Below are 72089 nucleotides of genomic sequence, written 5' to 3'. Positions count from 1 at the left end.
AAAGAGTGCACCAGGAAATAAGGACTAGGTAGCACGATCAGTCTTAGAAGGATGATTCAAAAACCAACACACTAAGAATGAAATTATTGTCCTTTAACTACCAAGCAACGAGGTTGCTAGGAGTATTGATTTCACACATCACAATTCATTTGTCGGTATTCCGGTTGCATCAACACGAGAACCAAGGAATGAATATCGATGGCGAGAAATATCACTGTATCAAGAGTTCATCGGATGGTGTGCAATTCCCATGATAACCTTAATATAAAGATGGTGATACTCCAAGGTAGAACAGAACAAAAGCTGGATTAGTATTTGATCTACGGAACACAACTGCTTTGACCCAATCCTGGATATGGATGAGGTACCGGAGTTTGTTTCTCCTAGTCATTCTGAACTAGAACAGCTTGACGGACCACTAGAATAGCGAGCATCGGTGAACACGAATGCACGACATCAACTTGACTATCAACTGATAGACAAGGATAAAAATACAACTACAGAGGGACAACTCAAAAGAACATATGATTTCCTGAGTTGTGGATGCATGGATTAGCATGTCGAACGGGTTCGACATATTTCTTCCGGACAATCCATGCGGAAAGGTAGAACTGGCAGAGTCACGATTTATGAATGGAGAACTCCTCAAGAGTACTCTAATTGTGATCTTTTGATCCAATAAACATCTGCCATAAAGTGGTTCATAGTATTTGGAAGAAGGAAATACCACGAACTTCGAGGACTATCGCAAAGTTACTAATATCCTAAAGGAACTAGCAAACACTATCAACATGAAGTAAGTAGAGTGAATCTCGGTTCGAAAACCCAGGAATAGAATACCTACTACTAACTGGCATCACGGGATGCTTTCGAGAATGATAGCCAGAATCATCACACTGGGAACACAAGGCATGACTAGATTACTAGGTGATACTCTAGACACCTAGGGTCATAATAATAACTCCAACATATATGTCAAGGCAGCAGAGTACCTCAACTCACCGATTAGTGTGGTTAATCTAGCCCAAAGGAACATCGAAACGGGAGGAAGGGATTTGCAAATTGCTTCAGACTATTTAGAAACCTGGGATGACTCGGACAGCATAACGGCTGTAAATGCTCGAAAAGATTTGAGACATGCTACAAAATGGTGGCATAACCACTTGATCATCATAATATCAAGGTTTGGAGATCAACAGTTAACATACAGAAGTAGTAGGAACTGAACTGAGACTTAAATCCAACAATCTTATAAATCTACGGATTGCTAACACGTGATCCTAATGGAAAGAAGAATAAGCCTGGTTCCTTAACCCCGTAGGAAAGATAAGATGACTCAGATCAGAAGGGCATAAGGTATAAGGAGTAAAAAGAGCCTTACGTTCCATCCCACAATCAATTCCCTTATATAACTAAAGCATTTCTAGACTCAACTTCGACCAGTTTGGCTTGGTAATCCTACAGGCAGTCAAGCTTTGATACCAAAGCTGTCAAGACCCCGACTCAATGCCACATCGATCTAGCCTGTAACACCTCATATCACTTTGCGGCCTCATGCACGGTATCCCCACGGGTGTCGCCTTACCTTTGCCCGGGACCGTTTGCGCCTTTTGGCACACGTATATGATAGTGTTGCTAGCATCCATATGATAAGGAGCCCGGGCTGGCATGGCTAGTCGTAAACCCAAAGTGGCACAAACTTACAGGGACAGGCATCCATGACCCAGCATCGAACGTGTCGGTCATCAGCGAGTGAATCTAGGCTGTAGCACTGGGCTAGCAGGACTCCGGTGAATCGGGCTGTAGCGGGCTAACATGAATCCGGTATTCATCACGTGACATTTCCCCGAAGGGACAGACACAGGAACGAAGAAGGACACATGCCGGCCAGCCTAAGAGTTCTGGAGCAGTAGCAAGCTACCATGGCTCAGTGGAAACACTAGGAGACATTTCCCGGTAAGAGAGGCTACTAAAGATAAACAACTAGATAGTCAGATCCCACACATACCAAGCATTTCAATCATACACACAATATGCTCGATATGTGCAAATACAACAAGGCATCACAACATGACTCTACGACACAAGTAAGTATTCATTAGGCTCCGAGGAGCGAGATATTACAAATAGGGGTCTCATGACCCAACATTCAGAGCTTACAAATCAAAGCACAAGCGGAAGCTATCATGTCTGAGTACAGACATCTATAAATGAAAAAGGCTGAGAAGCCTGACTATCTACCAGATCCTGCCGAGGGCACAAGATCGTAGTTGAGGTAACAAGCTAAACGTCGAAGTCCACGTGGAACTACTGAAGTCTCTCTGCAAAAACATAAAATAGGCAAACGTGAGTACAAATGTACCCAGTAAGACTTACATCAGAACTAACTACATATGCATCATTATCAACAAAGGGGGTGGTGGAGTTTAACTGCAGCAAGCCAGCTTTGACTCGGTGGCTATCCTGAACTACGACTGCAATGTAACTCTTTGAGGTGGCGCACACGAGTCCACATATTCACCATATCAATACACCACTATGGATCCGCTCCCATCTCCCTACGAGAACGCCATCCATAGCACTCACGCTTATCTTGCGTATTTTAGAGTATCCACTTTCACTTGTCTACGAACTATGCAAGGGGTCCAAGTTTCCATATCCGAGGAATCTGGCTATTCGAATAGATAATGATAACCCTGCAGGGGTGTACTTCTTCACACACGCTTTCGCCACTTATCGCCCTGTACACGTCATGTACCTTGGCAACCTTCAAGTGGAAGCCGGGCGAGGGAGTCGGCCACGACCTGACTAACCGAACAAGTCTCTAGTCCAGGTTTATCGCCTATTCGGGTTCCATCCGCAAGGAGATCCGGCCGGGGTGTCGCTCACAGCCCCAAACGATGTGAGCAGGGTTCCCAAGCCCACCATCCGGGTGCTACTTGGTACACCGGGCCACTGTGCCTAGTCTGTCCCAAGCCCACCTGTACCGGGTGCCACTTTGTAGACTACTAACACTACCTACAAACACCAGAAACTAGTTGCAACTCCTGGACAGAGATCAAGTTGATTAATAAGTCGAGAGAGCTTGGAGCGCCCGGAGCCCAATGTGTGGTAGTAACTGATCATGGATCACAAACACAGAACTCAGTTCCTGAGGACGGCTGCAATGAGACAACCCACCATGTACTCCTACATGGCCTCTCACCGCTACCTTTACCAAATCGTGTTCACACACTTAGCTCTCAACGGTAGGACATGTTCACACACCTCTGGTTCATCCCCGATGAATCAGACCTGACTCAACTCTAAGCAGTAGTAGGCATGACAAACAAGCATGAATGAGTAGGCACAACAGGGCTCAAACAACTCCTACTCATGCTAGTGGGTTTCATCTATTTACTGTGGCAATGACAGGTCATGCAAAGGATAAAGGGGTTCAGCTACCGCAACAAGTAACAGATGAATCGTTGTTGTCCTAATGCAGTAAAAGAGAGCAGGAGCGAGAGAGTGGGATTTTATCGGAATGAACAAGGGGGTTTGCTTGCCTGGCACTTCTGAAGATGATATAGCTCTTCATCAGTGTCATCGATCTCATCGTCGGAACATCGTCTACTGAGAGGGGACAAATACCGACAAACAAGGAAGAAACACAATCAATGCAATGCACAATATGATGCATGATCATGACATGGCAATATGTTGTTAATTGGGCTAATGCAATTAGCAGCAAGTTAAATGGAGTTGGTTTGAATCCAGGATTCAAATTCAAACTCCACATGTGGTTATTTAAATGCCATTTAATTGAATTGTCCTAAACAGTGGTCATAAGTTGTTCTAACATGCATGAAAATGGTACAGATGGATAGATTGGATTTTTCTGATCATTTTTCATATATAAATTATTTAATTTGGAGTTATGGTTGATTTTATATGATTTTTAGAAGATTGGGGTATTTTCTGAAATTTATAAATCATTTCCTGATTTATTTTAATTCCAGAAATACTTTACTGCGTCAGCATGACGCCTGTGTGACGCCAGCAAGTCAACAGGGTTGACCAGAGTCAAACCTGTGGCGCGGGACCCACGGGTCAGAGTCATTAGACTAACTAATCTTAGTTAGTCCTAATCCTAGGTTTAATTAGCAGGGCGGGCCCACACGTCAGTGACCCAGGGGGGTCAAATCCCTGGTCAACCGGGGCTAATCCACCGGCGTCTAGCCGCCGGCAACAACCAGACGCGGCGGAGGCTTGGGAATCGCCCACAGGGCACGATTCGAGCTGCGGCTAGGCGCGTCAGAGTGCCCTCGCCGGCGCGCGTCGTTAGGTGGTGCTAGCCGGGCCTGTGGTGGCCGGAGGCGACGGCTACGAGTTCGGCAGCGGCGGCCGGAGCTCAGCTAAGTGCGGGCGCGGTGCTGCAGCTCGTAGGTGAGTGAACGGAGGTGCTAGGCAGCACCTAAAGGGCAGCAGGAGCATGTCGGAGCTACTATGCGAGGCAAAGGTGCTCGGGGCACGGAGCTCACCGTCCATGGCGGCGGCCGGAGCTCGGGTTCGGCGGGGCATCTAGCTATGGGACGAGAATGGAGGGGGCGAGCAAAGAGAGGAGATGAGGAGCTCACAGGGAGGCGGCGCAGAAGGTCAGTGGGCTCGGCGGCGTGCCAGACGTCGCGAATCGACCGCGGTGAGCTTCGGTGGCCGGCGATGGGAACGGCGATGGTGGCGGCGTTGCAGCGCGTCCGGGACCTCGTGGCTCGGTGGAGAGGAAGAGGGGGTCGAGGCGGAGCCTCTGGGCGCAACGGCAAGGCGGGGCAGTGGCTGTGGCCATGGCAGCAGCGAGCGACGGCGGTGAGCACGCTCGGGCGCGAGAGAGGGAGAGAGCAGAGAAGGGGGAAGGGGTCGGGAGAGAGTGAGAGAGAGCCAGGGGCTGCGTGGTGCTCCGTGGCGTCGTCTAGGAGGGGTCGGGGAAGCAGGAGGTGGCCGGCGAAGCAGGAGGTGGCCGGAGAAGCAGGAGGTGGCCGGACGCGTGCCGGCGGGCGTCGGCCACGCGCGCTCCAGTCCTTCTGGCGTGAGCTGGAAGGAGACAAGGGGGGGAAAGATGGGCTGGGCCAACAGAAGCTGGGCTGGCTCTGCTGCAGGTGAGCGCCAGGTAAGTGGCTGGGCTTCTCTCTTTTATTTTTCTGTTCTGTTTTATTTTTTAAATTTTGTTTTGCCACTATTTTGAATTTAAAATAATTCAAACAATGCCAAAAACTCCTCTGAATATTTTTGTTTTGCTAGATGGACTTTTCCAAAAGCTCATAAAATATTTCAGGGGTATTTGAAATTATATTCTAATTATATGAATATAATTCAAATTCAAATAACTAATGATTTAAATTCAAAGTCCCAAAAATAAATCCTTTTAAAATGTTCATTATTTTTGGTTTGGATCAAAACCCTTGCCAAAAATATTAAACATCTAAGAAGAGCATTTTGGAACAATGAATGAGACTTTAGGGTTTTTGCCCTTCTTTTATTTAAGTTTTTGAGGCTTCCAAATTTCCTCAGTTCAAGTTTCAAAAATTTAAACATGATGCAAACACTAGGCAGCACCAGAAGCTAGGGATGTGACAATATTATCTACTGTTTTAGACATTATTGGGCTTTATTTTCCACTTTTATATTATTTTTGGGACTAACCTATTAACCGGAGGCCCAACCCAGAATTGATGTTTTTTGCCTGTTTTAGGGTTTCCAAGAAAAGGAATATCAAACGGAGTCCAAACGGAATGAAACCTTCGGAAACGTGATTTTCCCATCAGATAATATCCAGGAGACTTGGACCCTCCGTCAAGAAAGCCACGAGGTGGTCACGACGGTGGAGGGCGCCCCCCCTAGGGCGCGCCTCCCTGCCTCGTGGGCCCCTCGAAGCTCCACCGACGTACTTCTTCCTCCTATATATATATATCCACGTACCCCCAAACGATTGGGGATGGAGCCAAAAACCTAATTCCACCGCCACAACTTTCTGTATCCACGAGATCCCATCTTGGGGCCTGTTTCGGAGCTCCACCGGAGGGGGCATCGATCACGGAGGGCTTCTACATCATCATCCAAGCCCCTCTGATGAAGTGTGAGTAGTTTACTTCAGACATACAGGTCCATAGCTAGTAGCTAGATGGCTTCTTCTCCCTTTTTGGATCTCAATACAATGTTCTCCCCCTCTCTCGTAGAGATCTATTCGATGTAATCTTCTTTTTGTGTTGTGTTTGTTGAGCCCGATGAATTGTGGGTTTATGATCAAGTCTATCTATGAATAATATTTGAATCTTCTTTGAATTCTTTTATGTATGATTGGTTATCTTTGCAAGTCTCTTTGAATTATCAGTTTGGTTTGGCCTACTAGATTGGTTGTTATTGCCATGGGAGAAGTGCTTAGATTTGGGTTCGATCTTGCGGTGTTCTTTCCTAGTGACAGAAGGGGCAGCAAGGCACGTATTGTATCGCTGCCATCGAGGATAACCAGATGGGTTTTTTATCATATTGCATGAAACTATCGCTCTACATCATGTGATCTTGCTTAAGGCGTTACCCTATTTTTAACTTAATACTCTAGATGCATGCTGGATAGCGGTCGATGAGCGGAGCAATAGTAGTAGATGCAGAATCGTTTCGGTCTACTTGTCTCGGACGTGATGCCTATATACATGATCATACCTAGATATTCTCATAACTATGCTCAATTCTGTCAATTGCTCAACAGTAATTTGTTCACCCATCGTAGAATACTTATGCTCTTGAGAGAAGCCACTAGTGAAACCTATGGCCCCTGAGTCTCTTTCTCATCGTATCAATCTCTGTCACTTTATTATTGCTTTGCTTTTACATTGCTTTTATTTTATTTACTTTGCATCTCTATACCAAAAATACCAAAAATATTATTTATCATCTCTATCAGATCTCACTTTCGTATGTGATCGTGGTGGGATTGACAACCCCTAAGCGCGTTGGTTGCGTTGAGATATTGTTTTTGTGTAGGTACGAGGGACTCGAGCGTAGCCTCCTACTGGATTGATACCTTGGTTCTCAAAAACTGAGGGAAATACTTACGCTACTTTGCTGCATCATCCCTTCCTCTTCGGGGAAATCCCATGCAGTGCTCAAGAGGTAGCAAGAAGAATTTCTGGTGCCGTTGCTGGGGAGTCTGCGCAAAAGTCAACATACCAAGTACCATCACAATCCCTATCTCCCGCATTACATTATTTTCCATTTGCCTCTCATTTTCTTCTCCCCCACTTCACCCTTGCCGTTTTATTCGCCCTATCTCTCTCTATCCTTCCTCCCTCTATATTTGCCTCTTTTGCCTGTTTGCTTTTTGTTTGCTTGTGTGTTAGTTTGCTTGTTTGTCATGATGGCTCAAGATAATACTAAATTGTGTGACTTCACCGATACCAATAATAATGATTTCCTTAGCACTCCGATTGCTCCTCTTACCGATGCTGAATCTTGTGAAATTAATACTGCTTTACTAAATCTTGTCATGAAAGATCCGTTCTCCGGCCTTCCTAGTGAAGATGCCGCTACCCATCTTAAGAGCTTCGTTGATTTGTGTGACATGCAAAAGAAGAAAGATGTCGATAAGGATATTGTTAAATTGAAGCTATTTCCTTTTTCGCTTAGAGATCGTGCTAAAGTTTGGTTTTCGTCTGTGCCTAAAAATAGTATTGATTCATGGAACAAGTGCAAAGATGCTTTTATCTCTAAGTATTTTCCTCCCGCTAAGATCATCTCTCTTAGAAACAATATTATGAATTTTAAACAACTTGATCATGAACATGTTGCACCAGCTTGGGAGAGAATGAAATTAATGATATGTAATGTCCCTACTCATGGTTTGAATTTGTGGATGATTATACAAAAATTTTATGCCGGATTGAATTTTTCTTCTAGAAATCTTTTAGATTCGTCCGCGGGAGGCACATTTATGGAAATCACTTTAGGAGAAGCTACTAAACTCCTAGATAATATTATGGTTAATTATTCTCAATGGCATACTGAAAGATCTACTAAAAAGGTGCATGCGATAAAAGAAATTATTGTTTTGAGTGAAAGATGGATGAACTTATGAAATTATTTGCTAATAAGAGTGTTTCTTCTGATCCTAATGATGTGCCCTTGTCTACTTTTATTGAGAATAATAATGAATCTATGGATGTGAATTTTATTGGTAGGAACAATTTTGGTAACAACGCTTATACAGGAAATTTCAATCCTAGGCCTTATCCTAGCAATCCCTCTAATAATTATGGTAATTCCTACAACAATTCTTATGTAAATTATAATAAGATGCCCTATGATTTTTAATATAATATTAAAGAACTTATTTCTTCGCAAAAGAATTTTAATGCTATGATTGAAGAAAAATTGCTTAAGATTGATGATTTGGCTAGGAACGTTGACAGAATTGCTCTTGATGTTGATTCTTTGAAACATAAATCTATTCCACCTAAGCATGATATCAATGAGTCTCTCAAAGCCATGAGAATTTCTATTGACGAGTGCAAAGAAAGAACCGCTAGGATGCGTGCTAAGAAAGATGCCTTTATAAAAGCGTGTTCTTCTAGTTCCTATGAAAATAATGATGAAGATCTAAAAGTTATTGATGTGTCCCCTATTAAATCTTTGTTTTGCAATATGAATCTTGATAATGATGGGACTGAATATGATCCACCTTTACCTAGAAGGTGTTCTAAGAATTCGGAATTTGTTGATCTTGATGCTAAATTTGATAAAAGTGGGATTGAAGAAATTAAAACCCTAGATGTTGCTAAACCCACTATTATGGATTTCAAGGAATTTAATAATGAAAATTTCTCTTTGATTGATTGTATTTCCTTGTTGCAATCCGTGCTAAAATCTTCTCACGCTTATAGTCAAAATGAAGCGTTTACTAAACATATCGTTGATGCCTTGATGCAATCTTATGAAGAAAAACTTGAATTGGAATTTTCTATCGCTAGAAAACTTTATGATGAGTGGGAACCAACTATTAAAATTAAAATTAAAAATTGTGAGTTTTATGCTTTGTGTGATTTGGGTGCTAGTGTCTCTACTATTCCCAAAACTTTGTGTGATTTACTAGATTTCCGTGATTTTGATGATTGCTCTCTAAACTTGCATCTTGCGGATTCCACTATTAAAAAACCTATGGGAAGAATTAATGATGTTCTTATTGCTGCAAATAGGAATTATGTGCCTGTAGATTTTATCGTTCTTGATATAGATTGCAATCCTTCTTGCCCTATTATTCTTGGTAGACCTTTCCTTAGAACGATTGGTGCAATTATTGATATGAAGGAAGGGAATATTAGATTCTAATTTCCATTAAAAAGGGGCATCGAACAATTCCCTAGAAATAAAATAAAATTACCATATGAATCCATCATGAGAGACACTTATGGATTGCCTACCAAAGATGGCAATACCTAGATCTATTCTTGCTTGTTATGCCTAGCTAGGGGCGTTAAACGATAGCGCTTGTTGGGAGGCAACCCGATTTTATTTTTATTCCTTGATTTTTTCTCCTGTTTAGTAATAAATAAATTATCTAGCCTCTGTTTTGGTTGTGTTTTTTGTGTTTAATAAGTGTTTGTGCCAAGTAGAACCGTTGGGAAGATATGGGGAAAGTCTTGTTGAACTTGCTGTAAAAAACAGAAACTTTAGCTCTCACGAGAACTGCTGTAATTTTATTTGGAAAGTGTTATTTAGTTAATTCTTTTTGAAGATGATTAATAGATAAATTACTAACGTCCATATATTTATTTTAGAATTTTTGGGGTTCCAGATCTTGCGCTAGCTACAGATTACTACAGACTGTTCTGCTTTTGACAGATTCTGTTTTTCGTGTGTTGTTTGCTTATTTTGATGAATCTATGGCTAGTAAAATAGTTTATAATCCATATAGAAGTTGGCATAAAGTAGGTATAACACCAATATAAATAAAGAATGAGTTCATTACAGTATCTTGAAGTGGTCTTTTGTTTTCTTTCGCTAACGGAGCTCACGAGTTTTCTACTTTAAGTTTTGTGTTGTGAAGTTTTCAAGTTTTGGGTAAAGATTTGATGGATTATGGAACAAGGAGTGGAAAGAGCCTAAGATTGGGGATTCCCATGGCACCCCCAAGATAATCTAAGGACACCTAAAAGCCAATGCTTGGGGATGCCTCAGAAGGCATCCACTCTTTCGTCTACTTCTATCAGTAACTTTACTTGGAGCTATATTTTTATTCACCACATGATATGTGTTTTGCTTGGAGTGTCTTTTATGATTTGAGTCTTTGCTTTTTAGTCTACCACAATCATCCTTGCTGTACACACCTTTTGAGAGAGCCATACATGATTTGGAATTTGATAGAATACTCTATGTGCTTCACTTATATCTTTTGAGCTTTATAGTTTTGCTCTAGTGCTTCACTTATATCTTTTAGAGCGTGGTGGTGGATTTGTTTTATAGAAACTATTGATCTCTCATGCTTCACTTAGATTATTTTGAGAGTCTTAATAGCATGGTAATTTTCTTAAAATCCTAATATGCTTGGTATGCAAGATTGATAATAGAACTTTCATATGAGTGTGTTGAATACTAAGAAAAGTTTGATGCTTGATGATTGTTTTGAGATATGGAGGTAATAATATCAAAGTCATGCTCATTGAGTAGTTTTGAAATTGAGAAATACTTGTGTTGAAGTTTGCATGTCCCGTAGCATGCACGTATGGTAAATGTTATGCAACCAATTTGAAACATGAGGTGTTATTTGATTGTCTTCCTTATGAGTGGCGGTCGGGGACGAGCGATGGTGTTTTCCTACCAATCTATCCCCCTAGGAGCATGCGCATAGTGCCGAGGTTTTTGATGACTTGTAGATTCTTGAAATAAGTATGTGAGTTCTTTATGACTAATGTTGAGTCCATGGATTATACGCACTCTCACCCTTCCATCCTTGCTAGCCTCTTCGGTACCGTGCATTGCCCTTTCTCACATTGAGAGTTGGAGCAAACTTTGCCGGTGCATCCAAACCCCGTGATATGATGAGCTCTTTCACACATAAACCTCCTTATATCTTCCTCAAAACAGCCACCATACCTACCTATTATGGCATTTCCATAGCCATTCCGAGATATATTGCCATGCAACTTTCCATCATTCCGTTCATCATGACACACTCATCATTGTCATATTGCTTAGCATGATCATGTAGTTGACATAGTATTTGTGGCAAAGCCACCATTCATAAATCTTTCATACATGTCACTCTTGGTTCATTGCATATCCCGGTACACCGCCGGAGGCATTCATATAGAGTCATCTTTGTTCTAGTATTGAGTTGTAATCATTGAGTTGTAAATAAATAGAAGTGTGATGATCATCATTATTAGAGCATTGTCCCAAGTGAGGAATAAATAAATAAAAAGGCCAAAAGAAGAGAAGGCCCAAAAATAGAGAAAGGCCATAAATAAAGAGAAGGCCCAAAAAAAGAGAGAAAAAGAGAGAAGGGACAATGTTACTATCCTTTTACCACACTTGTGCTTCAAAGTAGCACCATGATCTTCATAGTAGAGAGTCTCTCATGTTATCACTTTCATATACTAGTGGGAATTTTTTGTTATAGAACTTGGCTTGTATATTCTAACAATGGGCCTCCTCAAGTGCCATGGGTCTTCGTGAGCAAGCAAGTTGGATGCACACCCACTAGTTTCTTTTGTTGAGCTTTCATACATTTATAGATCTAGTGCATCCGTTGCATGGCAATCCCTACTCCTTACATTAACATCAATCGGAGGGCATCTCCATAGCCCATTAATTAGCCTTGTTGCTATGAGACTTTCTCCTTTTTTGTCTTCTCCACATAACACCCCTCCATTATATTCTATTCCACCCATAGTGCTATGTCCATGGCTCGCGCTCATATATTGCGTGAAAGTTTATAGGTTTGAGATTACTAAAGTATGAAACAATTGCTTGGCTTCTCATTGGGGTTGTGAATGACGATAGCATTCTTGTGTGGCGAAAGTGAAACATGACTAAACTATATGATTTTGTAGGGATGAACTTTCTTTGGCCATGTTATTTTGAGAAGACATAATTGCTTAGTTAGTACGCTTGAAGTATTATCATTTTTATGTCAATATGAACTTTTGTCTTGAATCTTTCGGATCTGAATATTCATACCACAATTAAGAAGAATTACATTAAAATTATGCCAAGTAGCACTCCGCATCAAAAATTCTGTTTTTATCATTTACCTACTCAAGGACGAGCAGGAATTAAGCTTGGGGATGCTTGATACGCCTCCAACGTATCTATAATTTTTGATTGCTTCATGCTATATTATCTACTATTTTAGACATTATTGGGCTTTATTTTCCACTTTTATATTATTTTTGGGACTAACCTATTAACCGGAGGGCCAGCCTAGAATTGCTATTTTTTGCCGGTTTTAGGGTTTCGAAGAAAAGGAATATCAAACGGAGTACAAACGGAATGAAACCTTCGGAAACGTGATTTTCTCATCAGATAAGATCCAGGAGACTTGGACCCTCCGTCAAGAAAGCCACGAGGCGGTCACGAGGGTGGAGGGCGCCCCCCTAGGGCGCGCCCCCTGCATCGTGGGCCCCTCGAAGCTCCACTGACGTACTTCTTCCTCCTATATATATCCACGTACCCCCAAACGATCGGGGACGAAGCCAAAAACCTAATTCTACCGCCGCAACTTTCTGTATCCATGAGATCCCATCTTGGGGCCTATTCCGGAGCTCCGCCGGAGGGGGCATCGATCATGGAGGGCTTCTACATCATCATCCAAGCCCCTCCGATGAAGTGTGAGTAGTTTACTTCAGACCTACGGGTCCATAGCTAGTATCTAGATGGCTTCTTATGTCTTTTTGGATCTCAATACAATGTTCTCCAACTCTCTCGTGGAGATCTATTCGATGTAATCTTCTTTTTGCGGTGTGTTTGTTGAGACCGATGAATTGTGGTTTATGATCAAGTCTATCTATGAATAATATTTGAATCTTCTTTGAATTATTTTATGTATGATTGGTTATCTTTGCAAGTCTCTTCGAATTATCAGTTTGGTTTGGCCTAATAGATTGGTTGTTCTTGCCATGGGAGAAGTTCTTAGCTTTGGGTGCGATCTTGCGGTGTCCTTTCCCAGTGACAGAAGGGGCAGCAAGGCACGTATTGTATCGTTGCCATCGAAGATAACAAGATGGGGTTTTTATCATATTGCATGAAACTATCGCTCTACATCATGTCATCTTGCTTAAGGCGTTACTCTGTTTTTAACTTAATACTCTAGATGCATGCTGGATAGCGGTCGATGAGTGGATAATAGTTGTAGATGCAGATTCGTTTCGGTCTACTTGTCTCGGATGTGATGCCTATATACATGATCATACCTAGATATTCTCATAACTATGCTCAATTCTGTCAATTGCTCAACAGTAATTTGTTCACCCACCATAGAATACTTATGCTCTTAAGAGAAGCCACTAGTGAAACCTATGGCCCCCAGGTCTCTTTCTCAACATATCAATCTCCGTCACTTTATTATTGCTTTGCTTTTACTTTGCTTTTACTTTGCTTTTACTTTATTTACTTTGCATCTCTATACCAAAAATTCCAAAAATATTATTTATCATCTCTATCAGATTTCACTTTCGTAAGTGACCGTGAAGGGATTAACAACCCCTAAGTGTGTTGGTTGCGTTGAGCTATTGTTTTTGTGTAGGTACGAGGGACTCGAGCGTAGCCTCCTACTGGATTGATACCTTGGTTCTCAAAAACTGAGGGAAATACTTATGCTACTTTGCTGCATCATCCCTTCCTCTTCGGGGAAATCCAACGCAGTGCTCAAGAGGTAGCAAGGAGGCGGCAAGGAGGCTGACGCGGTCCGACACTCCTCAGGCGGCAGCCCCCGAGGCTCGGGCGAGCCGTCACGACGCAGAGGCTGAAAGTTTGATGCGGCCCAATACTCCCGAGGTCGCCCCCCTCAGGGGCCACACCAGCCTCCTCTGGCACTGGTGATCGCACCCAAGGCTTCGGCCAGCTTCACCTGAACTTAGGAGCGCTCCGCAAGAGGTAGGGGTCTCCAAGCTGCAGTGGTGACACCGACCGACCATTGAAGCATAGGAAGTACATTGCCATAGACAAGTGAGTACCTTATCTTCATAATTTCCAGAGTGTTGTATCTCCTCCTGACCGGAACTCTTTAGCGTCCCTTTAGCTGGGGCGGTGAAATCTCTTGAGAAGCGACCTCCACCCACTCTGAGCTCTCTGCTGGCCCTGAGTACTCCCTGTCAGACTGCCGCACGCGGTACGAGGCCTGCCGAGGAGGTGGACATGCTGACCAGGTGTATTGACCCTGCGTTCTTGTCATCCCTCCTTCATGGTCCTACATGGGTTGCTGAAGGCGTGCCGAGGGCCACTCCACTGGTCATTGCCCGCAGCTGGACGGCCTCGGCCTTGGCCTCATCCTTGAGTACCGGTGCGGAGGGTGGACCCGGCCGCGTGTTTGAACTTGCGTGTGGGCACTGCACTGTCCGCCACGAGCTCTTCCGCGAGGCGGCGGGTGCATTGAGCCAGCTCGGGGAGGAGCTTGTCGATGTTGATGCCCGCCTTGAGATGGAGGGCCTCTGGCTGGTGGACGAGTGGCCATCAACCTTGGGCATCTTCAGCGCGAGCTCGCTAGTGCAAAGGCCGAGACGTCCCTTGCGGCCTCACGTGAGGCCAGCGCCCGGGCCTTGGAGGAGGTCAGGGAGGCTGATCGCCACCGTTAGGTTGCGGAGGAGCGCGAACAGGAGCTCAAGGCTTTGAACGCTACCTTGGAGATGCATGTCGCATCACGCAGGGCCGGTTTGGCATCGATGAGGGGGCGCCTTCCGAAGAGAAAAAGATCCTAAAGCATGAGGAGGCGCTGCTGCTGGAGGTGTCGGAGCGCAGCCTCGTGCTTGAACGGTTGGAGACAACGGAGAGCAAGGTGGCCCTGGCTGAAGACACCATTGACGCGCGCGAAGCCGAGATCCGGGAGGAGGTCGCCCGTAGGGTGGTGAAGGTTCATGTGGATCTTGCCAACGGGTATGACCTAAAGTTGAAGCTCCTAGAGGCCGAAGCTGAGGGCGGGACCACCGTCCTCAAGTCAAGGTTGGACGAGGCGGAGCAGAACGAGAGCACTACCGCAGCGGCCTTGACCTCTGATCAGGCCGACCTGGCCTCCGCCCGTGCTAATCTGCTCTCGCTTCAGCAGCAGGTTGATGCCACCACGCTTCTCGCTCGGCAGAACAGGGAGGAGGCGTGTCGTCAGCAAACGTTGTAGCATGATCACCCCCCATGCTCCAGGTCCTCAGGGTGAGGGCCAACCGGGCATTGGGCGCCATCTATGATGAGTGCGCCCTCATCCCCACGCGGAAGATTATGCTAGCCATCTCCGCTTTTTTACCGAAGTCGTGACGCGCCTGGAGGACCGGGTCACAAGGGCTCGCGAGCTTGTTGAGGAAAGGAGCCGGGGCCTCCTCGGGCGTGCGTTCTCCCGCGTTGTCAGTCATCTCTGGAATATTGACCCCCACTTTGACTTTGACAGTGCTATCACCCCAGTGCCCGGGGCCATCCTGGACAACCAGGCGCGCTGGGTGGACGATAATGTGGATGCTCTAGTCAGGGCGTTCACCTCCGAGGACGACGTAGTGGTGGTCGTGGTGGATGAAGATGGTGCTTTTAATGACGGTGAAGACGACACCAACGACAGTGCCAGCAGCGCATATGAGAGCGACCAGGACAAGCTGCGAGCGGCATGTCCAATTGAGCCCGCGTTCCTTCGCTTAAACATGAACGCAAGGACTTGGACATGGCCCCGCAAGGTGTAATAGCATTTTGGAGGGGGGTCCCCTTGTGTAAGCAAATTAATGTTCTATTTTTAGGCCAGACTTGAAACGTGTTTCCGTAAGCTCACGAGCCCCTCGGCAGGCTTGCTGCTGTAACTTACCTCGATCCAAGCGGGCCTTTGGCTAGTTTTGTGGTTGCGGGTGTGCTTTTCTCCTGAGGGGAGCCCCCCAAGGGCTCACAAGGTTTCAGATTTCCCGAAGAGCCTGCTGGTCCACCCAAGAGGGCATCGCGAGGAGCGAATGCCAGACTATGGCAGGGTGTGCGCGCGGTGGCCCTGTGGCAATTGCACTCTTGGTCCTGGGGGGTTTGCCGTCGTCCAGGCTTGCCTGGACGCGTTCGACACACGCATACCACGCCCAACCCCCAACTCGCGAGGTGCTCACAGGGGGTGGGGTAGCAGGTGCGGGCCTCGAAATAAAGCATGGAGCCAAAACGCAAGAAATCCATTTGAACAAAGAAGACTCGTCGCATACTTGACAACGAAAATAGGACTCCAAGTTCAGCTCAAAAAGGAAGCACATCAAGCTACAGAAAAAAGATGAAAGCAAATGACCACATTCGGCACCTAGCTAGACTTCTTTTCTTCCCACCAGCGTGGAGCTAAGTGCTTTCACTGGTTGTGAGCATAGTCATTGGGGGACAGTGTCGACAGCTAGCGCGGAGCATGGTGCTTCCACTAGGACATGGGCGGGAGCCCCCGAGGCCCGAGGGCGGCACTCCGGAGACTCCGGGGCATGTACAACACCACTCATTATTATGTGAGAGTGTCACGAGTGGAGACCTTCACAGGCGCGTGCCATACTTCAAATCGCCAGACGAGGGCCCCGCCCTGCGCCACCCCAACCTTTGTTGGGGCGTATGGAAACCAGGATGAGGCTAAGGGGCAAGGAGTACGCTAGCGGCGCCATCGGCGACCTCGGGCCCTCTGCCGGGGGGGAAAGGCTCGCCGGTGCTTCCCCTGGCAAAGGTCCTACCTCCGTGCAGCGCCTTGTTGCGCTCGGCGCGGGGGAGGGCCTGGCTCTGGGCCTCTCTCGCGCAACCCCTAGAGCACCACTCCCGCTAGAGACGGAGCCATCGCCCTGGGGTCTCCAACTGCTACTGTAGCCTGGTTCTCCTGCAGCTCACGGTTAGCGTAAATTTTCTCCTGAGATATTGGCGGCACCTCGCTCTCGTCGTCGCTGAAGGGGTCGGCGAAGCCTTCAGGCGGCTCATGGAAGGCCCGCGCCCCAGGTGTTCCATCCACTCATCCTGGCGTGGGGAACGGGTTGGGGCCTTCTCCCAGTAGGTACTCCAGGTTCACCATGCGGGGCACGTAGGCATCCGCGGTCGCCCCTCTGGGACCATCACCCAGGTGCCCCGCGCCTTGAGCCGCCAACCGTAGAATGTGGCTCAAGTGGCCACTAGGAAGGATCCCAGCGCGTCCTCATGGTGGACCGCCAGCGCTTGTCGCTCCTGATGGTGGCGCTGTGAAGGAAGGACGGCCTGTGCCAGGATCTGCGTTGGTGTTGTTGGATCCCTCGACACCCCATGGAGCGCGCGAGCCCGCCGAGGTCTCGCGCGTGCTTCCACCACAACCTGAGGCATGGTCAAGGAGCAGAATTGTGGCGTACCTCTACAGGCAGCGTCCAGCAGTTTGGCGACGTGCGCCACCTGCGCATCGCAGCCGCTCTCTGCTAACCTGCACCGCAGCAGCTCCCATTCAAGAAGAGCGCATCTCACATGTTCGTCTGCTCCTGTCAGCTGTGTGGTGGTGCGTGTGCGCTGTGGCGCGAGGGTGCTGGTCCGCACTGCCCGTGTCCGGGGGTGTTGGGCTGTGCGCGGCCACCTAGAGTGCAGAGTTGAGATCTTCTTGAGGGGACGGTGGCACCCGGGCGGTCCAGGCAACCCAGTGGTCGACATGAGTCCTCGGATCATCAGACATCGGAACCACTGGGTGATGGCGGGTCGATCGATGGAGGAGAAGGCTTCGACGCACCCCTACCTGGCGCACCAAATGTCGGATTACAGGTTCCGGCAAACCCTTGGTAGGTTTGAACTCTGGGGTGCGCATGAAGTAATCTCTCCTCCTAGCTCACTTGCTCAATGATTCCACATCCTAGCTCGACGAACCCAAAGAAAACGAGACACAGAGGATTATACTGGTTCGGGCCATCGTGTGGTGTAATACCCTACTTCAGTGTGGTGGTGGATTACCTCAAGGGCTAAGGATGAACTGGTACAGTGGATGAACAGTCAGGAGGAGATGTGTTCTTGATCTTGGTGAGCTGGTAGATGTGAGGATGGAAATGGATCCAATCCCCGATCAGTCTCCCTCTTTTCCCCTCCCCTTCTATGGTGGTGGCTAGCTCCTTTTTATAGAGGCCTTGGTCCTCTTCCCAAATGTTAGGTGGGAAGCAATCCCACAACGGCCATGTTTGAAGGGAGACAACTAGTACAAGCTATCATGACAAAAGGTGGTCTTCGCCTGCCAAAGGCTCTGGTGGTGATGCTGTTGTGGGCTCCGCGGTGACCTCCGTCCTGCCGTCCTGGGGGTCTTGCTCTTGTTGCACTAATATGGAAACCTTTGCCTCATTCCTCGGGACCCCGCGCATGCGCTTGCCACCTTAGCACCAAAGAGGAAACTGGTACACTGCGCCCGCTGGCGCCCGCCTGGCCTTGGTCGTCATGGCTCACCTCACGTGAACCTCGTGAGGTGTCCCTTTCATAGATATCTCTACTCCTCAGGAGCCAGCCTAGAGAGGCAGCCCCTAGAGAAGTCTTGTTGTTGTCCGCCTTGCGAGGCTTGGCCCCTCGTGAGGGTATTAAGTTGTTGCTACTGAAGATGGGCAGTATAAGGCCATTGGTGGATCCACGCTCTGGGCCACAGGCAGGCAAGTCTGGGCACCCCCGGTCCCAGAACGCCGACAGTAGCGATAATTCACCGACGGTGACGGCAACCTCTGTCTCCATCTCCACGCCGTGCTTCGGTGCTTTAGCAGCCCTGGCGTCGCCACTCCCTCCAATGGGGCGCTTCGGTGGCATCCTCATACATTGTCGGCTTTGAGGAGTGAGAGCGGCATCGAGGATGCAAGCAGAGAGAGAGGATTGTGAGTGTGGCGAGGATGGGGGGTGCGGCCACTCGGGCATACCATTAATATGGAGTAGTGGGAGTTGTGGGAGAGAGGCGGGTGGCGGTCAAACCGATGGCTCGCCTCCGTGGTGAGCCTGCACACCGGACTACTCGCATGCCTACCAAATTTCACACACCTACTCGCACGCCTCCTAATGACACTACGCAGCGAGGACGCCTCCGTCAATTCACAAACCTGCAAGCACGCCTCCGCGTCTGCCTGCGCGGCGTATTGCTCGCATGCGTCCCGTCAACTCACGCCCGCTCGCACGGCACACGGGTCGAGCGGCGGCACGTATATTGTTTTTCTATTTGGATGATTAATGTTGCCGCTTTATTGCTTAACCGAAGCATGGCATATATCTATTGTTGGTCTAACGCTCATGGTTCTAATAAATAATCCGTTTGGATATTGGTTCCCAATTATTAATAATCTCCCATTGTAATTAGATAAATATTACATCAAAACTGGTCTCAAATTTGACAAAAAAAGTACAATGCCACTTTGTATTGGTGTCCATATGACAACACGATAAGTTTCATGAAGTTCAAATTAGTTTTGGATCTACTAGAATTTAAAATAAAGATTCTCAATGTTTGAAATTTGTTGCACGGGGAGTAAACATGCACCAAGTGAGACACATGTGTTTTTCCAATCCATTTAGGTGCACTCTCACGTGTGCATGTAGCTCAATTTTGATTTTTGCACATTATATCCATTGAAAATCAATCAATTAATGTACTAAAAAGTCTTAATGATCTCTGTGATTTTTTCGAAATTAAAACGTCCCCCCTTTGGTAACATATGTTCACCGCGGCATAATTAATTTAACATGCATCGTAGTTGTGGTGGATTTGCGGTGTGTGTGTGGGTGTGTGCGTCTGGGGGTGGCCGGTGGCTTGCAGTACACTACGAGTTGTGAGCCACCATGTGGGTTGGCCATTTTGTTAGGGCAGGTCGGTGCCACATCAAAGCCGTGAAATCGTTATTTAAAACATTACACAAACCTTTCATACATACATGTTTTGGCCAAATGCAGTCGATGGTTGTCCTACACGACACTCGATACTCGCGTGTGACGCTTTCTGTGGGCCCGCGAGGTCGTCATCCATCACTTTGATGAATAGCCGGCAATGAGGTTAATTTGACCAGCATGGTAGAATCTTTTTTGTTTGTGTTATGGTGGTATATAGTACGCGTCCAAGAGGTGGAGGGGACTATCATATATACTATATGTACGCGTCCGTGAACAAGTACACCTCACTCAGTGTCGAGACTTTTTGGTTTCTGAGGCACGTGCCACATCAAAATTGTGAAATTGGCTATTCAAACATCACACAACACCTCTTTGGGCCATATGCATGCACGTGGTGGTTATCCTAGCTAGGACACTCACGTGTGACGCTTCCATCTGTGGGCCCACGAGGCCATTGTCGATGCATGCATGCATCACTTTGACCTACATCGGGACAGGTTAATTAATTTCACCATCCATGATGATTCTTTTGGGTTGTACATATTACGGCAGGAGCATATAGTATGAGGTGAAGAGGGGTTAGGGGACCATCATATGTAGTATGCTTCATTAACCTTGCTTTGTGTGGGTGCATGGTTTATGGTTTTTGAGGCATGTGGCACAACAAAGTTGTGTATTTTGGGTATTCAACATATATATGTTTGGCCCACATGCAAGCAGTTGTGGTTGTCCTCTCGCACCCACTTAAGCGGTTATCAGCAACATCGATCATTTCCATCTGTGGGCCCACTTGGTCCATAACTACCTCTTGCCTGACAACAAGAGAGGTTAATTTGACTTAGGAGGGGATTATTATTTTTGCTTGTAATATGGTATATAATATATAGGTCATGCTCTGGGATGACATGCATGATACAGTTTGATCACACACACCTGCATGTGTACGCATGAATTCCTCCCATCGAGTCGAAGTGGCTAGTACAACGACATGTCATGAACTGATCTTGCTCTGTGTGGGGAGCTAGTGTACGATTTTTGACACGCGCGCCACATCAATGTTGTGAAATGGTATTCAAACATGCATGCACGCATCACCTCCATACATATGCATGTAGTAGTTGCCTTCGAACGGTACACTCCCTCGCGTGGTTATGGGACACAAGCCTATATATTCGTGGGCATGCGTGGACATACTTGATCACATTGACCAACAACAAGACAGGTTACCATGGTGGATTCTTCATTCGGTTCATGTTATCGTAGTATAGGTCATGGTGAGATTCTGACATTAAGTTTGAGTGCATATACTACGCACGCATGCATGCATGAATCCCCATCGTTAGCTTGAAGTGTGGTGTAGCATACATATGCATCGTCAACCTAACCGTCACTCAGTGTGGGGATTTCTAGTTTGAAATCACGGTGCCACATCAAAGTTGTTCCATTGTTACTCAAAAACACACCTCTCCATACATATGTTTGGCCGCACTCATGAAGTGGTTGTCTTCGGGGACTAGCTACTTGCATGATTATTAGCGAGCTAGCCCATCTCTGGGGTCGCATGGACGGCCATAACTTTGACCAACAACAAGAGAGTGGTTGTACGACCAAGGTGGATTATTCTTGGTCCGCTTTATGATCCATCTTTGTGAGATATGCCTCTTTGGCCCACCGACTGAAATTGTGGGGGGGGGGGGTTTCTACTTCGCACTTTGCTAGGTGAACCTCGCTTGGGGGGCATGCATTCATAGCTTAGGATTCCCTTCGTGGCAACACGGGGGGGGGGGCTGCTAGGTACTTCACACTTTGCTAGGTGAACCTCGGTTGGGGGGCATGCATTCATAGCTTAGGATTCCCTTCGTGCCGACATGAGGGAGGGGGGGCTGCTTGCTACTTCGCACTTTGCTAGGTGAACCTCGGTTGGGGGGGCACGCTTTCATAGCTTAGCATTCCTTTCGTGCCGACACGAGGGAGGGGGCTGCTAGCTACTTCACACTTTGCTATGGTGAACCTCGGTTGGGTGGGCATGCATTCATAGCTTAGGATTCCCTTCGTGCCGACGTGAGGGAGGGGGGTGCTAGCTACTTCGCAATTTGCTAGGTGAACCTCAGTTGGGGAGGCATCCATTCATAGCTTAGGATTCCCTTCGTGCCGACATGAGGGAGGGGGGCTGCTAGCTACTTTGCACTTTGCTAGGCGAACCTCGGTTGGGGGGGCATGCATTCATAACTTAGGATTCCCTTCGAGCCGACACGAGGGAGGAGGGGGCTGCTAGCTACTTTGCAATTTGCTAGGTGAACCTCAGTTGGGGGGGAGGGGCATGCATTCATAGCTTAGGAATCCCTTCGTGCCAACACGAGGGGGAGGGCGAGCAATACCATGCGCTTTGCGAGATAGGTGCCACATCGAAGTTGCATTTGGTATTTGAAAATAAAACCACCTTTTCATACACAAATTTGGTCCACATGCAAGTGTGTTCGTGTTCTGACCATCTCCCACGCCATTTTTCACCAAATTTATGAACATTAGACAAGTCGGATGACGCAACAGACACGGTTCACTCAAACTAATCGTGTGCCATGACAGTGCCCCTGTCACGCACACATATGCACAGTACATTGGGATCCACGAGGCTCCCCCTCTCAAAAATATCTGCCCGCCTCGTGGGTTTTTCTGTTTCATAACACATGGTTGTTATCTATGGACCGTGTGCGATGTTTCTTGTTCCTAATCCCACATGCATCCCTAGAAAATATCTGCCCGCCTCAAGGGTTTTTCTATTTCATAACATGCAGTTGTTATCTTCGGACCGTGTGCGATGCACTATCATCAAAATTTTCAATAGCCCCGGCACTTCACTCCCGCGTAGTAAAATTTTCAGTACCAACGCCATTTCCTCGAACACCCCCCATCCACACACACACACAAAAACCTCCTCGGGCATGCGCACGCCCACACACACCCTTCCTTTCTCGAAACCCTAGCAAGGTCCCAGCCGCCGCAAGGCCTCCATTGTCAACATCTGCCGGTTTTCCCGTGCAGCTTACCAACCGATCTCCATACCCAGGCCGCCCTGAGTTTCTTAGATGACACCTGCCAAACACCCCCTTTCCCACAGATCCCCATCCCCCACTCCAAAGCGTCGCAACCTAAGCCCGGCTACACTTCCTGTGGAGCTCCAGGAGCGACTGGCCCAAAAGAGGTGTATCACGGTCTCTTCGCCCAACATCGCCGAGGAAGCTGACGAGCATTACTGACGGCAGGCACTCAAGCAGTGGGCTAGAGTATGCGGGCAATTCTTGGCCGCCAGCTATGACATCGAGGTCATCAACAACGACGGCCTGAGGCGGGCTATGTCATAGGTTAAGTGACCCAACCCCAACCCCTCGGGTTCAACCACCGTCGATCGCATCCAGGGCCCCGCTGATGATCTTCTCTGGCTCGCTGTCAACAATTTGCCATCCTACATCACCATCGAGCCCCTTTTGTCATTTCTGAAGGACAGGTTCTGCGACGCTGGCTTGGGATCCACAACTTAGAAGTCAGACCTCATCGAGAGAGACCACCAGGAGGGCACCCCCTCTGGCTATTACAAGGGGAAAGAGCCTATCTGCTCTTCCAAGGGGAAAGCGCCCGTCTGCATCATCAGGGAGGGCACCCTATAGCCATGCTCTTCCAAGGGTAAGGAGCCCATCTGCGACAACATGGAGTGCATCTAGGGTCCGTGCTCTTCCCACGGTAATGAGCACATACATGACAAGTGAGGAAACCCATGATTTGTTTTGTTGTGCCTCTTCACATGGAGAAACCCATGATTTGTTTTGTCAAGTCCCTTTTGTAGTGTAGTGAGAATATGTCCAGTTTTAATTGCTATATCTAGTTGTTTGCAGTATGCCTTGTTTATTTCAGTTGTTCACAATGTGATGCTCTATATGTGCCATTATTTACTATGCAGTACATTTCATCAATCCAGTTTTAAACATACCGATAGGAATGCATATATATATATATATATATATATATATATATATATATATATATATATATATATATGCTTGATGTTAAGCTTGTATAGCTAGCATATACCTCTTTTAAAGTTTTTTGATTGTTCGTTTGTTTGTAGTTAGCATATGTCCAGTTTCAAATGCTATCTTTGGTTCATAGTATGCCTTGTTTGTTCCAATTATTCACAATGTGATGTTCTATATGTGCAAGTTTGAACTGTGCAGTTCAATTTCACCAGTACCAGTTTCAACAATACCACAATGAATGACTACATTTGGTTGCTGCATCTTGTAGTTAACACGCCTTTCCATTTTTATTTAATAATAACCAGTGTACTTAGACTGGCATAATACCAGTTTGAATGAATATGTTTTCTTGTTGTTAAATGATAGGCCTGTTGTAGTTAACACACCTTTCCACTTGTTTTGCTTTACTAGCATGCTAAAACCTGCACACTAAAGCTATCTTTTGGAGATTATTTTGTCCGCATGGATAATTTTGGTTGATGGTTAGCCTGTTGTGCTTAACATGCTTCTCGATGTACCTACATAGGACAATTTTCAGAATGACTACTGTTTTCCATCAAGGTTAGTTTCAAACCATGGCTTATATCTGCTCACTATTCAGGATATCGGTAGCTGGTACCATATAGGCCAGGGGCTGATAAGGGACTAATCAGTGAATCAGACTTTTAACTGAATATATCTACAACCCATTTATTGTTAGGTTAACTAGGGCCATATGTAATATATCTGAGGCTACATAGCAACATGCATTGTACTTAATGTCTAAATATGCAATCCTAGGCTACATAGCAACAAGGAAGAGTGTTACATTAATGTTCTAATGATGTCTATATATACGTAGAAGAGTAGCAGCAGCAACAACAACAACAACAATAACAACAACAACAAAAACAACAACAACAACAACAACACAACCCTGTTTGGATACTCACCTTAGCTAGAGGTTAGAGTTAGTTTCTAGCTGATGACTAACCCTGAACTAACTCCATCCAAAGAGTTGTTTGGATGGCAGGGTTAGATTGACAATAAATGCACTAGGAGAACTAGCTCCAGTTAGCACCTCTTGGGTTGGATAGTTTTTTTGGGTGGGTTATAGATGCAACTAGCTCAAACTAGCCTTCATGTTTATATATACTTTAGGGCTATTTGAGCCTGAACTAGCTCAAACTAACTGTAACCCATGGATACAATAGTAGTTAATCAGCTGATAATTTGTAAGAATGCACTAAACTCCTTCCGGCCCGTAATATAAGATATTAATTCATCTAATATGTGAGTATATTGGATGTTATAAGATACTCCCTCCGTTCCTAAATATTTGTCTTTTAGAGATTTCAAATGGACTACCACATATGGATGTATATAGACATATTTTGGAGTGTAGATTCACTCATTTTGCTCCATATGTAGTCACTTGTTGAAATCGCTAGAAAGACAAATATTTAGGAATGGAGGGAGTATTATAAAAGAGTGTTGTACTACATCATTGTGCAATTGTTGTTTAGCTTCTAATATTAACTTGGTTCTTTTAGGTACATATGTCATTGGTAAAGATCCGCGCTTCGACCCTTCCTACGTATGGAGCAATGAGATATCGACGAACCAGCATCAAGTGAGTAAGCTGATAAAGATTGTTAGTAAAATGGGTCCAAAGATGGCAATTAAACTATTTCTCTACACATTACCTAAGACAATAGTGAACTGCAGGATGGTAAGTAAGAACTCTACAGCCTTCTTTTTACTGCCGATAATGACTTCTGTTAGATGACAATGTCTGGATCTTCTTCCTTTGAAGTGGTTGCCAAAGCAGTTTACTCAAGATTACCTCTCAAACTACATGATTGGTGGCATGCAAAGGTTAAAGTATTTCTACCAGAACATGATGATTAGCTAGATGTTTTCATGAAGACCGTGAAAGATGAGCGGTTGGCCATCACAAGGGGTTGGACTAGAGTCGTGCGTGCCTTCTGCATGGAGGAGGGCACAATATGGGCATTCTGCTTCACCTTGTTTAGCAACCAAAATGTATTTCGTCTCTTTCTTTACCGTCTTTAATAGTACAAGTATACAACTATGGTTCATCATTCTTTATTTGGTTCTTATGTAATTCTTGAACATATGTACCTATGAATCGAATAACACATTGGTTGTTTGAACCTAATGGATATGAATAAAGATGTAGCATACATTCAAATTCAAATTCAAATCCGATACAATTTGAAATAGCAACAATTAAATTACGACGAAATTACACCCTCCAGGTCGTTACAGCACACACGGTTGGTAAAACACAAACGTTTGCGATATACACCATAATCAGAGATGGTTCACAGAGAGGAAACGTGTGCAAGCATGCACATAGTTGTTGTTTACAAAGCGTGTGCGATGTTAGACAATATCACAAACGGTGCGGCCAAACTATACGTTTGTGTTAGTTGCCTTATCGTACACAATTCGCAACCATGAACTGTTTCTGATGAAGTATGCATCGTACACGTTGCACCACATAATAGCGTGTGTGATAGTTGTCGTGTACGATGATGTTACGACAGTTCGACGTTTTGTAATCATGTCCGACACTCGTATGACGATTAGCTAATCTTATTAATAGTGAACCATTTGTGATGGGCCGCGCATCATACACGTTCTATAATAGTGAACCGTTTGTGATGGGCCGGCATCATACACGTTCTATAATAGTGAACCATTTGTGATGGGCCACGCATCGTAAACATAGCACCACAGAATACCGACTGTGATGGCAATGTGAGAAGAAATGAGTAGGAGTACTGTAGGGACCCTATCCCTGACGGTTTCTGGGTCGTGTGGGAAGGACCCCCTATCGCCGTCACTCACTAGGCGACGGTTCCAAATGCCGTTATGGAAAGGGGTTAAAAACCATTTGTATAGCACTGACGTGTACTAGTGGATTATACCTACTTCCAGAAGTTCTAATATTTCCACTCTTACCACTTCTTTCATCTTCAGATTTAACCGATGTTGGTGATCAACAATGGGTTTAGCATCAGGTTCCATATTAATTTTGTGCTGACATAGAGTGGGACTAATGCCCTTTAAATCATCAAGATTATATCCAATAGCAGCTCGGTGCTTCCTTAGAACTTTCAATAATCTTTCTTCTTCATGTTTTGAAAGTTTAGCACTAATAATAACAGGATATATCTTCTTTTCATCAAGATAAGCATATTTCAAAGTGTCTGGGAATTGTTTTAATTCAAACATAGGATCACCTTTAGGTGGAGGTGGACCTCCTAGACTTTCAATAGGCAAGTTGTGTTTAAGTAGAGGACGTTGTTCAAAGAAAATTTTATCTATTTCATTTCCTTCATGCATATGTAAATCATTTTCATGACCTAGAAAATATTGTTCTAGAGGATCTGTAGGTGGTACAACAATAGAAGCAAGACCAATTAATTCATCCTTACTAGGCAATTCTTTTTCATGAAGATTTCTACTAAACTTGGAAAAAATTAAACTCATGGGACTCATAACCAAAACTAACACTGATAGTTTGTTTCATGCAATTTATTTTAGCATTAATGGTGTTCAAGAAAGGTCAACCAAAGATAATGGGACAAAATTCATCTTGTGGGGAACCAAGAACAAGAAAATCAGTAGGTTATTTTATTTTCCCTCACAAGACTTCAACATCTCTAACAGTCCCAATTGGTGATATAGTGCCTCTATTAGCATGTTTAATAGTAACATCTATTTCTTCTATCTCTACGGGTGCTATGTCCTTCCTAATTTCTTGATATAAGGTATAAGGAATAGCACTCACACTAGCACCTATGTCACATAAACCATGATAACAATGATCTCCTATTTTAACTGTGATGATGGGCATGCCAACAACAGGTCTATGTTTATCTTTTTTATCAGGTTTCACAATTCTAGCAGCTTCTTCATAGAAGTAAATAACATGCCCATCCATATCTTCTTCTAAGAGATCTTTTACCCTAGCAATACTAGGTTCTACTTTAATTTGTTCATCAGGTTTAGGTGTTCTAGTATAGCTTTTGTTAACCACGGTTGAAACTTTAGCATGTTCCTTTATCCTAACAGGGAAAGCTGGTTTCTCAATATAAGAAGAAGGAACAAATGGATCAACATTATAAAGTATAGTTTCTTCTTTAATTGGTACAAGTTCTTTAATTTCTTATTTAATAGGTGGGTGATATTTAAGCCACTTATCTTTAGGGAGATCAACATGAGTAGCAAATGATTCACAAAAGGAGGCTACTATCTCAGAGTCAAGTCCATATTTAGTGCTAAACTTTTGAAAAGCATCGGTGTCCATAAAAGATTTAACACAATCATACTTAAGTTTAATACCGGACTCTTTAACTTTGTTGAGTTCCCAATCTTTAGAGCTGCGTTTAATTCTTTCCGAAATATCCCACCGGAATTCAATAGTCTTCTTCATAAAAGAACCAGCACAAGAAGTATCAAGCATGGTTTGATCTTTACGAGAAAGTCGAGCATAAAAGTTCTGGATAATAATTTCTCTTGAGAGCTCATGATTGGGGCATGAATCTAACATTGACTTAAGCCTCCCCCAAGCTAGAGTGATACTTTCTCCTTCACGAGGCCAAAAATTATATATATAATTCCGATCACGATGAACTAGACGCATAGGATAAAAATTCTGGTGGAACTCCAATTTCAAACGATTCCAATTTCAGGATCCAATATCATCACATAGCCTATACCATGCCAATGATTTCCCTTTAAAGATAAAGGGAAAACCTTCTTCATAACTTCATCCCAGGGAAGACATGCAAGCTTAAACAATCCACAAATTTGTTCTACATATATCAAGTGCATATCAGGATGTTCGGTTCCATCTCCTACATAAGGATTATCTAGCAGTTGTTGTGTCATACCCGAAGGAATTTCATATTCAATTTTTTCAGTAGGTGCAGTAGGTTGAGGGGTAATTAATTGTGGTTCCTGATGAGGTGAAGATATCCGAACAAACCCCTCAAAGGATTGTTTTCCATAGTAACAAGTGACAATAAATTTCAACACACTATATAAATGTTTCCTTACCAAATTTGTAACTTCCCAATTTTTAATTTGGATGTTATACATAGGTCATCATATGCATATCATATTTTATTAGCATTTTGCTTGTGATCCTAGAAATCTTAAGCAACTCAATGACCCAAGGAGAGAGTTGGGGATTTCACAAACTTTCATATTTGAATTTTTCTCAAATTTGAAAAGAGGATCAATTTGATTTTAATATTTTTCTCTCCAATTATTTCCAATAATAAAATAAAAGAGAGAAGATAAAATGACCTCTTCAATAAGAGAGGAATATTGGAGAAGAAATTTTAAAGTCAAATTACTATTTTATTTGTATTTTGTTTGAATTAGAAAAAAAATTGCATTTTTTTAAATTGCATTTCTAGACCAGAAAAATGTTACCTTGTCCTAAATATTAGGTTTGGACTATGAAAATTATTTCTGGTATTTTAGGGGATCTATTTTATATTTTACTAGGATTTTTCTTTCGGGCAAAATTTATTTAAAAAAATCTTCGCCCGACTGGGCCGAACGCCCAGCCGAGCCGGCCCGCTACCGCCGCCGCCTTCCCATGCCGGGACGGACTCCCGCTCCCGCATGCCTCGCCGGAGTCCGTACCGGACTCCGAGTCCACCGCCGCCTCGTGCCCCTTCTCCAAGCCGGGCCGACCCCCCCTCTTTATAAGCCACAGCCGCCAGCCCTCCTCCGAATCGCCCTGCCGCGCCGCACCCTGCCCGGTGCCGCGCCGCCGCCTCGCGCCACTCCCCGCCTCCCTTCGCCTCCTCCCGACGCACCCCGCCGCCCGCTGCCCTGCATCGCGCCGCCTCACCGGACCCGCCGAAGCCACCGGAGCCACGCCGGATCTCGCCGCCGTTTTTTTTAAATGGTAAAAACCGCAAAAACCCGCTTGGTTTTTTTTATTTTTCTGTTTAGGTTAGATCTTTTATTATTTTAGTTCATTAATTAACGAACGTTCATCGGTTAGTTTTTGTTAACGAACGAATTCATTCGTTTAGTTCTGTTAGCGAACGTTCGTTCGTTAAGTGTTTCTTTTTATTTTAATTTTTCGGCCAGGGACCTATCCGCGAATAATTTTTTCACAGATTAGTCCCTGATTTTCAAACCATCGCTACATTTCTCTCGTTTGTCCAAATCCAGTGAAACCAACGCAAAAATCTTCATCTTGTTCCCCTCTTTCCAGATAATCAACTTGAACACGATTTTGACAAAATTAAAATTTGGTTTCAAGCAGATTTGAATTCGAACTTCTTTTGATCATAGTTTGAGTTTCGTAGGTCCGATTCGATTGTTTCTTTTTGCAAATTGAAGCTCTTCAGTTGAAATTTCAGTTTAGATATTTTCTCTTGAGTTTTACCCTTTCACCTTATGCTTGAGTGTTTATGTGTGCTATTGTTTGTTCATGATAGAGTTTCCCCTCAGACCTAATAATTTTGGAGTCACAAGGATTGGATGTAATACTAGGCATGTATTGGCTATCGAAGTATGGAGGAAACATCGACTATGCTAGAAAGTAGATATTACTCGCCACCCCTGAGGGAAAGAGGATCAAGTATGTATCTAGGCATGTGCCAAGGAGGACCCAAGTGAATTCCCTCTCGGGAGTTGTTCAGGAAGAAGTGTCTATTGTGAGGGATTACCCGGATGTATTTCCACAGGAATTACCAGGCATGCCGCCAGATCAAGACATAGAGTTTTTAATAGAGTTGTTGCCAGGCGCCAGACCTATATCAAAGAGACCATATCGGATGCCCGCAAATGATCTGGAGGAAATCAAGAAGCAGATTAAGGAGTTACTAGAGAAAGGTTATATCCGACCAAGTTCATCACCGTGGGGAGCCCTAGTGCTCTTAGTTGAGAATAAGGATGGATCTTTGAGAATGCTTGTTGATTATCAGGCATTGAATGAAGTGAAAATCAAGAACAAGTACCCACTACCGATGATCAAAGATTTGTTTGACCAGCTGCAGGGAGCTAAAGTATTCTCCAAGATCGATCTTTGATCAGGATATCACCAGTTGAAGATCTGAGAATAGGATATACCTAAGACAGCTTTAACCACAAGGTACGGGCTATATGAGTACACGGTCATGTCTTTTGGATTAACTAACGCAACTGCCTATTTTATGAGTTTGATGAACAAGGTGTTCATGGAATTTTTGGATAAGTTTATTGTGGTGTTCATTGATGATATATTGGTGTACTGGAAGAATGAAAAGGAGCCCAAGGAGCATTTGTTCTTAGTTCTCAAGAAGCTCAGGGACCATCAGCTATACGCCAAGTTCAGCTAATGTGAGTTTTGGTTGAAGGAAGTTGGATTTCTTGGACATGTTATATCAGGAGAAGGTATAGCAGTAGACCCTACCAAGGTTCAATCTGTCACTCAGTGGTTGGCACCCACCTCAGTAGGAGAGATCCGCAGTTTTCTGGGACTCACAGGATATTATAGGAGGTTCATTGAGAATTTTTCCAAAATTGCGAAACCCGTGACGGAGTTATTGAAGAAGGACACCAAATTCAAATGGACCGGGGAATGTGAGGCCAGTTCTCGGGAGTTGAAGAAACGTTTGGGTACAGCCCCAGTGCTGATTCTTCTGGATATACGCAAGGATTTCCAATTTTATTGCGACGCTTCTCGCCTAGGACTTGGAGGTGTACTTATGCAGGACGGAAGAGTTGTTTCATATGCCTCACATCAGCTTCGACCTCACGAGTTGAATTATGCCACGCATGATTTGGAATTAGCAGCCGTAGTGCATGCGCTCAAGACTTGGAGACATTTTCTTATTGGAAACCGTTGTGATGTGTACATGGATCACAAGAGTTTGAAGTACATTTCCACACAGAAGGAGTTGAATCTCAGGCCGAGGAGATGGTTGGAGATAATAAAGGATTATGATATGAAGCTACATTATCATCCAGGAAAGGCCAATGTCGTACCAGATGCTTTGAGTCGCAAGAGCTATGTCAATACCCTCGTAAGTGGAGGTTTATCGCAGGAGTTAGTCGACGATCTCCAGGAACTTCATTTGGAAATAGTTCCAAGAGGTTTTGTTGCAGTAATGGAGGTTCAGTCCAGATTATTGGGAAAGAATCGAGAAGCTCAGATGGATGATAAAGAAATTGTCGACATAAAGGAGAAGATGAGCAAAGGAAAAGCCAAGGGTTTTCATGAGGATGAGCACGAAACTTTATGGTTTCAAGACCGTATATATGTGCCCAATAATGCGGAGATCAGGAACTTAATTCTTCAGGAAGCCCATGACTCGCCATACTCGATTCACCCTGAAAACACCAAGATGTATTTTGATTTGAAGGAACATTTCTGGTGGACAGGTATGAAGAGGGATATTGCCCAGTATGTAGCAGTATGTGATGTATGTCAGGGAGTGAAGGCAGAACATCAGAAGCCAGTAGGGTTACTACAGCCTATGCCGATACCCGAATGGAAGTGGGATAAAATTGGCATGGATTTCATCACCGGATTACCCAGGACCCGAACAGGATATGACTCCATCTACGTAGTAGTAGATCGCTTGACCAAAGTGGCTGACTTTATCCCCGTGAAAACCACTTATATGAGTGCGAGGTTGGCCAAGATATACATGACCAAGATCGTATGTCTGCATGGAGTTCCGAGGACCATCGTATCAGATAGAGGAACATAGTTTACTTCGAAGTTTTGGAATCAGTTACACTAGACTATGGGTACCAAGCTAGAGTTCAGTACAGCCTTTCATCCGCAGATAGATTGACAGACCGAAAGAGTTAATCGGATACTGGAGGACATGTTGAGAGCTTGTGCATTATATTATGGATCTAGTTGGGATGATAATTTACCCTACGCAGAGTTCTCATACAACAACCGCTACCAGGCTAGTTTGAAGATGGCCCCTTTCGAAGCTTTGTATGGAAGGAGGTGCAGGACACCGTTAATGTGGGATGAAGTTGGAGACCGTCAGTTGTTTGGACCAGATTTAATTAAGGAGTCTAAAGAGAAGGTTAAGTTGATTCATGATAGACTTAAAGTAGCTCAGTCCAGGAAAAAGAGTTATGCCAATACTAAATGCAAGGAGGTAGTCCACGAAGTCGGAGACAGAGCATATCTTCGTGTGTCACCGCTTCAAGGAGTTTAACGATTTAGAGTTAAGGGAAAATTAGCCCCGAGATTTATAGGACCATACCAAGTTTTGGAATGTATGGGAGAAGTGGCCTACAAGCTGGAGTTACCAGAAGGATTGTCAGGAGTTCATGATGTGTTTCACGTTTCCCAATTGAAGAAGTGCCATGCTGAAATGGCCGATATTCCTCTAAGAGATATAGTGCCCCTGGAAGTAATTCAATTGGAAAGTGACCTAACCTACAAGGAGAAACCCGTCAAGATTCTCGAGTTTGCCAGCCGAGTTACACGCAGCAAGGTTATCAAGTTTTGCAAAGTTCAGTGAGGCACCATACCGTGGAAGAAGCCACCTGGGAGCGAGAAGAAGACCTACGGAAAGACCACCCGCACATATTTTCTAGCCAACCTGAATCTTTAAGACGAGATTCATCTTAAGGGGGGTAGGTTTGTAACATCCCAATTTTCAATTTGGATGTTATACATAGGTCATCATATGCATATCATATTTTATTTGAATTTTGGTTGTGATCCTACAAATCTTAATCAACTCAAGCACCCAAGGAGAGAGTTTGGGATTTTACAAACTTCCATATTTGAACTTTTCTCAAATTTGAAAAAAGGATCAATTTGATTATAATATTTTTCTCTCCAATTATTTCCAATAATAAAAATAAAAGAGAGAAGATAAAATGACATCTTCAATAAGAGAGGAATATTGGAGAAGAAATTTTAAAATCAAATTGCTATTTTATTTGAATTATAAAAAAATATGCATTTTTTGAAAATTGCATTTCTAGACCAGAAAAATGTTCACCTTGTTCTAAATATTAGGTTTGGACGGTGAAAATTGTTTCTGGTATTTTTAGTATTTTTTTTATATTTTATTAGGATTTTCTTTCTGATGAAATTTATTTTAAAAAAACTTCTTCGCCCGACTGGGCCGAAGGCCCAGCCGAGCCGGCCCACTACCGCAGCCGCCTTCCCGCGCCGGGATGGAGTCCCGCTCCCGCACGCCTCGCCAGAGTCTGGACCGGAGTCCGAGTCCGCCGCCACCTTGTGCACCTTCTCCAAGCCGGGCCGACCCCCCCCCCTCTTTATAAGCCGCATCCGCCACCCCTCCTCGTCATCGCCCCACGCGCGCTCCTTGCCTCCCTTCGCCGCCTCCCGTCACACCCTGCCGCCCGCTGCCCTGCCTCGCGCCGCCTCACCAGACCCGCCGAAGCCGCCGGAGCCATGCCGAATCTCGCCGCCAGTTTTTTTCGAAAACCGGTAAAAACAGCAAAAACCCGCCCGGTTTTCTTTCTTTTTTTGTTTAGGTTAGATCTTTTTTATTTTAGTTTGTTAATTAATGAACGTTCATCCGTTAGTTTTTGTTAACGAATGAATTCGTTCGTTTAGTTCTATTAGTGAACATTCGTTCGTTAAGTTTTTCTTTCTATTTTACTTTTTCGGCCAGGGACCTATCTGCAAATACTTTTATCACAAATTAATCCCTAATCCTCAAACCCTCGCTACTTTTTACTCGTTTGTCCAAATCCAGTGAAACTAACGCCAAAATATTCGTCTTGTTCCCCTCTTTCCAGATAATAAACTTGAACATGATTTTGAAAAAAAATTAAAATTTGGTTTCAAGCAGATTTGAATTCGAACTTCTTTTGATCGTAGTTTGAGTTTCGTAGCTCCAATTCGATTGTTTTTTTGCAAATCGAAGCTATTCAGTTGAACTTTTAGTTTAGATCTTTTTTCTTGAGTTTTACACTTGCACCATATGCTTGAGTGCTTATGTGTGCTATTGTTTGTTCATGATAGAGTTTCCGGAGTGCGAACCGTGCTACTACGAATCACTAGGGTTTTCAGATCGTTAGCAAGGCAAGTAACACTTTGATCATATCCCTTTATTACCCTGTTTTTATGCATTAGTTTCAACCCTCAAACATTGCATGAGTAGGTTTGATAACATGTGGGTATTTGGAAGTAGTTGATGAGGTAGCACCTAATGTCTTATATCAAACCATGGATACTGTCTACATTATGCTTATACTGCTATGCTATGCTCGTATAAGTGGATTGGTTTGTGAGATTCACGAAAGATGTGAGAGTTATTTATATCTAAGTGTTAACTTAAGGTGGCTACTTTAATACACATCTGGGTGGATTGGTTTGTGGGCACCTGGGGTATCCAGTGTTGTCCAAAGAGATCCTGGGGAATCCGTGTGATCGTCCTATGGTTTGCTACCTAGGCTCAAAGGGATCATTATGTTATTCATGCTGGAAACTTCCGTGTGCAGCTACAAGCCATTATGGGCTCTGGCATAGTTGAGTATGTTGTGTGACCTCTTATAGTGGTAGACTAGCAGATGTAGGGGATGTAGGTGGTACTGTCTACCCGTCATAACGACCTAATGCTTCTGAAAGACTGTGTCTCGGTCATCCGTTTCTCAAACACCATGTAGAGCGAGAAATTCAACGGAGGAGGTCGAGTGTGGTGGGGAAAAGTGTGCAAATTTCTGCAGAGTGTACAAACTAATCATGATTAGCCGTGTCTTCAGTTATGGACATCTTGAGTATCTAGTGCTTGAATTATTACGTTGATCTCATCACTTCACTTAATTAATATATTGGGTTATTAATTATTAATTTGGGATTGATATGGAGTTACCATTCTCAATGTTTTCAACAAAGTTTGTAGTTAAACAAAGTATATTCCTTTGTTGTAGGGAAAAACTAGCTTTCTGCAAATGATAACCATAGAGCCTCCACCATCCATATCACTACAAAAAAAGACACATCCATGACATTTTGGGCCGAACGAATTTTTTTTGTCATACATATGACACTTCTATGACGATAATTGTGAAAAAACCCAGTATCATCATATATGTGGTGGGATCCTACTTCTATGACAAAAAATCATGACAGAAAATGGGCTTTTCGTCCTGGGCGGGCCGGAGACGCAGCTGCATGACATTCTTTGGGCCGTCCTAGACGGAAAAAACTATGGTAGAAGCGAGGGGGAGGATAATTTCGGGGAGTTCCCGGTTACGGTGGGAGGTCGGGGGCCGAGCGATGTGCGTTTCTCTCATACACGTATGTGCGTGTGTGCGAGGCGGTGGCTCTAACTGAACCCGAGCTATTGCACTGCAGGCTACGTGTTACTAAACCCGAGCGATTGATCGATGGCTGTTAACTGAACCCGATCGAGCGATTCCTTCGCTACTGCTGCTAACTGAAGCAGATCGATGTGATGAACAGTGAGCGTTGCGGGGGGTGGTTTGGATGAACAGTGAGCGGTGGCGTTGCCTCTGGATGAACAGGACCCCGTGGTGTGGTGGAGGGCTGGATGAACAGTAGACGGTGGAGGGGTGCCCGTGGAGGGGTGGATGAACAGGACCCCGTGGTGTGGAGGGTTGGATGAATAGTAGACGGTGGAGGGGTGCTTGAACAGGACCCCGTTGTGTGGAGGGCTGGATGAACAGTAGACGGTGGAGGGGTGCCCGTGGAGGGGTGGTTGAATAGGACCCCGTGGTGTGGAGGGCTAGATGTACAATAGACAGTGGAGGGGTGGTTGAACAGTAGCCGGTGGAGTAGCGCGCGGTGGAGGCTGGATGAACAGGAGACCGTGGAGGCTGGAGGAGGTCGACGGTGGAGATGAACAGTATCCCGTGGAGTCCCGTTTTGCGGTACGCCACACCCCTCCCGATGAACAGGACCTCCATTTCGACCATAGCACTCCAACACAAGTCCGTTTCCTCCGTTTTGCGGTACGCCACACCCCTCCCAATGAGCAGGACCCCCATTTCGACCGTAGGAGGTCCATTTCCTCCGTTTTGCTGTACGCCAGACCCCTCCCGATGAACAAAATCCCGTTTTGAACGTGGCCGGTCGAACACAATGTCGTTTCCTCCGTTCTGTGGTATGCCAGGCCTCGTTTCCATCGCCTGTTCCGTCCAAGCCCTCTCGATGAACACGACGCATTTTGTTGCCTCCCCATGAACACAACGACGACGTTGTTTCTCCGTTCCGACCCAGCCATGTACACGAGCCCTCACCGTACGTATGCGTGAGTAGGCGTTCGAGACCTCGCCCGTATGTACACATACGTGGTCATATTTTCTTTCTTGCACCCTGACCGCTGTACGTACGTGTACATGCTATGTGCGCGCCTCTAGTACGACACGTGCGCGCCTCTACATCGACCAGTATATATGTACGTACACGTTCGTGGCCAGAATGACAATGCTACGTACGCTTTGACCAGGTGGGTCCCAACTGTCAGGCACTTCCTTGCGTGCGAAGATGTAGCTGGTGGGTCCGAGCAGTCAGGGGGGTGAATCATTTTGTTTTTTTTTTGCCCGGACGCACTTCCTTGCGTGCTAAGGTGTAGCTGGTGGGTCCCAGCAGTCAGGGGGAAACTTTTTTTCATGAAATACGATGGCCGTCCGATGGGTCCCCGCTGTCAGGTGGAGGAATAATTGTTTTGCATGTAATAAGGAGGCAGTTCCTTGTTGCGGCTGTGGACCCAGCTGTCAGCCTCTCCATGTACAGTCCACGTCCGATGGAAGTCATTCCTTGACCACGTTGACCACGCCGCGCCGAGAGCACCAGGGCGGTGGACGACGGTGAGGCCTAGGAAGGGGACGACAGGGAGCCGGGGAAGACGCGGCAGTGGAAGCCCGCGCGGAGAGGAGTACGAGGGTTCACTGGTTCGGCTGCGATGTGAGGCTGCCGTCGCCGCAGGGCCGGGCCAGCGGTGAGAATAGTAGGGGGTGGTGAGGCCTCCGCGGCAGCACATCTGTCCACGGGAGGCAGGAGCATGCGGCACGACCGGCGCTGCTTTGGGCGGCTGGAGCAACAAGACTAGAGGTTGAAGAAGCACTACGGCCGTTGGATGGACATCTTACGGTCACTGGAGCTAGAATCGTTCATATTGACTAAAGTTGACAAAGGCCCCCGTCACAGTCAACTTAGTAGGCCCACAAGTCAGCCTCCCACCATGGTGGATCCCAGCTAGCAGGGGGGTATTCATTTTTTTGTGCGTAATAAGGATGCACTTCCGATGGGTCCGAGCTGACAGCGGGGGGGACGTTTTTTCGTGAAATACGCTGGCCCGTCCGGTGGGTCCGAGCAGTCAGGGGGGAACGTTTTTTCGCGAAATAAGGTGGCCCGTCCGGTGGGTCCCTGCTGTAAGGTGGAGGAATAATTATTTTGCGCATAATAAGGAGGCACTTCCTTGCGGCCGCCAGGACCCAGCTGTCAGCCTCTCCACGTATAGTACTCTTCCGATGGAAGTCTGTCATTGACCACGTTGACCACGCCGCGCCGAGAGCACCAGGGCGGTGGTCTTGACGACGGCGAGGCCTAGGAAGGGGACGACGCAGAGCTAGGGAAGACGCAGTAGTGGAAGCCCGCGCGGAGAGGAGTACGAGGGTTCACTGGTTCTGCTGCGGTGTGAGGCTGCCGTCACCGCAGAATAACAGGGGGTTTGGGTGAGTGGAGGGATGGCCTGGCCAGCGGTGGGAGTAGTATGGGGGCGGTGAGGCCTCCGGGGCAGCACAGCCGGGCACGGGAGGCAGGAGCAGGCGGCACGACCGGCGCAGCTTTGGGCGGCTGGACCAAGAAGACCAGAGGTTGAAGAAGCACTACGGCCGTTGGATGGACATCGTACAGTCATTGAAGCTAGAAGGATTTATTATTGACTAAGTTGACAAAGCCCTTGGTACGCTCCAACTTAATAGGCCCACAGGTCAGCCTCCGAAACGGTGCGCCCAGATGTCAGGGGGGGAATCATTTTTTGGGCGGCCGAAGCTAAGAATATCCGAGATTGAAGAAGAAGCACGACATCTGTTGGATAGACACCGAACGGCCATTGCTGCTAGAACCGTGTGTTGACTATAATTAGTGGGCAACGCCTTGTATGCGCGTCAACTTATTTTTTTAGGGGAGGCGTCACTTAGTAGGCCCACAAGTGTGTGGCAGAGAACTTATAGCCCATTTGCGTTTTGTAAGAATGTACAGCCCATTTTGGAATTCTAATGGAATTTACAATAGCCCATTTACAGTTTGTTAAAAGTACAACCCATTTTCTAGCTAGGACAACGATTAATAATTTCATCCAACCGTTGAAGACAGAATTCAATAAAATTTCCCACATTTTGATGGGCTCCGAAATATTTTTATCCCGAAATTTCTAGTCAGATTAAATATAAATTTGTATTACGTAAAAATCCGACGAAACATTGCGCGCGCAACAATGAAAATTTAAGATTTTCAAAATCCATAAATAATATTTTATAAACTAATTTCGTGTTTGGTGCATTTTTTTATAGTTACTGCCCAGTTTTTATAATTACATCCCATTTATTATTTTTAAAGCCCATTTTCCTGTTAAGCCTAATGCATCCCTCCTAGGAAAGATTTGCAGCCCAGCGGGGCGGAGAATAACAAGTTGACCTTGCCTGGGTATTCCTCAAAAAGACGTATAGCTGGGCTAGCCATTTTCATCTTGAAAAAATTAGTATCTGGGCTGGATATCTGGCCTGGGCTAGACGGGCCACAGCCCGCCCAGTTAATACCCTGCTCTCCTCTGAACAACAACGAAATCATCGCCAAGAAAAACTCTGCAGTGCTCACGCCTCAAAAACACAAATACTGCTCGAGCTGCTTGGTCCCAGCTGTCGGCCGCACCTTGTGCAATTCTCTCGTTTATATTGACTACATAGGTTGACAATGGTGTGGGACCGTGATGTCAGGAAACCAGGAGAAAGCAAAAAAATATAGTTGTACATAATAAGGAGGCACTTGCGTACGTACGGCTATGGCCCTAGTGGGTCCCTAGTGTCATCCAGTCAAAATAAAGTCATCTCCTGAATCCTCATGTTCGTTGACGATGTTAACAATGCTCGGCGCCACGGCGAGCGCAACAACTCGAAGGACAACGGAGAGGGCCTCGCGGGCCCTACGGATGGTCTGATACAGCGCCCGCTACTCATTCAGGAAGCCAGGATCATCGGACACCTATGAGCACCTTCGAGAAACTGAGACGGCATGAAACGGTAAGGCCGCGCTTGGGAGCTCTGGTTTATTTCAAACCTGTATTAACATACAAGTGTAATTTACTCGTCATCGAAAACAACGCGTAAAATACAGGCGTAATGAAACCGAGGGCCCGAGGTCTGTAAGTAAAACCGGCGGGTTACGCGTGTAATTTGAGAGACCAGTGTATATTTTACGAGCACTGCTATATGGACGACATTACCAGACGATACATGCACGACGTGCGTATCATGCCATCCATGGGCAAGGCTGAAACAACAGCTAACGGCTGGATTAGCAATCGTCCGAGTGTCGTTCAGCGTTTTTATCGTGTGTCAAGTACTTCCGATATTTTACTAGTCGAAATCGACCAACCAAGCGCCTTCGCCCGAGACCATCTGCTTTAATTTACAAGCGTCAGTTTTACAAGCGGTTTTGGTTGGAAAACGACGATCCAATCACGGCCTAATATCATGAGTTGGTCGGAAGATCATATGGTTTCACGTCTAACCTACCCGACTTGTCGTATAGGCTATGAATGAAACATCAGACGATGAACTTCTTAAGCACGGAAACAACAGAAGAGGATGATCTTCTTAACAAGCAAATCACTGGCATTAGATCGACATGCAAAACAATACGAAGCATTATTCTCAGGAGGCACGGTGAACAGCTCGTGATGCCGCATGCCACAACATTCCAAGCTCAACTTTGCAATCAAACACAAGGCCTGGCATTACATAGACAATATTCAGAACAAACTCTTAACACAGGAATATCTCAGCAGAGTAACTATTTACTTCTAAACTGAACACAGGAATAGGAAAAAACACTCGACGCTGCTCACAGCAAGGGCGTCCCACTCAAAAATATCAAATGCATGTCTTCTGGCTAACATCAATGAGCAAATTTTGACAAGGTTTTCCAATTCCAATATATTAAACTAACGTCTTCTTGCTAACATCAATGATTAAACTTTGACAAGCTTTTCCCATTCAAAATATGTAATGCCTATGATCGTGGAGTCCTGTCGTAGCTTTTGTACTTGTTTGGGCACTTTTTGCCCAGGGCACTCCACGTGTTGTTAAATTGCCAATGGTCTCTGCAGACTAGTCATGTCACCGGTGTCTAATAATACTCTGTAAAGCTTCTCGGTCATTCCTTCTGTAATGTAGCGCAAACAGTGACTGCTTCTTTCTGCAAAGTGGAACGACCAACTAGACCCAGTAATGCAGCAGTTTGCCTTACACATTGGCTCCTTTTGTGCAGTTCAACTAAAATCGAAGTCGGAATAAAACCGAGCTTTAATTTTGATATCCCTGTAAGCAACAATAGGTATAAGGGAAACAATTACTAAGAAATAACGGTTGATGACTTGTACTCCCAGAAGAAAAGCATCTACTGATCTACTTTATCTTAATGGGAAACAAAGCAGGAGAGTAGCAATTCTCCATCAGTGTGATTCATTCATATTGACTGAGACATTATCTTAACAATGCCTTGTTTCAACATGTATAAAGAACGACAAAGCTTATAAAGGGGGTGATGCTGAATTTGTTGTAACAAAGCAACAAGCATCATGTCTGGGTTGGTCCCATTTTTGTTCACTACTTAATGGGAAAAGACAGCAATACAATAGCTTCAATTCATCATTTATTTAAAACAGTACCAATACAAGTAGCACAGCATCTCAAAACACACTGCACGATCATGTGGATGAAGGCAAGTACCAACCTGTCATGACGCACACAAGATCACGTACGAATCTGCCAACACGAATAGGAAATCCAATCTCGTTTTGTGCAGTTGCACTGAAATCAAGCAAAGTGTTTCGCGTAGCGAAGCAAAATGTCACAATAGCAACAAGTTGAATAGATATCCCTGTATAAACAGAGGCAAAAAAGGAATCAATTACTGGCTAATAAAGGAGGATGAAACATGCGGCCACAAAAATGGTAATCCCGCCAATCCCTAACAAGTGTTGCAGTTTTGAAATAAGATTCAGTAGTTAATTCTGAGAGTGGCATCAATTACTGGCTTATAAAGGGGGTGATGCTGAATTTGTTGTAACAAAGCAACAAGCATCATGTCTGGGTTGGTCCCATTTTTGTTCACTACTTAATGGGAAAAGACAGCAATACAATAGCTTCAATTCATCATTTATTTAAAACAGTACCAATACAAGTAGCACAGCATCTCAAAGCACACTGCACAATCATGTGGATGAAGGCCTGTACTGACCTTTCATGAGACGACCAACATAAAATACGAATCTACCAACACGAATAGGAAATCCAATCAAGTTTTGTGCAGTTGCACTGAAATCAAGCAAAGTTGCCGGTGTGACATTTAAGTTTTCTATAGCAACAAGTTGAATAGATATCCCTGTTTTAAGAGGCAAAAAAGAAAACAATTACTGGCCAATAAAGGAGGATGAAACATGCGGCCACAAAAAGAAGCATCTACCTTATCTTGATGGAAAACAAAGTATAGGACAGTAGCATTTCTAAAACGGTTGCATTGATTCATATTAACAGAGAAATTCTTTTAAAACAGATCAGTAGTTAATTCTGAGATTAACAACAGCAAAATAGCTGCATGGGACATGCCAGCACCATGTGCGTCCACACGTATAAATGGGTGATGCAGAGTATGTAGCCAAGCAGCATATATGCGCTGGTCCCATATTTGTTCTCTTTGAACCTTCTTCCTATGTGAGGGCAGCAAATCTAGTCGTGCACAAACTACCCGACCCCCCAGTTTCTTTCCCTTTTCAACAAAGAGATTCGTTCCTTACAGATGTGTGTACTGGCTTACCCCCTTTTTCCCTTTTCGACCTACAAAGCGGCTGGATAGCCAGTCTATACTACTTTCCGCCCCTCCTTTCCTCATTGAACCACGTCCTAGATTCTTGCTCCAGCCCACCGCACCCTTCTTTCCTCTTTGAACCAAGACCTAGATTCGACTACAGATCGAAAAAGATCCACATGCAGCTAGAGCAACGACGGTTTCAAAGAAACTTATACCTTAGGGTCGTCGGGATGTGGCAAGGCGTGCGGCGGGAGGCCGGATCTGCCCACACTAAGTACAAAAGCGAGGAAGAAGGGATCGGTGGCCCTCCCGCACAGGCACTGGGTGAAGGAGAACAGTGCATCCCGCAGTGGATTGCCTCCCTCGCAGAAGGCAATAGAGTGAATGTTGCACCTCCTCCCCTTCCCGGTGCGACGGGATACGAATGCCTCCTTCACTAGCTGTGAAGAGAGGGTGAGAGACTGTGAATATAGCAAACCCTAGCAAATGTATCTAGACTCATTTTAGTGCTAGATACCTCTATATCTAGACAAATCTAAGACAAGTACTAATTCGGAACGGAGGGAGTAACATATATGTAGTGCAGCGAGCGTGTGGAGAGTGCAAACCCTAGTGAACAAGCGCTAAGGCTCCCGCTTATATATATACTACTGTAGTACGGACTGAGCTCCGGTGCCTTCACTGCACCTGCTTTTGGCTATATGACAGGTGAGCCAGCCACATTTTGGGCCCACCTGTCGTAAAACCCTAGCGAAAATTGCACCAACGTGAAAGACGACTGCGTCTCCAAGTAGCCAAGGTGAACTGACGAAGGATATCATCTTTGTGCGTAACAAGAAAAGAGCACTGATGGAAGACAGCTTGTTTTTCATTGAAAATCGATTAGCTTCACCAGCCGACGCAACCATGAGCATCGATAGGTCATCGTGGTGATGCATCATCCATTTGGCATCAAGTTTGGTTGAGGCACCTAAGAAGTTCGACAAATCCTCACTGTGGTCTGTTTCTTCTCAGTAATCAAGCTCGAGGAAGGAAGAACCACGTGGCAGAGGACAGTGAGGCGGAACAACAATGGCCATCCAATTTTGTGCAGTTCCACTAAAATTGAGGAAGACATGCCCGGGTATGGAGACACGCATCGCTGTTTCCAAAAATATAAAAAAGGGTTAGCAACGACATCTCAATTGTCAATAAGAATTAATGAAAAGTACACCAACAAACAGAAGCATCATAATTATCTTGATGGGAACTAAACCAGGATACCCGAGAAAAAAAGCATTTCTTCATTTAACCAGTGATAGTACTACCACCATATGGACAATGACCGCACAACCACCATGTACTTTTTGTCGAAACAACATGTATACCTCCACCGAGGCATAAATCAGGACAACTTTTTGAGTGGCATTTCCTCTATAATAGTACTAGTAGGTGATGTTGGACCAGCCGACGAACCCTAGCTACTATGCATGGGGAGCTGGGGAGTAGTCGCATAGAAGAAAACCCGCACGCAGCGACCTGGGGAGCTGGACCAGTACAAGAAGTTATACCTCAGGTGGGCGAGATGTCGTTTAGGCGGGCGGGCGGGATCTGCCCACACGACGGCAGCGAACAAGGGCGCGGAGGATCTTCGTCCGCGCCAGCGCCGGCTCCGAGAGGACGGTGCGCATCGGCTTCCTCCGTCGCCGACGGCGACAACGTCAACGCTGCACCTCCTCACCTCCCGCAGCGGACGGGATTCGGCCGGATCTGTGACCACCGGTGAGGAGAGAGATAGAGTGGACACTGTCATCTTGTTTTGATATGGAGAGGGTGAGAGAGCGAGACGCGAGAAACTCTATCAAACAAGAGGCTATAATGGAGTAAAAAAATCTCTCCATAGCAGTGGTTTTAAATAGAATACGCGCGTTCCCGGAAAAAAGAAACGAAAACTGGCGGACAATTTTTTAAGGGTCTGTCTAGGACACATCTAGATGTGACATAGTTATGTCACATATAAGTTGATGTCCACTCTGTTTGTGGTCTTTTCCTAGTTTTTTTGTTTCTTGTTGCTACATTATATACTTGTGGGAGCTTAGATGTGATATCCTTAAATAACATCTAGATGTGAATTAGACAAACTGATTTTCTAACGTACCAAGAAAGAAAACTCGATCAAAAACACGCCCCCGCTTCCAGGTCGCGAGAGTCGTCGCGCACACACACATAGACATAGACATGCATATCCGTGTTTACGTAAAATTCCATTTCCATCTCCATCTCCAATCATATTTGTCCAACTGGCACATTATTTACGTTGTTAATTATATACGCAGCAATATTAACGTACAACATCTCTTGTTTGCGCACGTCCGGACCGCTGCCACGGCCGGTCCTGACCAACCCGAACCCTCTTCATCACCCGCGCGTGCTTCCCGCCCGAAACGGTCAGTGCCGCATTCATGCCCGGCCAGAGCGGACGCGACCTCTCACTGGCGCCGGCATTGATTGCGGCGCGCCGGCCGAGAGAGCGTCGCCCGCGCCGCTTCCGGGTGCACGCGGCTGCTCCGCGTTCAAAGGTCGCAATAGCCGGCTACAACATGCGCGATCTCTTCCAGTAGTAAGTTCTTGGGAGTCCGTGCTACAGCTAGCTGTCCTCCCCCAACTCGTCAATCTCTTCCAGTAGTGCTAGTACTCCATGGCGCGATCCATCGACAAGCAGGCGGGAAAGTTATGGTATACTACTCGGTTTGCGGTGAGTGGCATGCCGAGCGACCGTGTGGGGTCGAGCCGTGGAGGAGGGTGAGACACGAACACGACAGACGTGATTTAAACGTTGGTTTTGCTCGATGGCGCGATCCAACGAAACGAAACGTTGGTTTCTCTCCGTTTCCATTTTTTCTCCGGAAAAACGGAAACTTTTCCACTCCATTTTCATTCCTATTCCAAGGTTGCCCCGTTACAACATTCCATCAAATACAAAGGAAAACTAACACGCATGCTGATGCATCTCAATGATTCACAGATCATAGCCAATATTTACTTCACAACTAAAGAAAAAAGTTGTGAGAGCGTGTACGATAGAAAAACTACTGATGGGGTCACTACGACTTAAACCCTAAACCCTAAACATGATTTAATTTCCTGGCCAGGTAGAACCTGTCGAAGGAATGTGCTAGAGGGAGATTCTTTAGTGAGAATGTCAGCAACAATAGAAGCAGCACTCTTTGGTTCTCCACCTTCTGGTACCTCTTGTTCCATAGCACTTTCCATGTCGGGAAGGAAAGACGGCTGGCACCCTCGGATCATACGATGCTTTTGTGCAGTTCCACTAAAATCGACCTGAGCATCCCTGATGGCAAAGATATTGAAGAAGTGTGATTAGAATAATAGTACTGGCACTAGTTCATGAGACATAAACTCATCACAAATAGAAGCCGGTAGAAGTAGAGAAAGATCGACATGGAGATGGAGCTACGGCAGTGGAGCAAGCCGGCTCCAAAAGGAAGATGGACTACCTGGGACGTCGGGCTGTAGCTAGAAGGGCGGTTGGGACGCGGCATCGGCCCATACCGCGGTGACCCCCGATTGGGACGCACCGACTGTGGGTTTTCTCCCTCGCCGATGTCGACCGCGTCTACGCAGAACATTGTTCCCTTCCCCCAGCTGCGGGATCAGGCCCGTCGTTCTATGCTTGTGAAGAGAGCAACCTAAGCAAGCAGGCTTGTAGCTTAGGCTCCTGCTAGTGTATATATAGTGGTTTTCTTTTTCTCTCCATATCAACCATTTTATATTGCGTACGTGTCATTCAAGAGTGAAATGATGGTTGCTTCTTCCGACTAACTTACTGTGTGATTTGACTGCTCCTTAGTGGCCCCTACACGTACTCCCCCTACGTGTATGCAACAGTCACACGTACACATGGACGCAAAAACGCGCGCGACGCCCTAATGCATGCATGTCCGAGCACACGACGGAACACACACGGTCACGCTCAAGTGCTCAACCTACACGTGCATGCACACACATACTCAGTCAGGGTGAGCTAGTGACCGTATGAACACCGGAAAATATATATATTGAGCGCAATGAGCGTATTATGAAGTCCACTGACCGTATTTTTACAAATATACAGTGACAGACAGTGTATTTATCTCGTTTGAAATTAAGCCATATTAACCGGAGAGGAGGCAGCATGGACTAGCATTACTTTGCTGTGTCCCGTCAACTTGCCGAACGAGGAGAAGGTTGCAGGACGGGAGAAGCTTGCGCGCGGTGGCTCGCAGGACAAGGAGAAACTTTTGACTAATGCAAGCTCTCCCTCGCTCAGGCGGTGGACGTGCAACAGTTAATTCGGTGTCAGATTGCCAGAAGCATACACTATACTACTAGTGCTATTATTGTTCGACTTCCCGAACAGCCAAGCGCAAAGTTTACTAGTACTACTACTATAGTCCATAAAGGTACGTACTATACTAGTACTAGGAACCGGATGGAGGAGCGTCTGCACTCTTATTATAATTTTAAAATGTGATAAAGCAATCTTCAACACATTTGGTTCTCTTCGAGGGTTCTCGCATGTGATAATGGAAGTTGATTGCATGGAACACTCGCCACAATTCTCGCTTAATTCTGGCTCATATCCTGTTACAAATAGTAGCGCTCAGTAATATTTCCTCTTTTTTGTTATTCAGCATGTAAACAGGTCAGCAAACCTTGCGGCGCATCTTCGTGCGAACCGTGCTTGCTGCACTTTGAATGTGGCCGAGAGCTGGCTTGATGAAACACCTCGCTTCCTACTTCTTTTTTTGCGGGGTACCTCGCTTCCTAGTGACCAGTGTCTTGGCTGATCGTCCTAAGAATGCTTATATATGAATAAAGCTCTCTCATTTACCCGCAAAAAAGATTAAGCCATATTAACCGGAAAGGAGGGAGTATGGACTAGCACTACTTTTTGGTGTGTCCCGTCAACTCGCAGAACGAGGAGAAGCTTGCAGGACAAGGTGAAGCTCGCTTACGCCTTTTGACTAATGCAACCTACCCTCGGTGGACATGCATCAGTCCATTCGGTGTCAGATTGTCAGAGGCATACACTGTAGTACCCAACATGCGGAGTACCATCATTGTTCGACTTCACGAAGGGGCGAAGAGCCAAGCGCAGTAGTACGCGTACTTGGTTTTGCACCTTCATACTACTCCACCCTCCGTCACAGTTTACAGGGCGCGCTTCATTATGATGCATTTCTCTCAATGCATTTCCACCACCAGAGAGACTTTAGACGCGTTTGGTTTAATGCTCAATTAATTAGGGCGTGGTAACCGCAATCAAGTCCACAATTTTCTCTCCATGTACTGTACTACTACGGAGTGCATGCATGTGTGTACCCGGGGTGGAAGCACTGCATGCATGTGTGTACGCATTATTCCCTCTAGTAATAGACGCCGTGCTATAACTACCAATGCTATTTTTCAGGCCGATCGCTAGTCGCCTTGGTCCCACAGATTTTTTTCTTTTTTCTGAAGCGCGCTGTATAAACAGTGACGGATGGAGTAGTATGAGCGGATTCAAAGAAGAGCGTATTGATGGTTGCTTCTTCAGAGCAACTTACAGTGGGAAAGGTGGGGCTTATGATTTGACTGCTCATTACTCACTATTAATGCGGCGCAACGACCGGGCTGAGTCTCCCATGCGGTTGTGCACTACCCCCTCGGTTCTTAAATATACTCCGGAGTATTTGTCTTTCTAGAGATTTCAACGAGTGACTACTCAAATATTTGTCTTTTTAGAGATTTCAAATGGACTGGCACATACGGATGTATATAGACATATTTTAGAGTGTAGATTCACTCATTTTGCTCCGTATGTAGTCACTTGTTGAAATCTCTGTTAAGACGAATAGAATATTTAGGAACGGAGGGAGTACACATACGAAGCAAAATGAGTGAATCTACACTCTAAAATATGCCCGTTTGAAATTTGTAAAAAGACAAATATTTAGGAACGAAGGAGTATAATTTTGTGCATGGCACATGGACCCGGATGATGAAGAGGCTTCTGGCAATGCTATCAAGCTTCCATCATTTGTTTACATAATTGACGTACTATACAAATAATTTTCCAGCGACATGAAATTGTACAATGGTGTGAGCTTTCAGCTTTTGTTTCGCGTGTCTTGCCATCGATGCTCTTTCGGAAACAATAAAAAACTAACTTCCTTGCTAATGCATGTCAATTATTAGCAGATCAGAGCTAATAATTACATCACAACTGAAGACAAAGTTGTGAGAAGGTGTTAAATTAAAATTGATCCATGCTTTCATTGGCAGCAACGTCCCCCCAGCTCTGTCTAAATCAACAAGGCATGTTGGGAAAAAAGTAGCTGTCTGGAGCATGCAACATTCCGATCATTTTGTGCAGTTCCACTAAAATAGAGCTGAGCGTCCCTGTTCCAAAGATATCAAGTGTGATTACGATAATAGAGGACTGCTGATGAAACAATAAACACACAAATAGAAGCCGGTCACCTTTGCAGTCTCTCTTAAGACTAACTAGTTGGAGAAGATTAGGCTCGGAGTTGGATGAGGAGGATAGAGCAAAACCAATCTCCCTTTGTGCAGTCGCACTGAAATGTAGAGACGTTGCCCGTGTGACATTTTAGTACAACTGCACAAAACACTCTTAAGAAAAAAGTGATTTGTGCAGTTCACCAAAAGGTCGCAATAGCAACGACGTGAAATGGATAGCCCTGTTTGCAAAAAAGAGGTAGAAAGGAAACAATTACTGGCCAATAACAGTTGATGACACATGCGACGACAAAAAAAAGCATATTCCTTGTCCTAAGGGAAGATAACAACACGGTTGTGTTTGTCTAAAACGGTGTGAGGACGAGAATGCAATATGGAAAGTACGCCGGACGAGCTACGTTTTGGGCAAAGAACTATGGAAGATCCACATGCAGCGACGTGGGAAAACGGGCAGTGGAGCAAGGCCGGAGGGGATACCTGGAGGTCGTCGGGATGTAACTAGGTGAGCGGCGGCGGGCGGAATCTGCGAGCAGGTGGCGTAGGCCCTGCCGCGCGGAGCTTGGTCAGAGAGAACGGCGTGTACCGCAGATCGGGACGTGCTGCCTCGGCACCGTCGAACGGAGAAATGATGCACTTCCTCCCTTTCCCCCGGCGGACGGGATGCGGCCGGATCAGTGACCAACGGTGAGAGAGAGAGAGGCCACCGCACTCCCTTTCCCCCGGCGGACGGGATGCGGCCGGATCAGTGACCAACGGTGAGAGAGAGAGAGAGGCCACCGCACTCCCTTTCCCCCGGCGGACGGGATGCGGCCGGATCAGTGACCAACGGTGAGAGAGAGAGAGGCCACCGGAGCCTTGTGTGAGATACTCTGAAGAGCGGACTACCTTTTCCTCCATAAAAATCGTTTTATATTCTGTGTACGTGCCATTGAGCGCTATAACTTTATTTAAAAATAACGCGGCAATGCGTCAAGTCGAACTTTGTTTCGTGCACGCGTGGTACACGACCTCCCTAGGTAAACAACCGCTACAGGCGTTCAAATTAGCACGTGGGCTGCCATTTCATAAAGAAATGAGCTCCACCGTGTACCCGCGCGGGTGTGGCTGGGCACGAAGCGTGAGTACGTGCACGGTGCACCTATTCTCTTCTTGTATACGTACACCACCTGCGTGGGGTTGTGTGAGAGAGATACAAACCTAGAGAGATATAGTGTGTGGGTTCTTGAGAGTTTTTTTTGTGGGGGGGGGTCAATCAAAAAATTTAACATATGCAATGTGTGTGAAATAGAGTCCTGGATATAACATATATATAGAGGGGGCGATCCACGAGAAGAGAGTGGAGGTATCATCGGCTTGAGGTGTCCATAGAATCGAAGAGAGGGATGATGTGTGTGTGTGTGCGCGCGCGATCGATAAAGAGTGCCATCGAATTTGTGTGTGCCCACGTCAAAGATATAGAGTGGTTGGCCTACTGGAACATGAGATGGGACATGTGCAGTTTGTCTCTGTGGCATGGATACCTACCTGCAGCGCTCGACTATCGGTGTGTGGTGGGGGAAGAGGGAGGGCCAATTAACTATAGAGGTACAATGGCTGGTATATGTGTGGAGGAGGAGAGAGGCCTACCTCATGTATTAAGGAGATCGATCTGCCTCATGTATTAAGGGAGATCGATCGGCATCCATGCATATGTGCAGGAGATGAATAAGGTTGGGAGAGAGACAGAGCTAGAGTGTTGGAGGGGGTGGTAGTGGAGTTGCTTCTAACAAATGGTGGGATAGGCTTGCTAGACAAACGGAGGGCACGCCCGCAATATCAATAAGAGAGGAGATGGCTGCTTGTTGTCTGTGCACGTGCGTGTGAGAGACGGGTCAGGAGGCATGCACGAATGATGAGGGGGGACGATGTGGCTGTGGTAAGCAGACGTAACTACATAGGAAGATCAATCGCCCTTTGTAAGAGAAAGGAGAGACATAACTTGTGAGGTACGTCGATCGATGGGGGGTAGTTAAAGTCGATCTAGGTATATGTTGGGAGATCGATCGGTATACATGCATGTGTGTGTTAGAAGCAAATGAGGCACGAGGAGAAGGATAGAGAGAGAGGGATGCATGTAGGAGGTGGTACGAGAGGCATACTATATCGAGGGGGAGGAGTGTGCGAGTACGAGAACGATGAAAAGAGTGGTGGGAGTGAGGCATGGACGGTGACAAGAGAAGAGGGGAAGCTTGTGTTTGTGCTAGGCACACCTGGCTAGAGAGGCATATCGATCGATGTGTGCCATAAAGAAGGAGCTGGGGGGCCTACACACACCGTGGGTGAACGACCTAAAGTGAAAAGACGAATTTGCGCGATGGAGCTAGAGAATGCTGAGGGAGGGTGAGAGGGATGCGGGCGTGTGCATGCACAAGAGAAAGTTAGCGCTAGCTACAAAGATAAGAGGGTTGTGTGGGTGTAAAAGACGAATAGAGATCATATATACTTCATTATAAAAAGAGAATTCGATATTTGAAGAATTTATCATAGTGTTTCAAACCGACGGATGTGTGAATATATATAACGGTGATACACATGGTGTGGTTATGAACATGGTATACTACATTTAATATATTTTATCTCTACTCTTATAAAAAACGGAGTTGTTGATGATGGTGTGCCTGCCATCCTGCATTATAGGCCGTCTGATTTATATCTGGCGGATAGCAAGGAAACTATGATGGTTGAAGTTGGCAACAATCATGATTGTAGATTCTTATTGAAATAGAGAAACGAATTCAAATTTGGTTTGAATTGCAGCGGTACTATAGACATTTGGAATGCACTAAAATGTTGGTATGAGTAGGTTACATGCATTATACAGCAAGCGAAAAAATTTAATCGGACATAACATGGATTCATACTCCCTCCTTCCATCTATATAGGGCGTAATGAGATTTTTAAGACCGCCTTTGACTATTGACAAGATTAATAGTACATGACATGCACAATGTGAAAATTATATCATTGAAAGAACCTTTCACAGACGAATTTAACGGTGTGCTTTGTGTAAGTTGCATGTCATATATCATTGCTCTAATATTTGGTCAAAGTTAGCATAGAAAAACGCATTAGGCCCTATATAAATGGAAGGAGGGAGTAGCTTTGAATAGCATTTGTATAGTAAAACGGGGCAATACTCTCTCTTTGTGTGGTGTGAATAGTTTTATTTTTTTGTTTTCTTTTTGGTTGAGGGAAGTGCGAATTGATTTGGTATGTACAAGTACAATATTACTAAACCTTAGGCTTGTCCCTAAAATTCAACCCGCGTCTTGTTATATCCCGAAAATTCAGATATGCTGCTCCCAAAACTGGCGCCTTCACAACCCGCGCCTTGCTATCCCGAAATTACAACGCGTGCGAAAACTCCCTTTAGCTGCCAAATCCCGACAGGTGTGTTCCCCCTTCTAACCCTGAGCCGAAAGGGCCGCTAGTTCAAATCGGTGGGGGGTACTTTTGTAACACACCCTACATTTCGGACAAGCGTGTTCCTAAGTCATGCTTCACCCCCTCCCATCGCCCCCTTTTCGCCATTCGAAATCCCAGGCCGCCATAACCTCTCCGCTCCAGCCGCGAAACCCCACCCTCCTCCGTCCGCCACATCACCGCTGCCCAGCCGGAGCCTCTTCCCGACGACGTCGTCCACCGCAACAGCTCGACGTCCCTCGTCCACCTCCCGGATGAGGATCCGTCGTCCATCTCGTCGTCCCGCCGGTTCAGCCGCCCCGTCCTCCACCTCCAAGGAGCTGCTCGACGATCGCCTCGTCTATCAGCGCTGCTCCATCCCCACAGCGCCGCCTTAACCTGCTCCACCGGAACCGCAACATCCTCACCGACTCCTCGACGAAGCCGAGGCCTACTCGGCGCCACCAAAGAGGTTGTACACTCATCGCATCGCACTTCTCCTTAACTCGACCTCCCGGCGCCGACGGTGCTCCATCCGCCACCCCATGGAGCGGCTACCTTGAAGCCGGCGCCGCGGGCGACATCTCCATGGCGGCTCTCCCCCAGTGCGAGGCCCCTTCGGCGGGGCGTCCATACCAGCCGGATCTGCTTGCTGCTGCTCCGGCTCTCGCTCGATCGCTCGCTCGCCCAGCTGCTGCTTCTGCTCTCCCCCTCGCTTGTGCTGCTGCTCTACTCCGATTAAGCCACAATTCAGTCGAATGAATCGACTTTTGGGTCAGTCGATTTTCAGGCATTGGGGGGGGGGGGCTCGCCGGAGTTAAGGAAGAACCACCCGCAGCGGGGATGGGGGCTCGCCGGAGAGGTACCCCACTATCTATCTTAGTGTTCAGGGTGGGGGCAGGGGGGCCTAGAGGGCTGGCCGGGGCAGCGGTGGCGAGTTGTTTCGGGGCGGCGAGGCAGCACTGGGGCTGGCGGTTCAGCCGGTGGTAGCTGGCGGCTCAGGGGGGTGCAGGTGCAAGATGAACTGCAGGCCCACCCTAAACTACATGTCAAGTGCCTCTCTACTACCATTGCGTTCAGTTTCGACAGTAGCATTCAGATTCCATAGTAAATTTCAGTTTCGACAGTTAAGTTCAGAGTCAACAGTTTTTACCTGATCTGTTGTAGTCAGGTGGTTTTTGGTGATGTTAATTTTACATCCATTTTACATCATCTATTAGAGATGCTATTAGAATCCCACTTGAGATTGACGATGTCTGTCTTGTGCTGCTTCAGCCTTGACGTCTTACGGCTCACCGGAGCTGCTCCAACGACAGAACGATCCATCACAACAGAGCAGTGCCCTGGACGCCGTCTACAGATTCCTCAGATCTTCCTCCACACCTCCGACAGCCACCTCTGCCTCAACTGCTTCAGCGACCAACCCAATGATGCTGAGGTCGACACGGCTACGGCAAAGAGGTTGTACACTTGTTGCATCACTTATTACTATACATTCACGTCGATCCATTAGGGCTATTTTGGTTCAACGGAAAAACATCGATCCACTGGTTGTTACCATCACTCTAAATTTCTGCATGCTCTCCTTACATAATCTCACCATATTTTTTCGTATGCATGTCAGATATTGTACACAGTCATGATGAACATGTAGAGAAAAAGAGAAGAGTTTTGCGCGGCAATACAATGTCATGCGGACATCGCTGCATGGTGGGTACAATGGCAAACCCTCCCCACCCCTCTCCACATTGTAATCCAGAGGAAGATATCTGTTTTGAGGCGGATTCGGACGCCGCTGACCACTCCTATTTACCCCCCAAGGTGTTTGCTCTACCTTGGCATGATGATGTTAGTCATATCATGCATATGTTGCCTTGCAGTGCCTACTTTTGACGTCATATATGTCATCTGCTTAGTTTAGACATGTTCTGTAGTGCCAACTGTTTAGTTTCTATATCATATATGGGAATTATGCAGTCTCATGTCTTTTAGCCAGCCATAATATATGTGAAATGTGCAATGCCATCCTGTTTAACCAGGCATCATATATTTGAATGATATCTTGCACATCCTTTTCTTCATTACATTTCCATTTATTGACAATGTTTGCACATTAAACTACTCTTCCTCTAAATCAGCCATTTGGGTGGGAGATGGAAAAATCTGGAGTGAAAACAAGGCCTTCAGAGGAGACAGTGCTACCTGTTGAAGTAGATCTCTTGTTGGGTCCCGATAGCTCCTCAGAGATGGATTCAGAGACAGATGACCAGTCCTATTCCCCCACTGAGGTGTATGCTCTAACTTTACATGATTATACTGCTCATATCATGCATACGGTGTCTTGCATTGCATAGTTTAGACATCATATACACAATATTCAACACCATGTTCTTAGTTCAGACATCATATTAAATGCCCTCTATTTAGCATATAAATCACATATGTGAATTAAATGATGCAATCTGATTACTTAGATAACATGTAGGTGAATTATGTCATGCGATCCTGTTTAGTTATTCATCATATCTTTGAATTATGTTATGCTATGCTATCCAGTTTAGAAAGACATCATATATGTGAAATTATGCCATTCTATCCGTTTTAGTTAAACAATATACATGTAAACTATTTCATGCCCTATTTTTTCCACACTATATATTGCATCTGTCTCTCATACAATGTCTGTACATTCAACTATGTTTCCCGTTTATCAGCCATTTGAATTGGAGCGGGTGATGCCAGTATCTAGCAGACTAAAAACACGGTCTTCAAATAAAACAGTGCTACCTCTTGGTGGAGATAGCACCCCGGTTGTACATGCACAAGAACCATCCCTACCACACATAACCCAAACTCTCGCAGATTGTACCCCTACTACGATGGACAGAGAACCAGCTTCACCCAATCTAACCCCAACCCCAGCCGATAGTAACCCAGTTCCTGTTGACACAAGACCATCTCCACCATAGAGCTCCCAAACAAGAGCAGTTAGTAAGGCAGCTCCAGTGCCCAAAGGGTCAGTACTATCACGGCAAACCCCAACTCCACCAGTTACTACGCCTATTCCTATGGAGGAAGCACAACCAGCTAGTCGTAGTTTAGCATCTATCGCATTTGATGTTGTTAAATCGTATATGTGTATCTTCCCATCTTGGAAATGTTATATTGAAGATGAAGGAAAATGCCAGTTGCAGGTGTTTGTCCAGGAGTTATGTGTAAGTAATGTTATTCATGGCAATTACTTTGTTTGGTCCCATACATCCTACCTCCATGATGGTTATAATACAGCAAATTTTCCCATTTTTCTCTATAGAGAACGACCGATTTGGAAACTCAGGATGAGGTAACCTGTGCTAATACCTCTGCTATCTTCAAGAATGCTTGGTGGCAATATCGGAATTACTTGAAGAAAACGTACTTCACTGGCAAAGAAACTCATCAAATTCCCTTACGTTGTCTTGAGACACATTTACTGGACGATGACTGGGAACGCCTTGTTCTGTACTGGTCCCGAACCAAGAATGTGGTAAGGTCTATGAGCTCATTTTTTATTTTTAAGTATTATATTCTTGCATCTTACTGTACTCTGTTCATGTAGAACAAGTGCCTAAACCTGAAGAACAACTGTTCTAATTTAAGATTCCATTGCTACCATAGGACATAGATATATGTTTGTTTGATGCTTTTATTATGTACTAGTACTTGGCAATAGAAGACTTGGTAGTTTAATCCTGTCCACCTTACTAATGAACTGGTTCACCGAAATGAGTTTCATATACTAGTACATGCTAAACTTTATTATGTGTCTGCTTGTTTCTTCTTTTAGAATGTTGACAGAATACTGGGGAAGAGTGCCTTATTAAGCAACGGTAAAGGAAGTAATGCAGATAAGGTTCAGGATAGTGACACATCATGTCTTGGTTTAGTGTTGGAGTTACTAGCCACTACCGCTTGCACAAGCTATTCAAACTCATTGTCTGAATTAGTTCGGTTTCTTGAGTCTCAACTACAAGCTAAAAGACATCAATCAGCTATGCTGCGACAAGAAGCGGAAGGACTGCGGAAGTCTCTGGAGCATTCAGATGCATACTTTCTGGTGCAACAGCAAGCGGTGGAGGATTTTAGCGCCAAACACGACAAAGCTAATCAGCTTTCTAAGCTTATTGCCAGCATGGTGGATACCCAGGATAACGTTTCTTGAGCTCTTCTGAAGTTGTTTTAGTTATGCTCTTGTTTTGCTGCCGCGTTTATTTGCACTGGTGGCCAATTTTGACGGCCAGTGTATATGATATGCTGCTTTGTTCACTATATTTGCACTGGCGGTGAACTTTGATGCCCAGTGGATGTAATATGTGTAATATCCGTGATAGTCTAGCGTTAGTTGCTTGCTTATTTATTTCCTTGTTGTCTTGTTTATTTGTTTGCTTGTAGTCATTTCAGTTATTTTTCCATGGTTACCTAGTGGCTGCAATAACCTATTTTTTAAAACTAGGCCACAATAACCATGGGCTAATATTTATTGTAGTGAGACTGGGCCTCCTACGGGCCGTAGAAACAGTGGGCCTTCTAAGGGCCGTAGAAACAGTAGGCCTTCTACGGGACGTATAAATAATGGGCCTTCTATGGGCTGTATCATCAATGGGCCTTATACGGGTCGTATGATTGATTGGCCAAACATGGGCCAATAACAGGCCGCATTATGGCCGTAAACGGGCTAGAGTTGGAATCGTCCGTTCATGGGCCGACTGTAACGGGCCATCATTAATAGGCCGTATTTGATGACGCTATTAAAATGGTCCAACGTATTAACGGACCACAAACGGGCCGACTGTAACCACGGGCTGAATTTGTCCCACAAGCAGAAAATGACAGTAACGGGCCGTAAGTAAACGAATGCTGGAAATGAGCCCAATAATAAATGGGCTCTGAGAAGGCCGAAAGATAACATGGGCTAGAAACGGCCCAATGGAATAATGGGCCGTTAATGGGTATAAAGTGATACACTGTTCATTACAGGCCAGTTTCACCACGGGTCGTTAATAGGCCAAGAGTTACATAGGCCCTCATATGGGCCGAAAGACGTCATGGGCCATACATGGGCCGGAAGTGAAAATGGGCTGGAATGATATTGGATGGCCCAGATGACGCTACTGGGCCTAATTCGGATACGGCGTAACGGGCCTTGGGTTAGCGGGCTGTAAATGGGCTATATGCGAACAGGCCGTTAACAGGCTTTCCATGGGTCGGCCCGCCACCTTTTGAACAAGTCAAACAGGCCGGCCTTTTCACAGGAATGGGCCTCTATTGGGCCGTGCCACGTGTCGATGTATCATAGGTGCCTTCCGTCCAATGAGTGGTTGACATCTGTCCCAACGATGAGTCGACGCGTGTTTCCTCCAGCCAATGATGATTTTACACGTGGAAAATCCCCATTGGTCGGGGCTGTTAACGGGTTATCGGATCCAAAACCCGACCCGATAGCTTAACGGCGTTCCGTTACGGTGGATGCCACGTGTTGGTCACCCTTGACGAAAGCACTTCTGTGACGCGCGATTTATCGTCATGGAAGTGGACACTTCTGTGATGATAATTTTGGTAATGTCATGGAACACTTCTATGACAGCACAGGTATCACTATCTTGATTCTGTCATAAATTTGTCATGGATGTACATGCATGACAAAAAAGCGGCCTACTGTGACAAACACGTATCATCATGGAAGTGTACTTTTTTGTAGTGTATATGCATGTAGTGATAGTTGTTTTCTGCTCATTGCTCTATAGTGTTATTTTGCCAGCATATCCATGTGCTGACCTACATAGGCCGCAACATATTATGTTGTGGAGTTTTCAGACGAAGAGTAAGGTGCGCTAAGTCGTTTCGTGCACTCAGCTATGCCGTTGGAGTTGATGGACTCATTTACCTTCGAAGCTTCCGTTGTTATCTTATTTAGATGGCCTTCAGCCATATTATTGTAATAAGTTCTCTTTTGAGACATTCGATGTAATAAGTGCGTGATTGAACTCTATTATAAATCGTCGAGTATTGTGCGTGTCACCATTACCGATCCAGGGATGATACTTATACACATAGATTTGACAGTCTGAGGTCGGATTGCTTCAAAATTCCACTTACCAAAGGCGCTTCACTCCCCGGCATCGGCGCCAGAAAATAGCCTTGACGACCCACAAGTATAGCGGATCAATTGTAGCTCTTTTCGATAAGTAAGAGTGTCGAACCCAACGAGGAGCAGAAGCAAATGACAAGTGGTTTCAGTAAGGTAATGTCTGCAAGTGCTGAAATTGTAAGTAATAGAGTAGTTTGATAGCAAGATAATTTGTAACACGCAAGTAACGATAGTAGTAACAAAAGTGCAGTAATGTAGCCCAATCCTTTTGAGGCAAAGGGCAGGCCAAAACGGTCTCTTATGATAAGCAAAGCGCTCTTGAGGGTACATGGGAATTTCATCTAGCCACTTTCATCATGTTGGTTTAATTCGTGTTCAGTACTTTGATAATTTGATTTGTGGGTGGACCGGTGCTTAGGTGTGTTTCTTACTTGAACAAACCTCCTACTTATAATTAACCCCCTCCCCCCCCCCCCCCCCCCCCCCCGTGCCCCGCGCAAGCATCCGCAACTATGAGAAAAGTATTAAGAATAAATTCTAACCATAGCATTAAACTTTTGGATCCAATTGGTTCCTTACGGAATAGCGCATAAACAGGTGTTTAAGCTTATGTCACTCTCGCGACCCATCACCTAATTGCTACTCCACAATGCATTCCCTTGGGCCCAAATATGATGAAGTGTCATGTAGTCAACATTCACATGACACCACTAAGAGAATCACAACATACATACTATCAAAATACCGAACACATTTCAAATTCACATGATTACTTGCAACATGATTTCTCCCGTGACCTCAAGAACAAAAGTAACTACACACAAATGATAAACATGGTCATGATCAGAGGAGTATTAAATAGCATATTGGATATGAACATATAATCTTCCACAAAATAAACCATATAGTAATCAACTACAATATGTAATCAACACTACTAGTCACCCACAAGCACCAATCTATAGTTCTGGTAACAAGTTTGAACACAAGATATGAACTAGGGTTTGAGTGGAGATGGTGCTGTTGAAGATGTTGATGGACATTTCCCTCCCCAAGATGGGAGAGTTGTTGGTGATGACGATGACAATGATTTCCACCTTCGGTTGGGAATTTCCCACGGCAGAATCACTCTACCGGAGGGAAAAAGTGCTCCTGCCCAAGTTCCGCCTCGAGGCGGCGGCGTTCCGTCCCGAAAGTCCTATCCTTATTTTTTCTAGGTCAAAATGATGTATATACCAGAAGATGGGCACCAGAGGTGGGCCGAGGAGAAACAACCCACCAGGGCGTGCCTGGGCTCCCTAACACGCCCAGGTGGGTTGTGCCCACCTGGTGGGTCCCCTCTCGTAGTTATTTGCTCCAATAATTCTTATATATTTCATAAAAAGTCTCCCTGAAGTTTCAGCTTGTTTGGAGTTGTGCAGAATAGGAGCCTGATGTAGCTTTTCCAGGTCTAGATTTCCAGTTGTCAGAATTCTCCCTCTTGGTGTGTACCTTGCAAATTATGAGAGAGAAGGCATTATAATTACTCCAAAAAGCATTATTATGGATAACAACATCATAAATAATAGTAAGAAAACATGATGCAAAATGGACGTATCAAGCGCCCACCCCCCTGGGGCGCACCCTGTAGGCTTATGGCCCCCTTGGACCTCCTTCGACCCTAACTCCAACTCTATAAGTACCTATTCGGGGAGAAAAAAAATCAAAGACAAGAAATCATCGCGTTTTACGATACGGAGCCGCTGCCGCCTCCTGTTCTTCATCGAGAGGGCTAATCTGGAGTCTGTTCGGGGCTCCGGATAGGGGGATTCATCGCCATCATCATCACCAAACTTCCTCCATCACCAATTTCATGATGCTCATCGCGGGGAGTGAGTAATTTCATCGTAGGCTCGCTGGACGGTGATGGTTTGGATGAGATTTATCATGTAATCAAGTTAGTTTTGTTAGGGTTTGATCCCTATTATCCACTATGTTCTGAGATTGATGTTGCTATGACTTTGTTATGCTTAATTCTTGTCACTGGGGCCCGAGTGTCATGATTTCAGATCTGAACCTATTATGTTTTCATGAATATATGTGAGTTCTTGATCCTATCTTGCAAGTTGTACACACCTATTACAAGTTATGATCCGCATACACCAAGGTGACAATAATTGGGATTCTTTTCGATGATTACCGTAGTTCGAGGAGTTCATGTATTCACTAATTAAGTGCTAATGCTTTGGTTCGGTTCTCTATTAAAATGGAGGCCTTAATATCCCTTAGTTTCCATTAGGACCCCACTGCCACGGGAGGGTAGGACAAAGATGTCATGCAAGTTCTTTTCCATAAGCACGTATGGACTATATACGGAATACATGCCTACATTATATTGATGAATTCGAGCTAGTCCCGTGTCACCGTAGGTTATGACTGCTACATGATGAATATTATCAAACACAATTATAATTGACGATCCAATGCCTACGAGCTCTTCACACATTGATCGTTGCTAAGTTATTTTTGTTGTTATTGCTGTTATAATCACTACAAAAATGCTACTATTACTTTTGCCACTATTACTGTTACTTCCATACTACTTTGCTACTAAATACTTTGCTACAGATATTAAGTCTTTCAGGTGTGGTTGAATTGACAACTCTATTGCTAATACTCATGAATATTCTTTGGCTCCCCTTTATGTTGAATCAATAAATTTGGGCTGAATACTCTACCCTCGGAAACTGTTGCGATCCCCTATACTTGTGGGTTATCAGTGCCTGATGTGGGATTCCTATCAACCTTGTCACTAGCATAATCAGCATCTTAGAATCCAACTAGATCAATCTCTAAGCCCTTTGGATACCATAATCCTAGCGTTGGGGTGTGGGCCAAATATCAAAGTATTCGCTTCAATGTAAGGTGATGCGGCTCCTTTGGTGCCGCTTGGAATCAGGAACACATGCAAACACTAAGCATTATATCTTGCCTAGATGCACATAAATACAACAAATAACCAATCATGGAGTGGTATACCTTTTGATCAAACTCTTTACCATTGTCATCGGGGCCCAATTGGCCTTTGGTTGGCATTGGCATCTTGTACCCTTTGTAGTCTTGCATTCCAAACTTCTTCAAGCATTCTTTGAGATATTTTTCTTGTGATATGAAGATGCCATTTCTCTGTTCACGGATTTTAAGACCATGGAAGAATTTCAGCTCTCCAATCATAGACATCTGATATTGCTCTCGCATCATATGCCCGAACTCATCGAACCGCACATCTAGCACATTTGCGAGCCGTTAGTCTCATCGAACCGCACATCTACAGTTTCAACTTCTGCCAGTTCCTCGGAGGGTATGATTTTTCCTCTTCTGCCAGTTCCTCGAAGAATTTCCTCTTCTGCCAGTTCCTCGGAGGGTATGATTTTTCCAGTACCCATTAGCTTGATATATTCACTAGGAGAAGCTTCATCTAGCACATTTGCGAGCCATTAGTCTCATCGAACTGCACATCTACAGTTTCAACCACTTTATAGTGAAAGAGGCTGAAGACTCTGTAGGTGTGCGAATCCTTTCCATAACCAAACATAAAACTTTCTTGTGCTTTCGGTGCAAATTTGGAAGTGTGATGTGGATCCTTGATCCAGCACCTAGCACCGAAGACTTTGAAATAACTTCTGTTTGGCTTCTTACCAGTGAGGAGTTCATAAGATGTCTTCATGAAGAATTTATGAAGATAAACTCTGTTGATGTTATGGCATGCAGTATCAATGGCTTCAGGCCAGAACTTTCTTGGAGTCTTGCACTCATCAAGCATCGTATGAGCCATCTCAATAAGGGTCCTGTTCTTGAGCTCCACGACATCGTTCTGCTGAGGAGTGTATGGAGCAGAGAGCTCATGTGTGATGCCAAGTTTATCAAGATAAGTGTCTAGGCCTATGTTCTTAAATTCCATTCCATTGTCACTCCTTATGTGCTTGATCTTGATGTCATAGTTAGTCATGGCATGATTGGCAAATCGTCTGAAGACATCCTGCACTTCAGTCTTATCGAGAATTATGTTCACCCAAGTATATCTTGAATAATCATCAACAAGAACGAAGCCATAAAGATGTGTAGTGGTAGTAAGGGTAGAGTGGTGAGTAGGGCCAAATAAGTCCATGTGTAACAGCTCGAAGGGACGTGAAGTCGTCATGATTATCTTTGAGGGATGCTTTGCCCTAGTCATCTTCCCATCTTCACGAGCACCACATAGATGATCCTTCTTGAACTTGACGCACTCGATGCCAATGATGTGCTTATTCTTCATGAGAGTGTGCCAAGTTCCTCATGCCTGCATGTCCTATTCTTTGATGCCAAAGCCAACACTCTAAAGCTTTAGCAAGAAGACATACAACAAGTTGCGATCCTGCGGAGAAATCTACCATATATATATATATATAGATCACCTCTTCGATAACCACTACTGCAGGATATTGCTAACGCGACACTACAATCAGAGACCCTTTGCCGAAACTGTGTGTGATGCAATAATTGAAAACAGTGGTGTAAGAAACCGTCAAAAAAGGTGCAAAATGCTTGCGATGGCGGTCAATACAGTTACTTCGTGTGCGACTCTGTGTGTATAAAAAACTTTGAAAAATGCAAACTAGTTGCTTGCGGTGGCTAGGAGTATCGCACACGATGCGTCTGCGAGTACTCGTGTGCGATGATTAGTATGTTACATGATACGCCTCCAACGTATCTGTAATTTTTGATTGTTCCATGCTATTATATTACCAATCTTGGATGTTTTATATGCATTTATATGCTATTTTAAATGATTTTTGGGACCAACCTATTAACCTAGAGCCCGATGCCGGTTTTTGTTTTTCCTTGTTTTTGAGTTTTACAGAAAAGGAATACCAAACGGAGTCCAACTGACGTGCCAATTTTTGAAAATTTTTATGGCCCAAAAGAAGCCCACGGAGCAAAAGAGTTCGACCACAAGAGTCCCGAGCCATCCACGAGGGTGGAGGGCGCGCCCTACCCCTTGGGCGCGTCCCCCTATCTCGTGGACGACTCACAGACCCCCCTGACGTGAGACTGACGCCAAAAATTCCTATAAATACATAAACCTCCAGAAAATAACCTAGATCGAGAGTTCCGCCGCCGCAAGCCTCTGTAGCCACCAAAAACCAATCGGGACCCTGTTCCGGCACCCTTCCGGAGGGGGGAATCATAACCGGTGGCCATCTTCATCATCCTGGCGCTCTCCATGATGAGGAGGGAGTAGTTCACCCTCGGGGCTGAGGGTATGTACCAGTAGCTATGTGTTTGATCTCTCTCTCTCTCTCTCTTGTGTTCTTGATTTGGCATGATCTTGATGTATCGCGAGCTTTGCTATTATAGTTGGATCCTATGATATTTCTCCCCCTCTATCTCCTTCTGATGAATTGAGTTTTATCTTCTAAATTATCTTATCATATTGAGTGTTTAAGGATTTGAGAACACTTAATGTATGTCTTGCATGTGCTTATCTGTGGTTACCATGGGATATTCACGTGATCTACTTGATGTATGTTTTGGTGATCAACTTGCGGGTTCTATGACCATGTTAACTTATGCATAGGGATTGGCACACGTTTTCTTCTTGACTCTCCAGTAGAAACTTTGGGGCGCTCTTTGAAGTTCTTTGTGTTGGTTGAATAAATGGATCTGAGATTGTGTGATGCATATTGTATAATCATACCCGTGGATACTTGTGGTGACATTGGAGTATCTAGGTGACATTAGGGTTTTGGTTGATTTGTGTCTTAAGGTGTTATTTTACTACGAACTCTAGGGCTGTTTGTGATACTTATAGGAATAGCCCAACAGATTGATCGGAAATAATAACTTTGAGGTGGTTTCGTACCCTACAATAATCTCTTTGTTTGTTCTCTGCTATTAGTGACTTTGGAGTGACTCTTTGTTGCATGTGGAGGGATAGTTATATGACCCAATTATGTTATTATTGTTGAGAGAACTTGCACTAGTGAAAGTATGAACCCTAGGCCTTGTTTCAACGCATTGCAATACCGTTTTTGCTCACTTTTATCATTAGTTACCTTGCTGTTTTTATATTTTAAGATTACAAAAACCTATATCTACCATCAATATTGCACTTGTATCACCATCACTTTGCCGAACTAGTGCACCTATACAATTTACCATTGTATTAGGTGTCGGATTCCGGGTTCCGGCAAAACCCTTAAGGTTCGAACACTGGGGTGCACACGAAGATCTCACCCCCTCTAGCTCATTCTCTCACCGCAATCTCAAGTCTTAGCGCGTTGAAACCGCGGAACAAAGGGACACAAGATTTATACTGGTTTGGGCCACTGATGCGGTGTAATACCCTACTCTAGTGTGGTGTGGTGGATTGCCTCTTAGGCTGAGGATGAAGAGTTACAAGGGAAGAACAACCTCCTAAGGAGAGGTGCTCTTGTGCTTGGTGAGATGAGGAGGTGATGGATCGTCCCGCTTCTAAGGTGGTGGCTAGTACTATTTATAGAGGACTAGGTCCTCTCCCCAAATATTAGGTGGGAAGGGATCCCACAATGGCCAGTTTGAAGGGGGACAACTAGTACAAGCTATCCTAACAAAAGGTGGTCTTTGCCTGCCAAAGGCTCTGGTGGTGACGTCGTCTTGGGCTCCACGGTGACCTCCGTCATGCCATCCTGCTCGTCTCGTTGCACCGATATGGAAACCTTTGCTTGACGCCTCAGGACTCCGCGTCTGCGCTTGTCTCTTTAGCACCAAAGAGGAAACGAGGACACTGCATGCGCTGGCGCCAGCCTGGTGCCCGCCTGGCCCTCGTCGTCATGGCTTGCGTCATGGGGACCTCGCGAGGTGCCCCTTGCCTTGATCTCTTCGCCCCTCGTGAGCCAGCCTGGTGAGGCCGCCCCCGAGGAGGTCTTGCGTCATCCGCCTCGCGAGGGTCTTGAGTGGTTGCTGGTGAAGATGGGCCGTTCAGGGCCGCTTGTGGAGCCACGTCGTGGGCCTTAGGCAGGCAAGTCTGGGGACCCCCGTTCCCAGGACGCCGACATTGGGTGCGTTAGGGACACAAGAGACTCTTTGTTAGTGGGTTGCAGGGTTGTTTGAGAGAGACCATCTTCATCCTACGCCTCCCACGGATTGATAAACCTTTGGTCATCCACTTGAGGGAAATTTGCTACTGTCCTACCAACTTCTGCACTTGGAGGCCTAACGATGTCTACAAGAATAAGGTTGTGTAGTAGACATCAAGCTCTTTTCTGGCGCCGGTGCCGGGGAGGTTAGCGCTTGAAGGTATATCTTTAGATCTTGTAATCGACTCTTTTTGTTTCTTGTTTTATCACTAGTTTAGTCTCTAAAATAAAACTACAAAAAAGGGAATTGAGGTTGCCCCATATGCTTCATCTTTTAATGTGTTCCGTGAAAACAAGGATTCTGATAATTGTGCCAAAGTGTTAGAAGAGTAATGTATTAAAAAGTTTGGCACTAAATCTTTGGATGATGAGCATGATTGCAATGTTGTTAGTACGAACTCTTTGAATATCCATAGTACTAATGATGATTGCACTAGTCATGATGAAAATGTCTCTTATAAGCCTGTCAATTTTTGTGGAGTGCATAGAGTTTGCAAGTACACACCAAATAGGGAAGATAGATTTTTCAAATGGCATAAGTATTTAGAAACTAAATGGTTGCAATAAAGGCTAGATGTTTGTCCTGAAAATTTAAATTTTCTTAGCCATCCTTGTGAACTTTGCAATGAACGTGATCATTTAAATCTCCAATGCAAATCGTTTCATGATCGAATCGTGTCCAAAAATGGTGATGACTTGATTTCCCTTGCACATCATAATGAACTTTGTTTGCTTGTGGGTTATGAAGAAATGAAACGTATAACGAAGGATCTTCCAGAATTTGTCCTTGATAAAGTTCTTGATTTTGATATAGAGGAAATTTATATGTATTGTGCGGTGAATTGCATTGAAAATCCTTATATTGCCAATTACATAAAGACAAGAAAACAAATAGAAGATGAAGAGAATAGTAATGAAAGGGAAGAGGTTTCCCTGTATCCTCCTAATCTTTTTTATGATGAATCAGGCAACGAGGAGGAGCTTTCTCTTCAAAAAATCCCATTAATAAGGAGCTTCAAAAGGAGGATTAAACCCACACATAATGAGAAGAAGAAAAAGAAAAGACAGAGAAGCAAAGGTAAAAAGGTATCCCTCCCGAATGATGTTGCTCCTATCACTCATTGTGATGATGATAATTGCTATACTATTAGTGCTATCCATACTATTAATGATGAGAGTGATTATGCTTATGATATGCAAAGGCACAAGCTTGGGGATGCTATGTTTGATGAGAATGACATGTTTAAGAATTTATTTGCTGCAATTAATGTTTGTCCCAAGCTTGGGGATGCTATGTTTTATGAAGATGATATTTTTAACCTCCCATGTTTTGATGAGAAAATTTATTATGATGATAGCATGCCTCCTATTTATGACGATTATATTGATGGAAGTGGGTTTGGAAGAGTGTCAACTTTAGGAAGTAATGATCCCACTATTTTGGAGGATGTTGAATCTTATTGTGATAATTATAAAAGTGGATTTGGAGAGGTCATGACTTTATTTACTAAAGATTCCACTATATTGGAAGAGGTTTCAATTGATTATGATGAGAACAAAGTTGCTACTTATGATGATTATTGTGATGATACTTATGTTATAAAAAGTAGTGACGATTATATTTACAAAACCCATCATGATTATGATTACCCTTTTTTGAACATTACTCTTTTAATTTGGAAACAATTTATATTATTCGAGTTTCTTATGATAATCCCACTATTCCGAATGAGAAGAATTTTGCTTATGTGGAGAGTAATAAAAATTATATGCTTGTGGCTCATGAAAAAAATTCTTTTACATGATAGTTATATTGTTGAATTCATTCATGATTCTACTGAAAATTATTATGAGGGAGGAATATATGCTTGTAGGAATTGCAATAATATCAATTTTCCTCTCTATGTGCTTAAAATCTTGAAGTTATGCTTGTTTTGCTTTCCTATGCTAGTTGATTCTTGTTCCCAAATATTGTTTGCTCACAAAATCCCTATGCATAGGAAGTGGGTTAGACTTAAATGTGCTAGTCATATTCTTCATGATGCTCTCTTTATGTTTCGATTCTTATCTTTTATGTGAGCATCATTGAAATCATAATGCCTAGCTAGGGGCGTTAAACGATAGTGCTTGTTGGGAGGCAACCCAATTTTATTTTTGTTCTTTCATTTTTGTTCCTGTTTAGTAATAAATAATTCATCTAGCCTTTGTTATGATTGTGTTTTTATGTTTTAATTAGAGTTTGTGCCAAGTAAAGCCTTTAGGATATTCTTGGGTGATTGTTGTTTGATCTTGCTAATAAAAACAGAAAGTATGCACTCACGAAAATAATTTTCATTTTTTACCAGAGAGCGATAAAATACCAATTCCAACTGCAGTAGATCAATATAGAAATTACCCTGGTCTTCCTAATTTTTCAAAAAAATTTGAGTTCCAGAAGTATTCGAAACCTACAGATTGCTACAGACTGTTCTGTTTTTGACAGATTCTGTTTTTCGTGTGTTGTTTGCTTATTTTGATGAATCTATGAGTAGTATCGGAGGGTATGAACCATAGAGAAGTTAGAATACAGTAGATATAACACCAATTTAAAATTAGAATGAGTTCACAACAGTACGAAAGTGGTGAATTATTTTCATATAGTAACGGAGCTTATGAGATTTTCTGTTGAAGTTTTGTGTTGTGAAGTTTTCAAGTTTTTGGGTAAAGATTTGATGGATTTTGGAATAAGGAGTGGCAAGAGCCTAATCTTTGGGATGCCCAAGGCACCCCAAGGTAAAATTCTAGGACAATCAAAAGCCTAATCTTGGGGATGCCCCGGAAGGAATCCCCTCTTTCGTCTTCGTCTATCGGTAACTTTACTTCAGGCTGTATTTTTATTCACCACATGGTATGTGTTTTGCTTGGAGCGTCTTGTATGATTTGAGTGTTTGCTTTTTAGTTACCACATTCATACTTGCTGTAGACACCTTTTGGGAGAGACACGCATGAATCGAAATTTATTAGAATACACTATGTGTTTCACTTATATCTTTTGAGCTAGATAATTTTGCTCTAGTGCGTCACTTATATATATATAGAGCACGGTGGTGGTTTTATTTTATATAAATTATTGATCTCTCATGCTTCACTTATATTATTTTGAGAGTCTTTTATAACAGCATGGTAATTTGCTTTGGCTATAAAATTAGTCCTAATATGATGGGCATCCAAGATGGGTATAATAAAAACTTTCATATAAAGTGCATTGAATACTATGAGAAGTTTAATTCCTTATGATTGTTTTGAGATATGAAGATGGTGATATTAGAGTCATGCTAGTTGAGTAGTTGTGAATTTGATGATACCTGTGTTGAAGTTTGTGATTCCCGTAGCATGCACATATGGTGAACCGTTATGTGATGAAGTCGAAGCATGATTTATTTTTTTGATTGTCCTCCTTATGAGTGGCGGTCGGGGACGAGCGATGGTCTTTTCCTACCAATCTACCCCCCTAGGAGCATGCGTGTCGTACTTGTTTTCGATAACTAATAGATTTTTTGCAAGAAGTATGTGAGTTCTTTATGACTAATGTTGAGTCCATGGATTATACGCACTCTCACCCTTCCACCATTGCTAGCCTCTCTACTATCGCGCAACTTTCGCCGGTACCATAAACCCACCATATACCTTCCTCAAAACAGCCACCATACCTACCTATTATGGTATTTCCATAGCCATTCCGAGATATATTGCCATGCAACTTTCCACCGTTTCATTTATTATGACACGCTTCATAATTGTCATATTTGCTTTGCATGATCATGTAGTTGACATCATATTTGTGGCAAAGCCACCATTCATAATGTTTCATACATGTCACTCTTCATTCATTGTAGATCCCGGTACACCGCCGGAAGCATTCATATAGAGTCATATTTTGTTCTAAGTATCAAGTTGTAAGTAAATAAAAGTGTGATGATGTTCATTATTAGAGCATTGTCCTAGTGAGGAAAGGATGATGGAGACTATGATTCCCCCACAAGTCGGGATGAGACTCCGGATGAAAAATAAAAAAAGAAAAAAAGGCATAAAAAAGGGGAGAAAAGGCCCAAATGAAAAAATAAAAAGAGAAAAAGAGAGAAGCGGCAATGCTACTATCCTTTTTCCACACTTGTGCTTCAAAGTAGCATCATGATCTTCATGATAGAGAGTCTCATATGTTGTCACTTTCATATACTAGTGGGAATTTTCATTATAGAACTTGGATTTTATATTTCAATGATGGGCTTCCTCAAAGTTCCCTAGGTCTTCGTGAGCAAGCAAGTTGGATGCACACCCACTTAGTTTCTTTTGTTGAGCTTTCATGCACTTATAGCTCTAGTGCATCCGTTGCATGGCAATCCCTACTCACTCACATTGATATCTATTGATGGTCATCTCCATAGCCCGTTGATACGCCTAGTTGATGTGAGACTATCTTCCTCCTTTTTGTCTTCTCCACAACCACCATTCTATTCCACCTATAGTGCTATGTCCATGGCTCACGCTCATGTATTGCGTGAAGATTGAAAAGGTTTGACAACATCAAATGTATGAAACAATTGCTTGGCTTGTCATCAGGTTTGTGCATGATTTAAATATTTTGTGTGATGAAGATAGAGCATAGCCAGACTATATGATTTTGTAGGGATATCTTTCTTTGGCCATGTTATTTTGAGAAGACATGATTGCTTTGTTAGTATGCTTGAAGTTCTATTATTTTCATGTCAATATTAAAATTTTGTCTTGAACCTTTCAGATCTGATCATTCATGCAACAATAAAGAAAATTACATTCATAATTACATTAGGTAGCATTCCACATCAAAAATTATGTTTTTGTCCTTTACCTACTCGAGGACGAGAAGGAATTAAGCTTGGGGATGCTTTATATGTCTCCAACGTATCTATATTTTTTGATTGTTCCATGCTATCATATTATCAATCTTGGATGTTTTATATGCATTTATATGCTATTTTATATGATTTTTGGGACAAGCCTATTAACCTAGAGCCCAGTGCCAGTTTCTGTTTTTTCCATGTTTTTGAGCTTTACAGAAAAGGAATACCAAACGGAGTCCAATTTACGTGCCAATTTTTGATGATTTTTTATGGACCAAAAGAAGCCCCCGAAGTAAAAGAGTTGGGCCAGAAGAGTCCCGAGCCATCCACGAGGAGGGAGGGCGCGCCCTACCCCCTGGGCGCGTCCCCCTTTCTCGTGGATGACTCGGAGACCCCCCTGACATGAGACCAACGCCAAAAATTCCTATAAATACAGAAACCTCCAAAAAATAACCTAGATCGGGAGTTCCGCCGCCGCAAGTCTCTGTAGCCACCAAATACCAATCGGGACCCTGTTCTGACACCCTGCCGGAGGGGGGAATCATCGCTGGTGGCCATCTTCGTCATCCCGGCGCTCTCCATGACGAGGAGGGAGTAGTTCACCCTTGGGGATGAGGGAATGTACCAGTAGCTATGTGCTTGATCTCTCTCTCTCTCTCATGTTCTTGATTTGGCACGATCTTGATGTACCGCGAGCTTTGCTATTATAGTTGGATCCTATGATGTTTCTTCCCCTCTATCTCCTTGTGATGAATTGAGTTTTCCCTTTGAAGTTATATTATCGGATAGAATCTTTAAGGATTTGAGAACACTTGATGTATGTCTTGCATGTGCTTATCTGTGGTGATAATGGGATATTCACGTGATCTACTTGATGTATGTTTTGGTGATCAACTTGCGGGTTCCGTGACAATGTGAACTTATTCATAGGGGTTGGCACACGTTTTCATCTTG

This window comes from Triticum aestivum, chromosome 6A, assembly GCF_018294505.1.
Source record: "Triticum aestivum cultivar Chinese Spring chromosome 6A, IWGSC CS RefSeq v2.1, whole genome shotgun sequence".
NCBI classification, from domain to species: domain Eukaryota; kingdom Viridiplantae; phylum Streptophyta; class Magnoliopsida; order Poales; family Poaceae; genus Triticum; species Triticum aestivum.
Note: the sequence above shows the minus strand (reverse complement) of the source record.